General features: G+C 40.5%; 1 protein-coding gene across 1 annotated transcript; it reads left to right on the plus strand.

The window, feature by feature from the left end:
* The first annotated feature begins 1,738 nt into the window (after positions 1–1,738).
* Positions 1,739–35,568, plus strand: RAB7B (RAB7B, member RAS oncogene family). The gene is made up of 6 exons (XM_021003224.2): positions 1,739–2,199; positions 21,507–21,575; positions 23,696–23,822; positions 24,935–25,150; positions 30,341–30,466; positions 33,412–35,568. Exons 2-6 carry the CDS (start codon positions 21,523–21,525, stop codon positions 33,490–33,492), a joined length of 603 nt encoding a protein of 200 aa, XP_020858883.1. The 5' UTR covers positions 1,739–2,199; positions 21,507–21,522; the 3' UTR covers positions 33,493–35,568.
* The last annotated feature ends 36,521 nt before the right edge of the window (positions 35,569–72,089 follow it).

The raw sequence follows: 72,089 nt of genomic DNA on the forward strand, positions 1-72,089 counted from the left end.
GTTGAGTCTTTCTGACTTCAGGCACTGTGTTACCTAGCTGTCCGCAGTCTGACCTCATGTCACAGCCCAGTCTGGCTCCCTTGTTTCCCACACTTGAGACTCAAGCATCCCCACAACTCACTGAGGGCAGTGCTAACTGACTAATTGAGATTTACCGACTTGCCAGTCAACCACCTCGGAGGCAGACAAATGGCCTCTAGCTGGGCAGAGAGGCAACCTTGTCATTGGGTATCAGCGTGAGACGGGCTTACTGGGGGGCCCTAAGAAATCAGATTGTCAGTTCATTCCTAGTGGGGTTAATGTTTGTATTGTCTGAGAGATAATATAAACTAATGTTTGTATACATTTGATCAATAAAGTTGGATGACCACCATTGAGAAGTATAGCTCTAATTAGTGTTTCCATTGCACTAGTTAGCACAAGTAATGGTACGTTGGGTTTTGCTCACATGCTGTACCTCATACTAGGCCAGGTTGAGTTGTTGTTGTTGTTGTTTATCTTTCATTCTCGAAGAGGACCCTTGAGATCACTTGGGTGATGTCTTGACTTACAAATGAGTTGGATTTAAATGAGGCAGAGCTGTGCAAAGTCATCAGCCTCACTCTTTCCTCCAGAGTCATCAGAGTCCAGTGGCAAGGCAAAGGCCAAGATGACTGATGCTAGCCCAGGATGTAGTGGGAGGCCAGGACTGGGGAATCAGAGAACCAGAGAAATGTTGAATTGGAAAGCACCACAAAGATAATTTTATCTAACCTGAACTAAAATAGGAATCCTTTCCTACAATCCAATAACAATGATGATAATAATAATAAATACCTTACATTTATACACTGTCTTAAAGATTGCAAAGTACTTTACTTACATTATCCTCATTTGAGCCACATAACAATTCTGTGAGGTCATCACCACTTATACCCATTTCACAGATTAGAAAATTTAGGTTCAGAGAGGCACATAAGTGGTCAACTAAGTTTGTAAGGAGTCAAATAAAGTCCATTTGAAGAACTCCAGTGACAGCGAGCCCACTGCCTTTTAAGGTAGTCATAGAATGATCAAATAATTTAGAGCTTCAAGTGACCTCAGGATTATCTGATGCAACCTCCCCCAACCCATTCTAGATGTGAGAGGGGACTAAAGACCCTCTAGAGGTCCCTTCCAGCCTGAAGAATCTGTGTGAGTGGTCACCGCATTCTTTCCTGCTCTGCTCCACAGACAGTAATTACAGAGGGCTTCGTTCCAAGAAGCCCAGAGTTACCAGCTCTTAATCTAATCCGAGCAGCACTTTAAACGGGCTTCATTCTCCCAAGAACCCAAACCAACTCACCCATCTGGTCTCTTTAAACCTCCCACCCTCGTGGTAACAATTTGTAAGAACTTGCCCACGTCTCACGAGTCTGGCTACCATGTGTCTGTTAGGGCTGGAAGTTGAGGGGTGAAAGGGAGAAGGGAGAACCTAACCAAGAAACTGAGATTAGATAGGTCTCCTAAATCCCCACCCATTATTCCCACCCACTTCACCTCTCGTTTGGGATGCCTGATCTTCTTTCATTGGGTCCACCTGGCTAGTCATCTAACAGCATCTCATAGGCACATGCACACAGGATTTCCACCCTCCTCCCCACAAAAAAGGACACGTGTCCAAATTCTTGGGTAGGTTCCAGCTTCAGAATAAGCAGCTCCTAAAATAAGTAGTTCCTAAAATAAGGAAGTCTTTGGATCTTTTCTGTGGAAGCTCAAGAAGTTATTCTCCCCACTCCCAGCGCCCACGGGATAACCTTTTCCGCAACGCTTGCTCCCACCAGACACATAACACGCACAGGGTTCCCACTTGCCCCACGTTGCAGGTTCACTTCCTCAAACCCCCAGACTCCTTTTGAATGAAATTATTCTCCTGGGACGGAATAGCAGCAACCAAGAACATTGGCTCTCCCCCTCCGCCCACGATGTTGATGTCATCGGACTCAGCCTCTTTTGCAATTTTCTCCATGTCTGTGCACGAGAGGAAAAGGGGAAAAACTCCGTTGGGGGAGGTGTCCTGCCTTATTTTGTCTTCCTACTTCTTTCCTTCCAAATCTCTTTCCCTCCTCTGGTATCCCTGAGGGACTAGGCAGGGCCCCTTGACTTCCCGAAGCTTCACAGCCCCCTGCCAGGGCAGCGTGGCTGCCCTGATCCGAGCTCCTGGACAGCCACCGCCTGCTTGTGAGTAACGTGTTGGTTTTATGTCCGCGTGTCAGTCTGTCGGTCAGTCTGTCCGTCTGTCTGTCTGTCTTGGTCTATCCCAGCTTCCCGAAGGGGAACTAGAGTGAACCTGGGTGCTCAGGGGCTTGGATCCAACCACAAAGGCGTTGGCAAAAATACCCGCCCTAAAAAAAACAATGCCTGGTCCCTGCGAGAGTTGCGAGGGCAGATGTTTCAGAAACAGCTTTGGCACTGCTGGGCTCTCCCCTCCCCACCCCCAACTCCCTCCTTTTCAGGGAGAGCACGGGGCTGAGCTGGGCAGGGCTGTGGTTCCTAAGCAGGAAGCAACTGCCTGATCCCTCCTGAAGTTGTCAGGGTTGGGCTTTGGACGAACTGCTGAGTCAGGAATCTGACCGACTGACAGAGCAAGGCTTGCAGGGAGACTGACCAGAAGCACTGAGCCCTCCTGATCTTTTTTTTACACTTTTTATTCACTCACCCCTAGGTCACACACAATAGAAAGGGTCCTACAGTTGTGGGGAGCTGCACACCTATTGTCCCACGCACTCTGCTGTCATCCGCCCTGCTGGCTCCCAAAAAGCCCCCTTTTCTAGGTGCTGTCACAGGGCCTAAAATTCCACAGTTAGAGATTAATTCCTTTGGCTTAGTTATTGTTGGACTCAGTGGCCTCCCCGTTCTCCCCTAGCTCTAATATTCTATGGCTCTTTGTGCAATGTGAAAGGTGGCTAAATTGGAAGTCAAAAGACCTGGCCTCGAATTCAGCACCATCACTTTTTAGCTGTGAGACCCCTGGGAAGTCACCTTCCCTCTCTGGGTCTCTCTTCTAATTTTAGAAGAAATAATAATTAGCTAGAAATCATGTACTATTTTCATGGAATCGTAGATTTAAAACTTGGAAGGGACCCCAGGGACCATCTGATCCAAATCCCTCATTTCACAGATGTGGAAATTGAGGCCAAGGACTTGCCCAGGTCACACATTAGGATTTTCACGGAGGTCATCTAACTCCTGAGCTAATGCTTTATTCTTTACACTGTTTCTTCCCTTTTAAGGTCTTCCATGTGATTTTTTCAGTTGATCTTGGCAACAGGACTGGGAGTTGATTACTATAGGGTGTTAGGGTTGGGCTTTGTGATTTTTTTGGCCTAGATATGTGTTTTCATGGGTGTAAGGCATTCTTCACTGGTTTGTTGGCTGTGAATTATAATCTTAGAGAGTTACCTAGGGCAATGAAAGATTCAGAAACTTTCCCAGGTTAACTAGGCATTATTGTCAGAGGCAGCCCCTCAATCCACTGTGGCATGGGGACCCCTGGACCAGCTGACTTGTAAAGTCCCCTCCAGTTCTAACTAATACTTATACTCTTGAACAGGGGTGGGGAACCTGTGGCTCTCTAGGTCCTCAAGTGTGGCCCTCTGACTGAATCCAGACTTCACAGAGTCATTATCATTATTCACAGTATCATTATCCTCACTTTACAGATGAAGAAATAGACTGAGAGATTGTGATAAATCTGATAATCTAAGTGAAATCGATGAATATTTACAAAAATATAAATTGCCCATATTAATGGAAGAGGAAATAGAATACTTAAATAACCCCATTTTAGAAAAAAGAGATTGAATGACACTAGGAATGGTCATACAACTGGTAAGGGTGAGAGGCAGGATTCAAACTCAGGTCTCTCCTACCTCCCAGTCCAATTCTCTTTGCACTCCCACCATACTGCCTTTGAAGGAGGATAAACCAGGTGGTCTGTGAAGTCCTTTCCAGCTCTAACATTCTGGAGCTCTAGGACTAAAATTATAACCCATGGTCCCTGCCCACAAGGAACTTACACTCTAAGTGAGGAGACAAAATTAAAATGTAGGAAGCAGAGAGCATTAAGTGCTAACCCACTCAGTATTGTCTGATCATAACTGCAAATGGAGGAAGGAAAAGGGAGAGACTGAGTGTTTTGACTAATTTTTAATCTTCAAAATAATCATTGTTACCCATGAATTTCACTGATTTCTTAAAAATAATGGCAGGCACCACCTATTTTAATTTCATTTCAGACCTGAGAGCTCCAAAATGTCATTGTGTCCAATTTCAGGCAATTCCTGGTGAAAACAGTTCAGGGCTGAGGGTGAAAGAATGTGTTCCTATCCTAAGTAAGGGTTAATCCAGGGAAATGATTCTCATTGGAGGAGAAGGCAGGGCAAAAGAGGACAGACCCAATGACTGCCCTGTGTTCTGACTTCCCCAAGGCACAGTGGGCTTCCTTTGACCACTGCTGCTCTCCACAGGGAGGGAACCCTCTGGCTTGTGATAGAGTCATCAGTTTACCTCTGATGGCTTGGGCTAGAAGGGAAGGTACAAGAGAAGAGGTTATTGGAAGAGGGCCCTCAGTGGGTTCCAGCTCTGGAAGGGCCTTCTGCAGGGTGAGTCACCCAGGGTCCTTCATTAGGGTAAGGTTCTTTGTGTCTGAGTCAGCCCTGCTAATACTCAGGCATGTGGAATGGATACGGTTTTACAAGGTCACCACTGACTCCCAGCAAGGAGCTAAGCAAAGAAATGAACAACAGCTGCCTCCTTCATAAGAAAGGGCTGCATTTGGAGTCAGGAGATCTTGGTTAAAATCCTGGCTTCAATACTTAAGTGGCCTAGCCTCTCCCAGTCTGCTTCCTCATAGAATCTAGTGTTGAAAGGGATCTTACATATCACCCAATCCAAGTCCTATCCTCCACTTTATAAACAGGGAAACCACGATCCTGAGGAATTAAGTGATGTGTTCAATGTCACATATGTTGTACTAGAATTAATTCTACTACAATGTAGTCTAATTCTTTGGTAGCAAAATTTAAAGGGGCGACTAGGTAGTACAGTGGATAAAGTGCTGGGCCGAGAGTCAGAAAGACTCATCTTCCTGATTTCAAATCTGGCCTCAGACATTTACAAGCTGTGTGACTCTGGATAAGTCACTTAACTCTGTTTACCTCAGTTTCCTCATCTGTAAAATGAGCTGGAGAAGGAAATGACAAACCACTCCAGTCTCTTTGCCAAGAAAACCCCAAATGGGGTCACAAAGTTTCAGACTAGACGAAACAACAACAAAGCAGAATTTAAACCCAAATCCTTTAATGAAAAATCCAATGCTTATTCATTCAACAAACATTTATTAATTTGCCTGTGATATGTAGACTGCTGTACTTGTCTCTTTAGATAAGAAATGAACACATAACTATAAAAATAATATTGTCCTACATGAAGCTTTTCCTGATCAACCTTCCCCACCAACTCCCAGATGTTGGTGCCTGTCAGTCGATAAGCGTTTATGAAGCGCCTACTAGGTACCTGTAACTATGCTAAGTGGGGATACAAAGAAAGGCAAAAAGACAGTTGCTGCCCTTGAGGAACTCAAAGTCTAATGAAGGAGATGACATGTAAACAACTATATACAAATAGGTGACATACAGGCTATATTGGAAATAATCAAGGCTCTAGAATTAAGGGGAATGGGAAAGGCTTTCCTTAGCAGGTGAGGTTTTAGCTGGGGCTGGAAGGAAGCCAGGAAAGTCAGGAGGCAGAGATGAGGAAGGACAGCATTTCAGGCATGGGGGCTAAAGATGCCCAGTCAAGAGATCGATAGAGTGTCTTGTTTAAGGAACAAGAGAACAGTGTCACTAAATTGAAGAGTGTGTGAGGGGTAAAAAGATCTTTTTTTAACTTAATAGCATTTTATTTTTTCCAATTACATGTAAAGATAGTTTTCAACATTCACTTTTATAAGATTTTGAGTTCCAAAATTTTTTCCTTCCCTCCCCTCTTCCCAAGGCAATAAGCAATCTCATACAGGTTATACATGTACAATCACGTTAAACATATTTCTACATTAGTCATGTCATAAAAAAAGAGTCAGGACAAAACAGAAAAAACCATTAGAAAGAAAAAACAGAAAACAAAAATGTGAAAACAGTATACTTTGATCTGTATTCAGACTCCATAGTTCTTTCTCTGGATGTGGTTAGTATTTTCCATCATAAGTCCTTTCGAATTGTCTCGGATCATTGTATTGCTGAGAAGAGCTAAGTCTATCAAAACTGATCATCACTCAATATTGCTGTTACTGTGTACAATGTTCTCATGGTTCTGCTCACTTCATTCAGCATCAGTTCACACAAGTCTTTCCAGGTTTTTCTGAAGTCAGCCTGCTCATCATTTCTTATAGCACAATAGTATTTCATCACATTCACATACCACAACTTGTTTAGCCGTTCCTCGATTGATGGACATCCCCTCAATTTCCAATTCTTTGCCACCACAAAAAGAGCTGCTATAAATATTTTTGTACATATGGGTCTTTTTCCCTTTTTTATGATCTCTATGGGATACAGACCTAGTAGTGTTATCACTGAATCAAAGGGCGTAGTTCCAAATTACTCTCCAGAATGATTGGATCAGTTCACAACTCCACCAACAATTGCATTAGCGTTCCAGTTTTCCCATATCCCCTCCAACATGCAACATTGATTTTTCTTTTCTGTCATATTACCCACTCTGATAGGTGTGAGGTGGTACCTCAGAGTTGTTTTATTTTGCATTTCTCTAATCAATAATGATTTAGACATTTTCTTCATATGACTATAGATAACTTTAATTTCTTCATCAAAAACTACCTGTTTGTATCCTTTGACCACTTATCAATTGGGGAATGACTTGTATTCTTATAAATTTGATTCAGTTCTCTATATATTTTAGAAATGAGACCTTTATCAGAAACACTGGCTGTAAAAATTGTTTCCCAGCTTTCTGCTTGAGGGGTAAAAAAGATTGAAAGGAGAGGGGGCAGGTTACGATGGGCTTTGAATGTCAAACAAAGGGTTTTGTATTTGATCCTGGAGATGACAAGAAACCAAGGAGGTTATTGACTAGGTGGGTGACATGGTCAGACTTGTGATAAAGGAAGATCTCTTTAACACTGAGTTGGATTGTAGTGAGAAGAGACCTGTGGCAGGGCTACCTCATCTCCCCCTACTGCAATAATCCAAATGTGAGGTAATGGCCACAAAGGTGCAGGCAGAGGAGAGAAGGGGAGGTAGATGAGAGATATTATGAAAGTAAGTTCAATAAGCCTTGGCAACATATCAGAAATGGGGAGAATGAGGAGTTGAGGATGCCTCCCTGACCAATATTATTTGTATTTATATAGAATATAAACTCCTTGAGGGCAGGGACTATTTGACTTTTTTGTCTTTGTTTAGTGCCTCATACATAATAAGCGCATGAAAAATGCTTGCTACTCTTTTCCCTACTGAGTATAACAATACAGGGCATCCCAAACCTCTTAGTTAATTTTTATGCTTTATTAACCTTAAAAGTAAAGATGCTACAAGCTTCCAAAAAGCAACATTTAAAAAGTTAATTAATTAAAAATTTAAAATATTGATATGCTTCTTATTGAAATTTAGTATAATCATTTTCTTATACTATATATCATTTTATTCAATGTTTTAACTTTGCAAAATTTTCAGCAGTGACTGAAAGGGTTTGCATTTATGATCTTAGCCTTAGAATCATCCAAAGAATGAAGTTTATATGCATACATGACTGCACAAGAAAAAGTCCAGTGCAGATAGATCAGGTGACTGTAGTGGCCAAGCCTACTGATCCATGAGTCTGAGAAAGTATTACCTTGAAACTGTCACAAACTCAATGCCCCATCTTGTCAAAATTAAACATTTAAATTTAGGATTCAGAAGTCACAAAACTAAATAAATACATGAAATTTAAATCAAACTTTCAAATGTCTTTTCCTTCAGGTTTGTAGTATTTATGTTTCTGAAGTATTAGAGCTTGAAACTGTACTAGGACTTTTGGGATACTCTGTACTTAAGCTTTGAACTACTTGCCTCACAGGGTTGCTTCATAGAAAGCATTTTATAAAACTTCCAAATGATATAGCAGCCAACCAAACTAGATAGTAGGAAGCTAGACAAAAATGAAACCCTCTCTGCCCTCATGCAGCTTACATTTTAATAGGGGAGACAACATCCATCTCCCCCTTTTCTCTCTCTCTCCCCCCCATGTATGTATATATGTATGTGTATATATGTGTAAATATATACATATACACAAAATACTTGCTAAATAACTTTGGGTGGGAATGGGGAAAATATTATTATTGTCATTCTTCATAATAATGTTGGGGTATGGGTTGCCTAATTAGAGGCAGCAGTTTAGAATCACCTATCAGTCAATCAACAAACATTAAGCACCTACCATGTGCCAGGCACTGTGCTAAGCACTAGGGATACAAAAAGAGGCAAAAGGTAGTCCCTGCCCTCAAGAAGCTTACAATCTAGTGGGGAAAACAGCATGCAGACAAATATAAACAAAGTGAGCTATATACAGGATAAAATAAGAAATATGTAATTAAAAGAGAGAAGGCATTGGAATTAAGAGGGGTTAGGGAAGGCTCTTGTAGAAGATGAGCTTTTAGTTGGTCCTTAAAGGAAGCCAGAAAGGTCAATAGGAGGGAGATAATTCCAGAGAGAATGGAAGACTGCTAGAGAGAATTCCTGGAGCTGTCTTGATTGTGGGATCATCAGGAGACTAGTGTCATACTACTAGAATTTTAAAGACCTTCTAACACAAGCTGGCCTTGGGCAGCTAGATGGTGCAGTGAATAGAGCCCTGGGGCTTAGAAGCAGGAAAACTTATCTTCCTGAGTTCAAATCCAGCCTCAGACACTTACTATGTGACCCTGGGCGAGTCACTTAATTCCTCATCTGTAAAATAAGCTAGAGAAAGAAATGGCAAATCACTCCAGTATTTGCCAAGAAAATTTCAAAGTAGGTCACAAAGAGTTGACATGATTAAAACAATTGAACCACAAAAAGTTAGCACAGTGGATAGAACACCAAATGGACTTGGAGTCAGAGAGACCTGAATTCAAATCTGGCTTGAATCTGCAAAATGAGAATAACAATTGTGCTTCCTAGCTCACAGGTACAAGTACTTTGTAAATCCTAAAGACCTATGTAAAGGTAGCTTATTATTTTCGTTATTTTTAAAGATTATACTTTCACTATGCAAACTCTTGGGGTGGGGAAAGGGTGAGCTTCCTGAGCTGTGATTTTATCAGTATTGAAAGCTCTGCCCTTCAGGAATGCAGATCAGCAACTTATCTGTAACTTATCATTTTAAGAGAGTTGCCTGGGGCATTGAGAGGTTCCTTGATTTTCTCATGATCATACAGCTAAGGGGTTCAGTGGAAAGAATGGTGGCTTTGAAATCAGAAGACCTGGGTTCAAATCCCGCCTCTGATCCATCTCCTCATTCTACATATTTGTGACTTTCATCTATCCATCTATCTATCTATCTATCTATCTATCTATCTGTCTGTCTGTCTGTCTGTCTGCCTGTCTGTCTATCTATCTATCTATCTATCTATCTATCTATCTATCTATCTATCTATCTATCTATCTATCTGTCTATCTACCTATCTACCTATCTACCTATCTATCCATCTATTTTAGGCAATTGGGGTTAAGTGACTTGCCCAGGGTCATACAGCTAGTGTTAAGTATTTGGTCTGAGGTCAGATTTGAACTCAGGTCCTCCTGACTTCAGGGCCGGTGCTCTATCCAGTAGCTGCCCTCCCACTCTATATATTTGTACTGGCTGTCCCTCACTCCTGGAATGTTCTAGCTCTTCACCCCAACCACCTAGCTCCCCTGGCTTCACCATCTATTTACACTGTATACATAGTTATTTATGTAACATACATAGATAATTACATGTTGATTCCCCTATTAAAATGTGAGCTCCTTGAGGGCAAAGTCAGTTTTTGCCTTTCTTGTCAGTTTTTGCCTTTCTTTGTGTCCCTGGTGCTTAGCATAATGCCTAGAAGACAAAGATCTTAGCTTAAAAAGGCCAAGGTCTCCCACTGCATTGGGGTCATCTCCAGTTGTCCTGATCTATATCTCGCCGCTGGACCCAGATGGCTTGGAGGAAAAAGCGAGGCTGGTGACTTTGCACAGCTCTCCCTCACTTAAATCCAATTCACTTGCATGTCATGGCGTCACCTCCCTGATGTCATGGGTCTCTTCAAGAAGGAAGGACACAGCCAGTGCCCATTGACTGACTGCTTGATGTGTGAGACATCATGATGAGAAAGGTCATGTCTTCCCTTCCCTCAAAGGAAGGAGAAGCTTCCATATAGCAAGGACCCTCAACCCCCCCCCAGCCTAATCTCAGCCCCTATCCCCTGGATCATTTTAAATGCCCCTCTTTGGCTATCCACCAACTCTGCAGGTGTTTTGGGAGCTGAAGTAGCCAAAACTTCATGGCGTGTTCCAGGTCCAGATTCCCCCATAGTTTTATGCACAAGGCAAGGGAACATTTTGTTTTGTTTATAATACCTTCTCAGTTTTTCTCGATGCTTTGCTGGCCAGGGCAGTGTGTTGGGCAAGTGTCCTCAGGAAACAGTCTACAGAGACTCCTGAGCCTCTTTCCCAAGTCATAATTGATATTCAAGGCCCATCACTCCGCAAGCACTGGGTTATTTTCCCCTACTTCGCCAGTCCTTCCCATGGCCCAGGACCCAGACTTGGGAGAAACTTGACCTAGGTTGAAGGTGCAACCCGTGGCTGTGGGACAGAGATTTTTCTGGGCAGTTTGGCTTGCATGAAGACCAAACCAATATCTTTGACCTCACTGGCTCTAACGAAACTATCCCGTGATAAATAAACAAATGTGTAAACCAACAAAAATTATTGCTTCCTCCATAAATTTAGGGAGCTGGATTAGATGATCTCCGAAGTACCATTCAGCTCTAAATTTTATGAGTATTTATTTTTTTGGTCCAAACTATGATTTCATTGGATTAAGGAAACTCCTGTGTGGAAGTTCATCTCTACTTTATGGTCTTAGTACTTAGAAATCTGGAGTTCTTAAATTGTTTGGTCTCAGGGCCCCTTACATGTTTTTAAAAAATATGTAGTGGTACTTTCTTTTTGTAATACATATTTTATTTCATTAAATACTTCCCAATTATGTGTAAAAAATTTAACATTCATTTTTTTAAAATTTTGAGTTCCAAATTCTCTCCCTCCCTCCTGTCCCTCCTTCATCAATTCAGAAGGCAAAAAATATGATGTCAGTTATACATGTGAAGTCATGCAAAACATATTTCCATATTAGCCATTTTGCAAAAGAAAACACACACCCACCAAAAGAAAAAGGAAGAAAGTGAAAAAACTGTGTTTCAATCTGTATTTAGAGTTCATCAGTTCTTTCCCATCATGGGGACTCCTTATACTCCCATCTTGGAGGACTCCTTATACTCTTAAAAATTATTGAGGACCCCAAAGATCTTTTGTTTATGTATTGATATTACCTATGAAAAATTAAAACTGATAAAATTTTAAATCTTGTATTTATTAGTTCATTAAAAATAACAATAATAAGCCTGTTACATGTTAACATGTCATTGTTCAGTTGTTTTCAGTCATGTCCGACTCTTCATGGCCCCATTTTGTGGTTTTCTTTGCAGAGATACTGGAGTAGTTTACTATTTCCTTTTCCTGTTCATATTACAGATGAGGAAACTAATGCAAACAGGGTTAATTGATCTTGCCCAGGGTCACACAGTTAGTAACAGTCTGAGGCTAGATTTGAACCCAGAAAATGAGTCTTCCTGATTCCAGACCCAGCACTCTACTACATCACCTCATTGCCCTACACGATAACATAAATAAATAAATTTTCATGAAAGATAGCTCTATTTTCCAAAACAAAAAAACTAGTGAGAAAAGTGGCACTGCTTTACATATTTCTGTAAATCTCTTAAATGTCTTGCTTAATAGGAGACAACTGGATTATCTTATCTGCTTCTGCATTCGGTCTCTCTCGATACACTGTTCTGGTTGAAGTATACAAAGAAAATCTGGCTTCACACAGATAAGTAGTTGGAAAAAAGGAGGAGTATTTTAATAGGCAAATATTATTATCGAGATAATAGTTTCAACCTCACAGAACCTTTAAAAGAATCTTGGAGCCTCCCAGAGGTCCATGGTCCACACTCTGAGAAATGCTGTTATAAAAGGTTGCTTGAGTCACTGAAAGATTACGTGACTTGCTGACATAGCTAGTATGTGTCTCAGAAAGGGCTTAGATTCAAACCTTTCTGACTCTAATCTTGGACTCTGTCCATTATACCATGTTTCCTTTTAAATCCTATGATATATAGTAATAATAAAAATAATAATAGCTTACATTTATATAGTTAGAAAAGATTTCACTTCTGCAATCTAATTTGATCCCCACAACAAATCTGTGTGATAACCAGGATTGGTATTATTAGCCTTGTTTTGCAGATGAGGAAACTGAGTCTCTGTGAGGCTGCTTGTTATCACACGGTAAGTGGTTGTGCTGGGACTCAAATCCAAGCCTATACGTTGTAGAGCAGAATAGAAATGAGGATATTATCTATTGTTCTGGATGATCCTTCCTCTAATATAGGTAAGCAAGACTCAGTTTCCTCATCTGGCAAAACAGGGTTAATAATGCCAGCTCTGGTTGTCTCATAGATTTATTGTAGGGATCAAATTAGATCTTTGAAGAGAAAGTCTTTCTTAACCATATAAATATAAGTTGTTATTTTCTTTATCATCATAATCATCATTGTTGTTAGCATGTATCATAGTATTTAAAAAGCAACATGATATAGTGAAGAGAGGTCTAATTATAGACAAGCAAGAATGGACTGTTGGATTTTCCTTTTTTCTTCCAATTTTTAAAAACATTTTTATTTAAAGTTTTGAGTTCCAAATTATATCCCTCCATCCCTACCCTCCTCCCTCCCTGAGGTGGTAAGCAATCAGATAAAGGTTATACATGTACAAATATGTAAAACATTTCCATATTAGTCATTTTGTATAAAAAGACTCAAATAAAAGAAAAAAAAAGTGAAGGAAAGAAAATGAAAAATAGCATGCTTGGGTCTATACTCAATCAATATCAGTTCTTTCTCTGGAGGTAGATAGTGTGCTTTATCATGAGTCCTTTGGGATTGTCTTGGATCATTGTGTTGCTGAGAATAATTGAAGTATTCACATTTCTTCTTTGAACAATGTTGCTGTTACTGTATACAGTGTTCTCCTGGTTTTATTTACTTCACTATGCATCAGTTCAGGTTTTTCTGAAATCATTCTGCTTGTCATTTCTTATAGCATAATAATATTCCATTATAATAATATACCACAGCTTGTCAGCCATTCCCCAATTGCTGGGCATCCCTTTGGTTTCCAATTCTTAGACACCACAAAAAAAACTTCTGTAAATATTTTTGTACAAATGGGTCCTTTTCCCTTTTATTTTTTGATGTCTTCTGATATAGACCTAGCAGTGGTATTGATGGACCAAAGAGCATACACTGTTTTTTATCTTCTTGGGCATAGTTCCAAATTGCTCTCCAGAGTGGTTGGATCAGTTCACAACTCCGCCAACTGTACCTTAGTGTCCCAGTTTTCCAACATTCAACACTTTTCTTTTTTTGTCATATTAACCACTCTGACAGGAGTGAGGTGGTACCTCAGAGTTATTTTATTTTGCATTTCTCTGATCAATAGTGATTTAGAGCATTTTTTCATATGGTTATAGATAGCTTTGATTTCTTTGTCTGAAAACTACCTGTTCATATCCTTTGACCATTTATCAATTGGGGAATGACTTGTTTTTTTAAAATTTGACTCAGTTATCTATATATTTGAGAAATGAGGCCTTTATCAGAGATACTTGTTGAAAAAATTTTCCCACAGTTTTCTGCTTTCCTTATAATTTTGGTTGCATTAGTTTTGTTTCTATAAAAACTTTTTAATTTTATATAATTAAAATAATCTATTTGATATTTTGTAATGCTCTCTATGTCTTCTTTGGTCCTAAATTCTTCCCTTATTCATAAATCTGGCAAATAAACTATTCTATGCTCTCTTAATTTGCTTATGGTATTATCCTTTATGTGTAAATCATGTACCCATTTTGACTTTATCTTGGTATACAGTGAGAGATGTTGATCTAACTCTATACCTAGTTTCCACCATACTGTTTTCCAGTTTTCCCAGCAGTTTTTGTCAAATAATAAGTTTTTGTTTCAAAAGCTTGGATCTTTGGGTGTATCATATACTAGATTACTATGGTCATTTACTATAATGTAATTTATACCTACTCTATTTCACTGATCTACCACTCTATTTCTTAACCAGTACCAGATTGTTTTGATAATTACCACTTTATAATGCAGTTTGAGATCCTGTACAGCTAGATCACCTTCTTTCACATTTTTAAAATTGATTCCCTTGATATCCTTGAGCTTTTGTCCTTCCAGATGAATTTTGTTATTAGTTTTTCTAGTTCTATAAAATAATTTTTGATAGTTGGATTGGTATGGCACTAAATAAATATATTAATTTAGATACAATTGTCATTTTTATTATATTGGCTCACCCCACCCATGAGCAATTAATATTTTTCTAATTGTTTCGATCTGACTTTATTTGTGTGAAAAGTGTTCTATGATTGTGTTCATGTAGCTCCTGAGTTTGTCTTGGCAGATAGATTCCCATGTATTTTATATTCCCTACAGTTATTTTAAGTGAAATTTCTCTTTCTCTTGCTGCTAGACTTTGTTAGTAATATATAGAAATGCTGATGATTTATGTGGGTTTATTTTGTATCCTGCAACTTTGCTAAAGTTGTTGATAATTTCAAGAAGTTTTTGGTTGATTCTCTAGGATTTTCTAAGTATAACATCATATCATCTGTAGAGTGATAGTTTTGTTTCCTTATTTCCTATTCTAATTCCTTTCATTTCTTTTTCTTCTCTTATTGCTAGAGTTGACATTTCTAGGGCATTATTACATAATAGAGGTGATAATGGGCATCCTTGCTTCACTTTTGATTGTATTGGGAATTCTTCTAGCTTAACACCATTACAGATAATGCTTGCAGGTGGTTTTAGATAAATATTACTTATCATTTTAAGGTAAGCTCCATTTATTCCTATGTTCTCTAATGTTTTTAATAGGAATGGGTGCTGTATTTTGCCAAAGGCTTTTTATGCATCTATTGAAATAATCATATGATTTTTGTTGGTTTTATTATTGATATGGTCAATTATGCTGATAGTTTCTCTAATATTGAATCAGCCCTGCATTCCTGGTATAAATCCCACCTGGTCATAGTATATAATCCTTGTGATATATTGCCATAATCTCTTTGCTAGTATTTTATTTAAAATTTTTGTATCAATATCCATTAGGGAAATTGATCTATAATTTTATTTCTTTGTTTTGGCTCTTCGTGGTTTGGATATCAGCACCATATTTGTGGCATAAAAGGAATTTGATAGGACTCCATCTATTTTTCCAAATAGTTCATATAGTATTAGGATTAATTTGTCTTTAAATGTTTGGTAGAATTTACTTTTGAACCCATCTGGTCCTGGGGATTTTGTCTTAGAAAGTTCATTGATGATTTGTTCAATTTCTTTTTCTAAGATTGGGTTATTTAAGTATTTTATTTCTTCTTCTGTTAATCTGGGTAATTCATATTTTGTAGGTATTCATTTATTTATTTAGATTGTCAAATTTATTGGCATATAATTGAGCAAAATAGCTCCTAATAATTGTCTTAATGTCCTCTTCATTAGTGGTGAATTCATGCCTTTCATTTTTGCTACTAGTAATTTGATTTTCTTCTTTCCCCTTTTTAATCCAAGTAATCAATGGATTGTCTATTTTATTTTTTTTAATAAAACTAGCTTCTAGTTTTATTTATTTGTTCAATGGTTTTCTTTCAGTTTTATTAGTCTCTCCTTTAATTTTCAGGATTTCTAATTTGGTGTTTACTTGGGGGTTTTTAATTTCTTCTTTTTCTAGGTTTTTTTTTTAGTTGCATGCCCAATTTATTTATCTGCTTATGCTCTATTTTATTGTCTCATCGTTGCCATTTTCTTTAGTGAAATTATCAATTGTTCCTATGATTTGTTCTTTGAACCACTTGTTTTTTAGGAATAAATTATTTAAATTCCAATTAATTTTTGATCTCTCTTTCCATTGTCCATTATTGAATGTAATTTTTATTACATTATGATCTGAAAAGGATGCTTTTACTATTTCTGCTTTTCTGCATTTGGTTGGGAGGTTTTTGTGTCCTAACACACAGTCAATTTTTGTGCAAGTGTCATGTACTTCTGAGAAAAAGGTATATTCATGTCAATTCCCATTCAGTTTTCTCCAGAGATCTATCATATCTAAGTTTTCCAGAATTTTATTCACCTCCTTAACTTCTTATTTTTTTTTGTTAGATTTATCTAATTCTGAGAGGGGAAAGTTGAGGTTTCCCACTAATATAGTTTTATTATCTATTTCCTCCTGTAACTTATTCAGCTCCTCCTTCAAAAATTTAAATGCTATACCATTTGGTGTCTATCTGTTTAGTACTGATATGACTTCATTGTCTATGGTAGCTTTCAGCAAGATATAGTCTCCTTTTTCTCTTTTAATTAGGTATATTTTTGCTTTTGCTCTGTCTGAGACCATGATTGCTACCCTGCTTTCCTTGCTTCAGCTGAAGTATAATAGCTTCTGCTCCAGCCTTTTACCTTTACACTGTGTATATCTCTGCTTCAAATGTGTTTCCTGTAAATAACATACTATAGGATTCTGGTTTTTAATCCATTCTTCTATTCACTTCTGTTTTATGAGTGAGTTTATCCTATTCACATTTGTAGTTATGTTAACTGTGTATTTCCCTCCATGCTATTTTTCACTTGTTTAGCCCCCTCTCTCTTTTACCTTTTCCCTTCTCACAAGTGTTTTACTTCTGATCACTACCTTCCCCAATATACCTTCCACTTTATCAGTCCCTCCTGCCCCCTCTATTATCCCTGTCCCTTTTTACTTTTTTATAGGGTAAGATAGATTTCTGTATTCAACTGAGTGTGTATATTATTCCCTCTTTGAACCAATTTTGATGACAGTAAGGTTTAAGTTTTGCCTGCCAATCCCCCACCCCATCTTCCTCTCCATTATAATAGCTCTTTCATGACTCCTTTATGTGGGATAATTTACCCCATTCAATTTTCTTCTTCCTTTTTCTTCCAGTGCAATTTTCTTTCTCACCTCTTTATTTTGTTTTTGGGGATATCATCCCATCAATGGCACCTTATATCTACACATTCTGTCTACATATACTCCTTCTAATTGCTCTTATAGTAATAAAGTTCTTAAGAGTTACAAATATCATCTTGGCATATAGAAATATAAACAGTTTAACCTTATTGAATTTCTTATGTTTTCTCTTTCTTGCTTATTTTTTAATCTTTTAATGTTTGAAAGTCTTGTATTTGAAGGTCAAATTTTTTATGCAGCTCTAGTCTTTTAATTAGAAATGCTTGAAAGTTCTCTATTTCATTAAATATTCATTTTTTTCTCTGAAAGATTATATTTCATTTTGCTGGGTAGGTGATTTTTGATTGTAATCATAACTCATTTGCCTATCATATTCCGAGCCCTCCAGTTCTTTAATATGGAAGCTGCCAAATCCTATGTAATCTTGATTGTAGCTAGATAATATTTGAATTGTTTCTTTTTGGCTGCTTGCCATACCTTCTCCTTGATCTGTGAGCTCTGGAATTTGGTTATGAGGCTCCTGGGAGTTTTTATTTTGGGATCTCTTTCAGGCAGTAATTGATGGATTCTTTCAATTTCTATTTTACCCTCTGGTTCTGACATATCTTGGGCAGTTTTCTTTGATAATTTCTTGAAAGATGTTGTCCAGGCTTTTTGTTTTCATCATGGCTTTCAGGTAGTCCAATAATTCTTGTATTGTCTTTCCTGCATCTATTTTCTAGGTCACTTATTTTTCCATGGAGAAATTTCACATTTTCTTCATTTTTTTAACTTTTAAAAATTTTGTTTTATCATATCTTACAGTCTCATAGAATCATTAGTTTCCACTTGTTCAATTCTAATTTGTTTTGTGTGTGCGGTGATTGGGATTAAGCAACTTTCCCAGATTCACATAGCTAGTAAGTTTTATGTGTCTGAGGCCAGATTTTGAACTCAAGTCCTCCTGACCCCAGGGCCCATGCTCTATCCAACTGTGCCACCTAGCTGCCCCTTCAATTCTAATTTTTAAGGAATTTTTTTCTTCAGTTAGCTTTTGTACTCTGTTTTCCATTTGGACAATTCTATTTTTTAGGGAGTTATTTTCCTTGGTAAATATTTGTATATCTTTTTCTGTGCTATTGACTTTTTTTTCATGATTCTTTTGCATTACTCTCATTTCTTTTCCCAATTTTGCTTCTACTTCTCTAATTTACTTTTTAAAATCCTTTTAAAGCTCTTCCAGGAATTCTTTTTAGGTCTGAGAACAAATTACATTTTTCTTTGAGGTTTCACATGTCGCCATTTTGACAATATTGTCCTCTTCTAATTTTATGCCTTGATTCTCCTTATCACCATAGTAACTTTCTATAGTGAAAATTTTTTGTTGTTGATGTTGTTCATTTTTTGCCTTCTTTGTGACTTGGTGTTTTATATGAGAATTAGGCTCTGGTCCTGCACTGTCCCAAGCTTTTTGTGCTGGGGCTTTGGGTCTTACTGCTAGTTTTCACTGGGCTTCAGGGCTTAGCTTCTGGCTTTCTCTGGAGGGTAGGCTTCCCCTCTGGCTTGTGCTTCTGGGTGAGGCCTCCTTCTTGGCCTCCTCAGGGTGTGGGGTTTAGCTGCTGGCCTACCCCAGGGGTGGGGCCTTTCTGCTGGGTTGCTATGGAAACAAGGTCTTTCTGCTTGTAGGCCCCAGGGGCAGGGTCTTGTTGGCCAGCCCCCTGGGCGGGTCTTCAGTACTGGTGAGCTATGGGGTCAAGGCCTTGCTGGTGGCTTGTGCTAAGGGTGGGGTCGCTGGGGTGGGGCCTTGCTGTACTACACAGACTGTACACTTCCCTAGGGGGCTGCTGAGGGGGGTGGGACCTCACTGATGAGTTGTCCCACTCCCCTCCCACTCAAGTAGGACAGACCTTTCCTGCCAGACTGGTAAGCTGCTTCCCTGCTCCTAGACCAGTTCTGAGGCAGTTTTCTGTTGTTTGGAGGGGAATTTAGGAGGGCTCCAGAGGGTTCCTTCCTCATCCCTTCGACCATTGGATTTTCAGTTCCAGTGGGGGATGCAATCATAGCTCTGGATTCTACTCATACCTTCTGATTCATGATAAATGAATGAATGAAAAACAAAGCATTTGTTAACCATTTACTATGTTCAAATCACTGCGTTAGGTACTGGGGGATAAAAATACCCTGTTTTCAAGGAGCTCACATCCTAATAAGGAGAGACAACACGTAAAAGAAGTAACAGCTCTAAGTAAGATGGAAAGCCCTCATGGTCCTTGGGTTACAATGGCAAAGAAGATGGTAATGCATGTTTAATGTTATTTTCATCAATAAAACTCTATTTCTGATGTTGAACCTTTGACAATGCTGATGACTTTGGTAGCAAGAACTTTCTTTTCCAAGTCCTTAGATTATGGGCTTCTTGAGGGCAGAGACTACCCTTTGCCTATTTTAGTGTCTCCAGAGCTTAGAACAGTGCCAGGCACATAGTAGGTGCTTAATAAAAGTTTATTGATTGATTGATTGATTTTCAGGATCTATGGATACTAAGGAGTAAGGGACTATAGTATCTACAGAAGCAATTTCCAGGCTGTATCTCTATAGGACCTGAGTCCTGGCCAGTGGTTGTGGGAGTAGGCTGGAAGGAAGGTCTGTGGTCTAGGGAACGTGCAGTTTGCTTTTCCAGGGCTCTTCAATTCAGGGTCCATCCATGTGTAAGGGGAGGAGGGTGGTCCGTTTGACTTGCTTGGCACATGCCATCTTCTGTCCCCTCCTTTAGGGGACCTTAGACTGACTTTCCTATCCTGATGGGTGAGTGACAGTTGCTACCCTGAATGATCACTTTAGTGACTGGGCTGGAAGCAAGACCAGTGGTTAGGGATTGTGGTATGGGGTGCTCCTGGGTTCACCTGCCCATCATGACACTTGCTTGGATATTGGTGTTGGTGGGAGCTTGGTTATTAGACCAATTGTCACGGGGGTTGCTTCCTTCAAAGATAGTGACAGGAGAGGGCTCTGCTATTTTTCTTCAAAAAATTAGATATTTCAGCTGCCTAGAAGGTTTCAATATAGCTCCTGGGGCAGAGGGATAGATATAATGACCTCTGGAGTTCTCTTTTAGCTGTTATTAGTCTACAATAATTATAATAACTGACATCTACATGGTACTGCTTCAAAGTTTTCCACTTGATAATTTGTACAATGTGCTTTGCACATCTTTAAATGCTATATAAATTTCAATTACTAGTCTTATTATCTCATTCAATCCTTACAATAACTTGTCAGGAAGGTCCTAGAGGTATATTATCCCCATTTTGTAGATGAGGTCAACTAAGTGAAGTGATTTCCTCCAAGAGCACACAGTATGTTCCAGGAGCTAGATTTTAACCCACTCCTGCATGCTGATTCTCTGTATAGATATGTATAACTTTGTGCCTCAGTGTCTCCATATATAAAATGACCAGAAGACAAAATGCTTAAAAATCTCAAGGGCTTCTGGCCACGTGCTCCACCCTGAGCAATAGCAGTGGTCACAAGTTAATAGGCCATTGAGGCCCTCAAGTTCAGGTTCCATTGAGCTACCTGAGAATGAAAGAAGGGGGCACCCTGGGTACGGAGCGAGTTCAGAGTTGGAAACAAACAATAGGCCTTGAAATAACCTTTGCATTTTGCAAAGAGCAGCAATAAGGCATGCAAAGGAGGAAGAGGGGTTTCCACATTGAATGTACAAACACTGGATAGCGTATATTACCACCCCCAAAACCTTCAAGGCAGAATTAATCATTGGTCCTTCGTATCAGACCCTTATTCTACTCCCAGTTTGCCCCAATCCCGGCTGTCAGGGGCTCTTCAATGTTTGGTGCCAACCTTACCCTCCTGGATGTCACCTTAGTGAGCCCAGAGTTTGTTGGACTAAGGGATCAAGAGTAATACTCCAGAGTCCCCCTCCAGTTTAAAAAGTGTAAAAAGTGGCCATTTGGGGCAGGGCCTTTCTTTTCTCTGAGAGGAAAACAAGCCAACCTGAGTTCTAGGCCAAGAGCAAGGTGTTCCAGGCCACCTCAATCCAAGGAAACACTAATCAGAAGGCAGTGGGTCTGGGTGAGGATAACTACTATGGATGCTGGAACCAAAATGTAGCTTATTTTTCTTTTCCCACAGGTTCCCTCATTCCTCCATGGACCCAAGGAGAAAGGTAGACCTGAAGCTCATCATTATTGGAGCCTTAGGGTAAGATGAAGCCTGCCCTGTGTCCAGTCCCAGAATGATTAGAATTATATCTGAATGGGAGCAGTCCCCTTGCCTCAAGGATAATGAGATGTCAGCTACACAGCTCTACCTTCCAGCAGTCCCTGAGCTTGGAGGTTACACTAAGGGAGAGAATCTTGCCAAACAAAATGTCTTTCCCACGGCCATAGCAGTCTTGTCCAGGGGGTCAAGGCTAGGAGTCAAGAGACCTGGCCTCTGGTCTTGATTCTTCTTCAGTTAACAAGATGACCTTAGTCATTTGACTGCTCTGGGCCTTAGTTTTTTCATCTGTCAAATGGAGATAATAATACCTGACTCATTTACCTTAGAGGGTGGTTTATAGGATCAGATGTGACAATAGATGCAAAATGTTTCTAAAACCTTAAAAAGTGCTATGATAATATAAAGTTATTACTGTTGATAACTTGTGAGCAATCCACATACACACAAAGACACTAAAGTGTAATCTCCCTGAGAACAAGGACTCTATTGTTTTTCACATTTGAATCCTCAGTTCTTAGCATAGTATATCAATATTATTACGTTTATACATGAAGAATCTATAATTTCTTCAGTGTAAATATGTACACCTGGTGTAGAAACTCCATTCCTTCATTTAATATGCATTTATTAAATGCCTACTATATGCGAGGCACTGGCAATATAAAGACAAAATTAAACCATCTCTGACCCCAAGAAACTTATATTCTACTGGGAGGAGCAACATATACACAAATAAATAAGCTGAAATACACACCAAGATACAAAGTAACTTTCAGGAGAGGGCCCTTGTAACTGGGAGTATCAGGAAAGATTCCCTTGAGCTGAGCTTTGAAGGGATTCTATGAGGCAGAGGAAAGTGCTTTTTGGCATTGGGGACAGCCTGGACAAAAGCATATCAATGTTGATATAATGTTGTGTATGGGGAAAAGAAGATAGATCAATTAATCTAGAACACAGAGTACGTGGAGAGTACCTTGCAAAGGGTTTTTTAAGCCATATAGAGACGTCTGAATTTTTTCCCAGAGGCAACAAGAAACCAATGGAGTTTTCTCAGCAGGGGAGTGACACAGTCATACCTGGGCTTTAGGACTATCATTCTTCAACTGAATGAAGGCTGAGTTAGAGAAGAGTGAGGCTGGAGGCAGAGAGACCAGTTAGGAGGTTATCAATAGTCCAAGTGATGAGGGTTTGAAGTAGGGTGCTGGCCTTTTAGTATAGAGAAGGGGATGGATATGAGGGATGTTGTGGATATCTCCCCAAGGAGAATAGTCTGAGGCTAACAGTCACATAACTACTAAGTGTCAGAGTCAAGATTTGAGCTCAGGTCTTCCTGGTTGAAAGTACAAAATGATATCCACTGTTCTATGCTGCCTCTCATTGATTATTGTTAATAATAATTATTTTGATCATACTATCACCTTATATTTGCATAATATTTTAACTTTTTCAAGGCATGAACTTTTGAAATCAGAAAACCTGAGTTCAAGTCCCAGTTCAGCCACCAGCTCATTAACTTGCTTGGACAAGTCATTCCCTTCTCTACGTCGGTTTCCTTGTCTGGCTTAGGTGATTTCTTAAGTCCCTTGCAGCCCTAAATCCTGTGGCCTATGACACATCAACTAAATTGTTTGATTCTTATACTAACTGCTAGTAGGTGGAGCAGGTATTATTATTCCCACTTGACAGATGAGAAAATTCATGCACAAAGTTGCAGTGATTTGCATTAGACCATACTACTTTAATGAGTGATGAAGAAGATGATGGTGGTAATGAGCTAAGGTAGTTGCCTCCCTCCCAAACTTTGACTGGGTCTGAAACATTCTCCTTACCAAATAACTTGAGAAACTCTCCTCCACCCACCATCTTGACTAGTCCATCTTCCAGGAGCTATTCCCAAAAGATTTCCAGCTCTGAGAAAGTATATCCAGGCCATGATGAGTTGTCCCTCACAGATGATGTGCAGGACCAAGAACCCTGGGGAGTGACTTCCACAGAATAAAACAGACCCCTGATAACCATGAAAAGATTTTGAGAACTCTGTGTGTGTGTGTGTGTGTGTGTGTGTGTGTGTGTGTGTGTGTATCTCTATGTCCATTCAGAGTGGGAAAGACCTCCCTCTTGAATCAGTACGTACACAAGACTTTCTACGAGGATTATCAAACCACCCTGGGGGCCAGCATCCTCTCCAAAATCATCATGGTAGACAACACAACCTTGAAGTTACAGGTGAGCAGGGTCGCCCCTCCCCACTGTGTTCAGATGGACACAAATCCTCCCCGGTCCCTTGGGCTGACTCATATCCAGCTATATCTATCAGCCATATACAAGAGTAGAAGGGGGTCTAAAGGAAAAACACACTGATTATAAATCAGTAAGTTTGGGTTCTAGTACCGGCTTAATTATTCATTCTGCCATTAGTCATGGAAGTCCTTGAGGGTTGAGACTGTTCCGTCTTTGTATTCCCAGCACCTAGCCTTAAACACAGTAGAAGGCTTACCTTAGCTCCTCATGAGAAGATTGGACTAAATGTCCCTTGTTGTTGTTGTTTACTTGTTTACAGTCATGTCCTATTCTTCATGACCCCATTTGGGGTTTTCTTGGCAAAGGTACTGTAGTGGTTTGCCATTTCCTTTTCTAGCTCATTTTACAGATGAGGAAACTGAGGCAAACATAGTTAAGTGATTTGCCAGGGTCATACAGCTAGTAAGGGTCTGAAGCCAGATTTGAACTCATGAAAATGAGTCTTCCTGACTCCAGGCCTGACACTCTTTCCACTGAGCCACCTAGGTGCCCTAGGTCCTTTACAGCTCTAGATTTATGATCCTATGATCCAGTGATCCTAGATATTTTATAAATGTCTCTAGAATTTGAATCTGAAATTAACTGCTAATTCTAGGCAGAGTATTTGACTTCAATGCACCTCAATTTCCTCATCTGTCAAGTGGGGTTATAATCCCTGCCCTACCTACCTCACAAGCATTCTGTGAAGAGAAAATGACATAATGCATATGAAAGTGCTTTCAAAAGTTAAATGTGCAATGCAAAGATATTATAATGTTCAAAGTCAGAAGGGTACAAAGGACGGCTTGAGATCAAACCAAAGTGTTGGCCCCTTGACCAACCAGTCAATCAGTCAATCAATATTTATTTAGCGTTTCCTTTGTGCCAGGCACTGTGTTAAGCACTAGTGACACTAAAAGAGGCAAAAGACAATCCCTGCCCTTAAGGAGCTTACAATCTAATGGCCAGAGAGAGAAAGGAAAGCTTTGATGAAAGCTGACATGTGAACCTTCTTCAAGCTGCTTCTTTCAAGTGCATGGTGGGGTTTTCCCCTCCAGATATGGGACACAGGAGGTCAGGAACGGTTCCGCTCCATGGTATCCACGTTCTACAAGGGCTCAGATGGCTGCATCCTGGCCTTCGATGTCACTGACCGAGACTCGTTCCATGCCCTGGACACCTGGAGGGGAGACATTCTCCAGAAAACAGTGCCCACGGAGCAAGTTTTCCCCATGGTGGTGCTGGGGAACAAGATTGACCTGGATGACCGAGAGGTAAGGGACAGTAGTGGGCAGATGCTAGCGCCTCACCCCCAAGCCTTTTCTTTATATACTTGCCCAGGTGCTGTGGTGAGGGCCCAGGGGAGCCACCCCACTCCATTATCATAGAGCAAGCAATGGTCCCCCAGAAAAAACCTTCGGTCATTTAATTCAACAGTTTAATTTATTTATTGCATGAAGATACTGTAATTGAGCACAAAATTATATAGAATTGAGGACTAAATAACATAGAATTGTATTAAGCTATGGTACAAAATAATACATAAATTTAAGAAACAAAATAGTTTTGTGAGATCTGAGGGAAGAATAATTATTATGAACTTGGTGGGGGGAGGTTTCATGCAGGAAGTGGTACCAAAATTGGGTTTAAAGAATGGTCAGGGACTCAATAGGGAGCAGGGCGTACCAAGGTAGAAAAGCACAGGATGTGTAAGAGGGACAGTGAGTACTCCAAGAAGGCCACAAGACCAGGAACTGTAGGGTATGACTCCCCCACCCCAGAGCTGGTGGCCTAACCCTCAGGGACAGGAGGAGTGCCAGGAGATGGAAATGAGGAGCTGCCTGAGTCATACAGTGCAAGTGGAATTCACCAGCTCTCAGACAGAGACAGAGAGATAGAGACAGAGAGGCTGACAGACAAAGAGAGAGATACAGAGAGAAAGAGACACAGAGAGACAGGGAAACAGAGAGACAGAGAGACAGGGACAGAGAACTGATATGGAGATGACCCTGAGATAGGAGGTGTGGGAAGTAGGGGTTGGGGAAGGGAAAATAGAAGCTATGTATTTCAGCTCCCTGTGGGTCCTGAAGTATGGGGCAGAGACCTGACTATCTGTCCACAAGTCCCCACCCACTGGGCTTGTGTCAGCAAGTTGTCCATCTTGGGCTCAGATGAACAATGGAGACATTGTGAGGGAGGGCAGAGAGGCCAAGAGGGGGGGATTTGGACCATGCTGCCCCTTCAGAGCTTTGGAGTCAGGAAGAATTGTGATGGCACCTTTGATCACTGACAAGACCGGCTCTCCAGAGACCTGTGGAAAATAAAGCAGTCGGTATCCTTAGGGAGAGGAGGCAACTCAGTCCTCCCAATTGTCATGGGGCATAACTAAAAATGTGGCCAGAGTCCAGCTCAGTGCCCATCAGGTTATCTTCAGCAAGCATGAATCCCAAGGAGAGAACCACTGTAAGCAATAGAAAGGCTGCCCCACGACAGACTGGGCAACTCCCTGGGGACTCAGGCCCCTGCTGCTTCCTCTTCCCATAAAAAAGGGATCTGACTCCCAGACACAGGCTCAGTTGGGGAGGGGAGGGTTGGGCTGCTGGGATTCTGGCCAGAAGGAATGAGAGCTCAGATTGCCTCCCGGCTTTCAGGCTTACAAACATAACAGCCCTGTGAGGGAGCCACTGCAAATATCCCCATCCTCATGGAGCTAAGGCCCAGAAAGGCCAAATGATTTGCCTTTGGTCACACAGCAATTGCCAGAACTAGGGTTTGACCCCAGTTCCCCTGACTCCAAATCTAGATCTCTTTCCTCTATCCCAGGTCAGGCTGCAAAGATATCCTCCCTCACCTCTCTCCCTGATATGGCTCCCAAACTTCTACCATCACTGTCTATGGGAAACTATAGCCTATCCTGGGAATTGAGCAGGGGAGAGGAGGACGGGAAAAAGGCAGAGCTAGATACCAACTTAGGTGCGCAGGTGTCCACACACACACACCCATCCATGGAGTGTGGAGTAAGTGCAAAAGGTTAGGACAACAGATTATCCAACAAACACACACACACACCCATCCAAGGAGTGTGGAGTGAGTAGAGAGGATTAACAGAACAGAGGTTCTCCAACACACACACACACACACACACACACACACACACACACACACACACACACACACCACCACCACCACCACCACCACCACCACCACCACCACCACCACCACGATGGAATTTCACCCAAGACAGTCAGAATGTGCCTTCAGGGGACCCACGTAGTTTGTTCAACTTCTGGGCCATGGTAGAAGAATATGAACCAGTAGATTCAAGACTTCTACCCTAAGGAGGTTATTGACAAAAAGAAAAGTTCTTTATACAGGATAGTATTAATAGTAGCACTTTGCATGGTATCAAAGAATTGGAAACAAAGTAGAGGCCCATTGGGGAATGGCTGAACAAATCATGGTATGGGAATGAATGGAATATTTATTGTGTTGCAAGATATGACAGACATGATGAATACAGAGAAGCATGGGAAGACTTATATGAACTGATGCAAAGCAAAGTGAGCTGAGGCAAAAACACAATATGCACAATAACTTCAACAGTGTAAATGGAAAGAACCACAACCACAAAGTAATCAAAAATGAGACTGGAAAATTATAAAGACCAAACTTAGCTCCAGTGAAGATCTACTTCTACAAAGATGGGGGTAGAAGGCTATAGAACACTGTATACAATTTTAGATTTGTTTATTGTGTGGACTGGTTTGGCTGAATTTTTTTTCCCTCTTTTTTAAAATATTTGTTATAAGAGATGGCTTTCTGGGTGAGAGGGACAAGAGGGAGACAGGAAGAAATCTAGGTAATGTAAAACCAAAAGACACCAATAAAAATCTATTTAAAAAATTCAATTAAAAAAAGATAAAGCTGTTGTTTGAGCAATGACTACATGCCCAGTAGCATGACTTCCTGGAGGTTTTTACTTGCAGGGCTCTTTAGAGGTTATTCAACTCTGTTCTTTACCTCCCTTATCCTTCCTGGCTTCAATTAAGTTAGCAAAGCTGGAGTTAGTGAAAAGAGCATGGGATTTGGAAGCGGGGGATTTTTGTTCATATTTTTTGATGTGTTTTGATTTTACATTACAAAAATATCCAGACTACTCCCACTGTCCTGTAACAAATGAGAGCTCTGTTGTAACACAGAAAAACAATTAAGCAAAACTACCTCTCATCTGAAAATGTATGTAACATTCCATACCTGGATCCTCCACTTCTATTTTTAAAGTTTTTTAATTAATGAAAATCTATTTTCTTTCCCTCTCCAACCCCAATGGAAAAAAAAGAGAAAAAAACCAAATTCTTTGTAACAAAAAGCATAGTCAAGCAAAACAGTTCCCTCATTGGCTGTATTATATGTATGTGTGTTTATATACATATATGTATGCATATACCACATATGAACATGTATACACCCACACATACATATATACATACACACATATACGTAGATAGATAGATAGATAGATAGATAGATAGATAGATAGATAGATAGATAGATAGATATACATATTTTTTTCCTGTAAATTCTGTAAATCCTCTACCCCTCCATCAGGAGGTAGATAGCATGTTTCATCATCAGTCCTTTTGAATCACTGATGGTCATTTTATTGATCAAAGTTCTTTTATAGCTTTCAAAGTTGTTTGTTTTAACAGTATTGGTTTTTTTTCCCTCCTGGTTCTACTCATTTCATTCTTCATCAGTTTATAAAAATCTTCAAAGTTTTTTAAAAATAATTTTGATGCTATATTATCAGTTGTTCTTCTGGTTGAAATCAGTTCAGTTTTTATCAGTTCACAAAAGTCTTTCTATGTCCTTTTTCAATTTATTTCCTCATTTCTTATAACAAACATCATAGCGTTCTCTAACATTCATATCCCACAATTTATTCAGCCAGTCTTCATTTGATGGGCATCCCTTTAGTTACCAGGGTTACTTAAAAAAAGGCTGCTATAAATATTTGTGCACAGATAGAACATTTTCCTATTTCTTTGATCTCTTTTGGGTATAGGTTTAGCCACACACTGTATGATAACCTTTTGTGTATGCTTCCAAATTGCTTTCCAGAATGGTTGGACCCATTCACAGCTTCACCAACAATGCAACAATGTGTGTTTTCCCCACAGCCCCTTCACCATGTATCATCTTCCTTTTTTGTCATCTTTGCCGATCTGATGAGTGTGAGGTAGAATTTCAAAACTGCTTTAATTTGAATTTCTCTAATTAAGAGTGATTTGGAGCAGTTTTTTTCATGTGGCTATAGATAGCCTGGGTTTTTTTCCTTGAGAATTATGTCCTGTCTTTAGACCACATATGAACTGGGGAAATGCCCTTACTCTCATACATTTGAATCAGTTCCTTAAATATCTTGGAAATGAGACCTTCATCAGAGAAACTTGCTGCAAAGTTTTTTTCCCCCAGTTAATTGTTTCCCTTTTAATCTTAAATCTGTGGATTTATTTATGCAAAAATGTTTAAATTTTATGGAATTAAAATGTTCTATTTTATCTTCTTTGATCCTCCCCATCCCTTATTTGGTCATGAACTTTTCTTCTTTCCATAAATAGGATAGGTAATTGTTTTCTATGTTTCTCTAATTTGTTTATGGTAAGAACTTCTATATCCCTGTCACATATCCATTTGGAACTTATCTTGGTATGAAGTGTGAAGTGTTGGTCTACATGTAATTTCTTGCATACCGTTGTATAATTTTCCCGGAAGTTTTTATCCAATAGTGAGTCCTTACCCCAGCAGCTGGGGGTTTCCTGTTTATTGAATGCTAGGGTACCATACACATTTGCTTATGTGTGTTGTGTACTTAACCCATTGATTAACCTCTCTTTTTCTTAACTAATATCAAATTGTTTTGGGAATTACTCCTTTGAGACCTGGCACTGCTAGGCCTCCTTCATTCCCTCTTCTTTTTTCATTATTTTCCTTGAGATTCTTGGTCTTTTTATTTTTATTTTTGTCTCCATATGAATTTTTTCTAGTTCTATAAAGTAATCATTCAATAGTTTGATTACTATGACATCGAATAAATAAAATATTTTAAGTAATATTGTCATTTTTATTATATTGATTTATCCTACCCTCTGAACAATTAATTTTTTTTCCAATTTATTTGGGTCTGTCCTTATTCCTATAAACAGTTTAAACCTCAACTTGGACAGTTACTGGGCAAATCATTTAACCTCTCAAAGTCTCACTTTCCTTTCCAATCAAATGAGGATAATAATTCCTATACTTCCTGCTTGCTAAGCTCTTGGTAAGCCTCAAGGTCCTATGGAAATGTGAGCTGTGATTATCATTGTTCCAGGGGAGAGAGAACAGAGGCTATGAAAGGAGTCTGTGCCAGGAGAAGCCTCAGTGTCTCAGAGAATTGTGTCCATCCTTGTCCCCTTATGCAGGTGTCCCAGGAGAAAGCCCTAGACTGGTGCAAAGAGAAGGACATACCCTACTTTGAAGTCAGCGCTAAGAATGACATCAACGTGGAGCAAGCATTTGAACTGCTGGCCAGACAAGCACTGTCCCGGGTGAGTAGCTGGAGTGGTCAGTATCCAGCTTGGGTCAGCTCCCGCAGGGCCACTTGGGAGCAACAGGCTGGTACAATGGAAGGGGCACTGGTGCTAAAGTCAGATGTCCCCTTGGATGCTTCTTATTGCCTGGGTCACTTTGGTCAAGACACAATCTCCTGGGTCTCAGTTTACTGAAGTGGTATGGTGGATAGAAGAGCATTTGACCTGGAGTCAGAAAATCTCAGTTTACTCTGGCTCTACACATTAACTATGAGACCCTGGGCACACCACTTAAAATTCTGTCTACCTCAATTTCCTCGTCTATAAAATGAAGATAATAATAACACCAATCTCCTAGGGATGTTATAAGGATAAAATGAGACAATATTTGTAAAGTGCTTTGCAAACTCTCCCTACCTTTCTAGTCTTCTTATGCCTTATAACCCTCCTCCTATGGAATCCAGTGACATAGGTCTCTTTTCTGTTCCTTAAACATATCCAAATTCTGGTCATTTTCACTGGCTGCCTCTCATACCTGGAATGTTCTCCTTCCTCATCTTTCTCCTATCTTCCTTTAAGTCCCAACTAAAATCCCATTAGGGCACCTATGTGCCTAGTGCTGGGCCTAGAGTCAGGAAGACCCCTCTTCCTGAGTTCAAGTCCAGCTTTGGACACTCACTAGCTGGGTAAGTCACTTAACCCTCTTTGCTCAGTTTCCTCATCTGTCAAATGAGCTGGAGAAGGAAATGGTAAACCATTCTAGTATCTTTGCCGAGAAAACCCCAGATGAAGTCACAAATAAACAACAACTCCTAGGGACATACTGGTATAAAAAGGATTTAGTCACCCACTTAACAAGGATATATTAAGAGCTTACTATATACTAGGTGCTGTGCTAAGAAAGCCCTGAACATCCCCCATACTCAATTTATTTCTCCTCCAAAGTAACTTTAGAGAGATTCAACACCACCTGGTTTTTTCACCCCCCCCAAAAAAAAAGAATTATCTGGAAAGATCACACTGTGACTTTTTATGAATTCATGAAACGGGCGTACTTTGGCTAGAGTTCATACTACAGTACCAGGCTTATGACAGCCTCTCAGGAAGCCCCGTGATTATTGGTGAGTTTTCAGTATCTTATCCACATCCCTGGTCAAACTGTTAGCAAACTATCTATCTCTCCTTCCTCTGCTCAAAATGGGGAGCTCTCCCATCCAGCTGTAGGTAGTTAGGTGGTATAGTGGCTAGAGAGCTAGACCAGTAATAACAAATGTTTGCATAGCACTTACTATGGTCCATGTGTTAAAGGCTTTACAATTATTATCTCATTTAATCCTCATAACAACCCTACAGTGTAGGTGCAATTTTCATCTCCATTCTATAGATGAGGAAACTGAGGCAAACAGAAGTTAGGTGACTTGCCCAGGATCACCTAATTGGTGTCAGAGGTCAAGCTTGACCACAGGTCTTCATGACTCCAGGCCCACAACTCTATCCACTTTGCCACCTAAAAACTGAGTTCAGATTCTGTCTCAGGTACGTACTAGGGGTGTGACCCCAGGCAAGTCACAATAAATTTTGTTATTATAACAGCACCTAACTCCCAGTGTGGTTGTAAGGATCAAGTGAGATAATATGTGTAAAGTGCTTTTCAAACCTTGAAATGCTATGTAAATGCTAAATATTAAATTACTGTTTAAACTCAAGTGTTCCCCATCAGCCAGAAACAAGGCTGGATAAGACGACTTCTCAAAAAACTTCCAACAGCTAGTATTTTTATACTGCTTTAAAGTTTGCAAAACACTTTACAAATAATATCTCAGCTGATCCTCACAACAGTCCTGCAAGGTAGGTACTGTTATTATCCGCATTCTATAAATGAGGAAACCGAAGCAGAGAGAGGTGAAGTGACCTGTCCAGGGTCACACAACTACTAAATGTCTGAGGCTAGATTTGAACTCGGGTCTTCCTGACTCCAGGTCCAGCATTCTATCCACTGTGTCACCTAGCTACCTCTTTCATATTATTGATCCTGTGAAGAATACTTCAACAAAACATATTGGGAGGGGTGGGGGGAGGAATTCAGAAGGGAACACAGACAAGCAGGGCAGTTTTGTTACTAACTTGTTAAATTTTAATTTTTAAAAACCCAGACTGTGATTTCATTGATGGTTTCATTGATTCATTTAAACCAGACCTGTGTTTTCATGGTAGTTTCCTGTGAAGAACTTCCTTTCTTCAGGGAGATCAGGGCCTTCTCTGTAATTTGAAGTGTTAAAGAACAAATATACACTCTTAAAAAAAACCTGTAGGTACAGAATTTGTTACACGTACCTCTTTCTTGCTCTTCTTTGTATATGTGATGAGAAAGGTACCAGTGGGTGCAGTGGTTTCTAAACTGTAAGTACAGGTGGGAATATTGAGTTGGGGCAGCTGATCAGATGGGTTGCTGCATATATTGAAATGTTTGTATCAATTATTAGGTTCAAAAACTTTTTAAAAGAGAACATTCCATCCAACATCCAGTCCCATTCAAAGAATCCATTTTGTTACAGATTATGAAAAGTGACGATTTGGAAAATAGGATTTGAAGGAAGAGGGGAAGGGAAGGTAGAGTTTATGAGAGCTTTCTCTATCTCACCCCAATCCAGGAAGCCTGGAACTCTTTGGACCCTCCAATTAGTGGTGTTTAGCAAAAAATGTAAGACCATCCTTTTGCCTGCACTGATGCAATTTCCCAGGCCACCATACATAGGATGGTAAATCTAGATTAGCTGTGTCCACTCAAGTAACCTAGGTTTCTAGCTCAGCTTCTGAGTGAGCCAGGCAGGATAAGTCGCTCTGGGTTTCAGTTTCTTCATCAGTACAATGGAAGGAAAAATCCCAACCTCCATTGGACATTAGAAAGAAGAGGACCCAGGCTGCTCTGGACGTGACTTCTGTTTTCTCCTTTCCTCCTGCAGCATCGAGGGATTTTAGAGAACTACTTGACTGATTCTATCAAGCTTTCACCAGCGGATGAGCCAAGGAATAAATGCTGCTGATGATGGAGACAGAGGCCACCCTAGGAAAGGGGCTGCTCATTGTTCAGGACTGGGATTGGGTAAAAGATTGGGTGTCCTCTCCCCTATACTCCATAACCTCTGTCTCAGGCTGCTGGGACCTGGTGACAAAAGGAGAATCCTGATGAGCCGGAAGGACAAGCAATGCATTGTCACTGGCTGAGAGCAGAAGACCAGAGGATCCTGGTGGACCCATGATAAACATTTCTTCCTGCTGTAAGACAGCAGAGGGATAAAACATTTTTGGAATCATGAAGTTCTCGAGCTGGAAGAGGCCTTCTGTGTCATAGATCTAGAGCTCGAACAGGATTCAGCTGCCTCATAATCCAGCCCCCTCATTTCACAAATGAGGAAACTGAGGATTTCTATAGAGGTTAAATGACTTAGCTAATGTCACGCAGGTAGCAAGCATCAAAGGTACGATCTGAATCCAGGTCTTCTGACTCTTCACTGTTCCACACTGTTTCAAATCCTCCATTTTACAGAGAAGGAAACCAAGATAAATAAGGAAGGGAAGTGCTTGCCTGTGATCACATATGGCCAAAACTAGAAACTGAGTCTATAAGATTTCCAGTCTTTCCTACATACCAAATCTTTCCTTCTGTCCAATTCCTGTTGAGAACTCTGCGGTAGTATGGAATTGTGGTTAGAGCACTGGAATTTGAGTCGAGAAGATATGGGTTCAAATCCTGAGTGACTGTGGGCAAGTCATTTACCCTCTCTTGGCCTCAGTTTCCTTAAAATGGGATAGATGGACTCAATGACCTCTAAAAGTCCTTTCCAGCTCTGAATCTATGATCCTATGACCTCCTCCCCACCCCCGACAAAAAATGATGCCCTACAATTATCCTCTTTAGGAACCTACCCTCCCCATCCTCCACCCCATACTGACTCACCTGGCCCTGGGTATGGACAGTCCAATTTAACAAACATTTCTTTGTTGGATTTAATATCCTTGGACAATCACAACACACACACACAGAGAGAGAGAGAGAGAGAGAGAGAGAGAGAGAGAGAGAGAAGAGAGAGAGAGAGAGAGACAGAGACAGAGACAGAGAGGGAGCGAGGGAGGGAAACAGACAGAGAGACAGAGACAGAGAGAGAGACGGCCAACCTTAGTCTGGCTGTATGAGCCACACCTCAATGCCAAGCAAAGGCCTTTGGGATTGAGCCAGCTACCTTCTGAGAAACAGTCTTGTTATGGAAAGTACCAAAGAGCTCTGGATTAGAATGTTGAGAAACCTCAGTTATAGTCTGAGCTGTGCCAATTACCAAGTCAACCGCTATGAACCTCAGTTTCCTCATCTACAAAATAAGGACAATGCTATTTGGCCTCAAAAGGTTATGGTTAATCTCAAATGAAACAGCCTGCTTTGAAAACCATAATACTCTCTACAAATGAGGATTATTATTTGTTTACCTTGATAAGGTTCTAAAGGTACCAGCCCAGGGACAGAGCAAAGGGGTGAAAAATAGCTATGCATTCTATGGGACAGGTGGTTTGAAGCAGTGATCTCTGGTTGAGAGGAAAAATCTTGGTTTCCCCTTGTGTTCCCCATGCCAGCCCAAGATGTGTCTCCCGTTCCTCTCTCCCAATGTGGTGCATCAGAAACAGTGCCAGGTTTGGAGTCAAAGGACCTGAGTTCAATCCTGGCTCTGTCACTTATTGCCTATGTGACCTCAGGCAATCATCTAACCTGGTTAGGCCTTAATTTCCTCATCTGTAAAGAGCTGACTTAGACGACCCTCAAGGTCCCTTTCAACTTTCAATCTATGATCCTAAGTTTCTGCCCAGAGCTGAGAGAGGTAGAAAGGACAAGAAAGGGTCCTTGCTTTCCCTTTCTGCTCATTCTTTTGTTGTCCCTTTGTGGCAGGTGAAAGATGAAATGACTGAAGAAAACAAATGTTCAGTCTTCCGAGTGTATCACTTTATTAAGTAATGCATGCCAGTTGCCTAACAAAGTGGGACCAGATTTTCTCACTATAGACCTGGACCCCAAATACAGGGGAAGACAGACTTTTATACATTAAAAACAATGAATCAAATAAGACAGAAAATTGTTGTCCAGTTGTTCAATCATGCCTACCTCTTCATGACCCCACAACGTACCAGGCCCATCCTCCACTATCTCTTAAAGTCTGTTCAAGCTCACATTCATTGTTTCTGTGACACTCTCCATCCATCTCATCCTCTGCCATGCCCTTTTCCTTTTGCCTTCTTTCCCAACATCAGAGTCTTTTCCAATGAATCCCGTCTTCTCATTATGTGGCCAAAGTGCTTAAGCTTCAGCTTCAGTATTTGACCTTCCAGTGAACAGCTTGAATTAATTTCTCTGAGTGTTGACTACTTTGATCTGCTTGCTGTTCAAGGGACTCTCAAAAGTCTTCTCCAACATCACAATTCGAGAGTGTCAATTCTGCAGCACTCAGCCTTCTAGATAGCCCAACTCTCATAGCCATACATTGCTACTGGAAAAACCATAGCTTTGACACTATGGACCTTTGTTGGCAAGGTAAAGTCTCTGATTTCTAATGGGATGAAAGACTGGGGACTTTCCAAGTTGGGAGGGGGAGAATGAAAGGTGCAAGTCCCTGAAATCAATAAAGGGGGTATCCCACTCTCCACAATCAAAGGAACATGGAAGTAATAAGTGATCAATAAATATGGGACCAATTTTCAGATAAGACATATGGGTTGCTTGAGATGTACAGTTGTGAGAAAACTCCTTGCATCAATCTTTGGATCTGACTGGGTTTCTGCTCAGCATAACCTAGATCCTTGTTTAAGGGTCTCTAAAGCAGATAGAGGTAGGGCAGTTTCCCAGCCATGCAAGACTATGTTCAAACGATACAATAAGGTTTTCTCCCAATTCCCACAACTGAATGAAGTTTTCTCACGAGACAGAAATTGGGCTAGACCCATAATTGAATAGAAAGGTAACTAAGCTAGCTCCAGAACTGAGTCATAAGATCCATCTTATTTCCCACAATTAATCACTTGCTGTTCTAATCTCCTCAGTTCCCTCAATTTCCTCATCTTGGAGAGTGCATGAATAGAAGCTGTATTTAGAGATGACATTAAAAGTCCTCCAGGAGATGTCCTGCCTTAGGGAGAGAACAGTGCTATGTCACATGGAGCCAAGTTGGGCTGAGAGAGAAAGAGAGGGGGTAGAATGCCCCTGTAGGGAGGAAGAAGACAATACATGGACAATTGGCCACAAGAGGTCAGTAGCACTACTTTCTTCCAGGTTTCCCAGTATCAGAAGTTTGCGTAGGGAGTTAAGTCCAGATGTTGCCAAGAATGGTAGAGGCAGAATCCTCATCACCTACCACCTATGGAACCAGCTGACCGAGGGAATAGTCGATTGCTAGGTGTCTCCTTCAGGAGCACTTAAGGATGCCAAGTAGTAGGAGGGATGCTGGAACAAGCAATTTGTGCATGCAGACAGCAGTTAGCCATCATTTAATGGCATGGAGAGGGTACAGTGGGATGCAGAGGAGGGAGGACCTGGTATGCCTGGAGAGTTTGATGTGAGCTAGTGGAATGTATTTGAGAAGATTCTAGTAAGGGGTTTGGTTGGGGGAAGGGGCCTCCCTAAGGCCCAGGATGGCCTCCCTACGTCAAATGGGACGAGGAGGGAGGAGCGAGGAAGAGGCAGTTGGGTGTCAGTCCAGATTTATGGCTCATACTGTTCCTGTGCCCACACGCACATCATACATCAGACATGCTGAAGTTGATTTTGAGGCCTGTGGTCAGATCCAGTCTAATACTGCTTCTCTGAAATGTACCAGCTCAGTATTTCCCAATTCCTGCCCCTAGAGACAGTGTGGTATTGTCAGAGCACCCAGCCCCCACGGTGGTAGCCCACCCTAGGAACCCCAATATTTTAAAACTCAAGACAGATTTTTATCTGTCTACAGACTAGTTTTAAGTGGGATTCGGCCTGAAAAGAAAGGGACAAATTCAGCTTTTGAGGCTTCAGTCAGCCCAACCAATTCATTGTCTCACCCCCAAATCAGAATTTTGATGTGAAGTTCCTTCAACAACCCTGTCTCTAATCCTGGGGAAGAAAAGTTTGGGATGGAAACAAGGATAAGAAGCAATAAGAAAAATAAATTAAAAAGAAACCCTTTTAAAAAAATAAACTACATAAATGAGAGTTTACTGCTATTAAAAAGAGAAACCCTTTTCCCCAGTTCCAACTCCAGAATATGGTCCAACTCATGTCACCAATGTTCCCTCATGCCTCGGTTTCCCCATCTATAAAATGGAAAGGTTGGACTAGATGAGCTTTGAGGTCCCTTTCAGCTCAAATCTTCTGTGGTCTTATGGTTCTTCAGTCAAAAATCATCCAGATTTCTGGAAGTTATTTGGTAACTCAAACATTCCATGGAATCACTTGGGTAACTTGATCTTTCCTCCTTTCTCCTACCCAAAGTAAATTTAAAATGATCACATACAATTAACATCTTCTCTATCATTTTAGGAATAGAATCTAGAACTCCAAAAAGGAGGAGGGGAGACACAAAGGAAGATGTGTTTCACCTCATGAACCCAATTGCCATTTCATTTAAGGATGAAGAGTTTCCTTCTATGTTTGCTGGGCATGTCTTCCCCTGGAAATATAGAATAGTGCCACATTCTCCCTGGTTCTGGGACTCTTTCCACCTCTAATGGGCTCTGAGTGAACTCATACAACATTCCCAACTTCCATATGAGTTAGTAATGTTCCTCCCTCCACACTAGTGATGCCAGCATACAGTAGCGTGGGAGGGTTGGGGGGGTAGCCTCCAGGGGGAGCCATTTAATTACAGCTCCCCTTGGAATCAGAAAGCCTGTGCTCTGGATAGAGTCAAGACCAGACTGGCTTCCAGAACAAAGAGCATCTCCTGACTATAATTATGTAAAGAGGAAGAGAGAACAATAAAGAGTGACCAAGCCCCAGAAACTGCTGTGGAGTGACCTCCACCACTCATCACAAAGAACAAAACTGGAGCTAAGCAGGTTGACAAACCACTTGGACGTTAACCATGAAGTCAGAAAGGAAGAGAGAGAGCATGATTATCTCTTTTGTAGGGGCAGGGAGCAGGGGACTGAGGGGTTACTTCACTGAGAAGATGCTGCTTATAGACTGCCCATGTCGGGCTTCTTCCTCTGAGGTTCAGTTTGGCCATTCCTTAGTGATACCCAAGAGGATGGAGTGACCATAGGTCTTCCCCTCTTAACATTTTCCCTCAGGGTTCTTAATCCAGACTTAAAACAGCCCCTGGACTGTAAGATCAATATCTTCAGGAAAACAACATTAAATTATTTAAGCTTAAAGCTTCACTAAGACTTCTGGGCCATCCTATATATAGTGCCCACTAAATATTCAGTATGGAATAGGAAGGTTATATATGTATCTATGCAGTGGGCTCTGGCTTGGGCGCTAACCTGAATTCAAGTCTTCAGCCTGATGCTTCCTAGCTAGGAGACTTTGAGCAAGTGACTTAAGCTCTCTAGAACTCATTCACCTTGTAAAACGGGAACAATAATTGTATCACCTACCTTGTAAAGAAAGTACTTTGTATATAGTAAATATTGTAAAAAGTAATTGTAAAGTAAAGTCACGTAGGTGTGATGTTACTATTATGAGGGTTTTTATAATAGCTTCCCTTAAGGAGCTTTCAATCTAGATAGGGAGGTTCATTCAACAAATATTTATTAAGCATCTCCTGCATTCAGAGCATTGTGCTAGGTGCTAGAGGGAGCTCCCAAGATGAAAAAAAAAATCGGAGCCTACCCTATAGGAGTGTTCCACAGAGCAGGTGGGGGGTTGGGGTGGGAGTGGGGAGGGAAGTATATGTGAACAATCTATTTCTATGAACAATGGAAAAAAATACATTGGTTCTGAAAAGTTATAAGAGCTATAGATATACATTCATTGATTGTGGGGGGGGGAAATGGAGAAACACTAGGGCAAGGCATACAGTGAGGATTCTGAGTCCTTATATAAAGTGATCAGAGTGGGGATAGAGTTAATCAAACATGTATCCCTGGAGGAATCAGGTTTTGAATTGGATTTTATAGGAGGAAAGGGACATGTATCGAAGAAAAGTAGTGGGGAAGGAATCCCAAGAAAATGGAAATGATCAGTAAAGAGAGCCAAGGGGAAAGAGATAGTGAACAAAACTTACATGGCTTTGGTGAAGTATCTTTTTTAAGAAGTAATTTTGAAATTAGTTTAATTTTTTAATTTAAGGGGGCAGCTAGGTGATGCAGTGGATAGAGCACTGGCCTTGGAGTCAGAAGGACCTGAGTTCAAATCCAACCTCAGACACTTGACACTTACTAGCTGTGTGACCCTGGGCAAGTCACTTAACTCCATTGCCTAGCAAAAACAAAACAAAACAAAACAAAAAATTTTTTTAATTTAAGATTGTGGGGAGAAGAGATGATGGAAGAGCCTTGAATTCTGGGCTAAAGAGTTTGAAGTTGGTGGAAAAGGAAATATGGAGATGTATCATACTTGAGAGGGCAAGGACATACACCTTATTTAGGGCCTGAGGGCACCCCCACTTATAAGTGCTTTCCCTTTTGCTTTGGTTTGGGGTCGGTATGTTTTCTTTTTCCTCTATGTCCTTAAATTTTCAGGAGATCGTTATAGACACAGAATACTTTGGCTCTGAGCTTTGAGTTAAGAGACAGATGGCAGAATCTACTCTTTCTCTTCTGGAGAAGAGATATCATCTCAGCTGAGGGCTCCCACTGAGATGCAGTAAGTGATAGCAGTAAGAGGAGTAGAAACAAATGGCATGCGTGACATCCAGTATGGAGCAACCTCAACAGAGTGCAAGCCCAGCAAGAGCTATGGGAAGACATTACCAGAAAATATGGTGGCCTTGTTATCTTTTTTTTTCAAATATTCTTTTGGAAAGCAGACCAGCCAGCAACTAATTAGAGCCTACAAGCATTTAGACTGTCTTTGAACTTTTTCATCCTGCTGACAGAACTAACATCTCTGTCCCCAGCTACTAACTGACTTAGAGTTAGAAAATCCCCTTAATCAGTTCTTCATTGACAATCTTCATTCCCCTCGAAACATTTTAGGGATATCTTTCCAATAACCCACAAAGGGGTGTCTGAATGTCAGGCATTGTGGTTTTCCTCATCTTCAAGATACTTTGGGTCCCCCACATAAATTAATCTGAATGAATACAAAAAAAACAAGCTAAGAAATGGACTTCATTGTCTTTCTCTTGGTCTACATTTCTGCTTTAATCATGCATATATAGCTGACAATAAGCCTCCTAGATTTAAGTAGACCTACTTTGAGAAGCTTCCAAAATTTTGCCTGAAGAGGATAAGAAATAAAGTGTCTACCATGTCCAGGCACTGTGCTAAGTGCTTTAAAAATATTACCTCCCAGGAATCAACTTTGGGAGATGATCTAAGATCTTTCTAACTCCTAGAAACAATTGTTTTGTTTTTGTTTTGCCCCAGGAATGCTGACTTAACAGTAACCAGGCTATAGAGAGTCTATCAGGGGTGTGCTGGTACCAGTTAAATTTTCAGAGTGACCATTTACACTATAGACAAACACCATAAATGCCACAAATCAGGGCTTGGTTTATTGCTTTGTTGTTTAAGGCTTAAGAAATGATGGAGAAAGTGTTACTGATGCAAATTAAACTTAAAAGTGTCTGAAGCCTTTTCAGAGAGCTACTTGTTAAACATTTACCAGCAAACCCCTAGTTCAATTCTACATCCTCGTAGAATAATATTGAAGGAATTTCCTCCTTCCTCACTAAACTTCCCTGGCTCCCCATTTACCCTACCATTAAATATAAAACCTCTGTTTAGCATTTAAAGCCATTCCTGACCCAGCCCTAAACCAACTTTAAATCTTTATTGGGCCTTAGTCCTCTTCATTCACGGAACAGTCCAGCCAGACTGGTTTCTTCATGCACAACGTTCCACCTCCCACCACTGTGGCTTCATATTGCCTGTATGCAATGCTTGGAATACACTTCCTCCTCAACCTCCATGTTTCAGAATCCCTAGTCTCCTTCAAGGCTCAGGTCATCTCCCCTTTCACACATGGCTTTTCCTGATGCCCCCAGCTGCTAGTGCTTCCCTCTCAAAATCACCTTATATCTATTTTGTGTTTCTTTGGTATCCTCCCCAAATAGACTAGAAGCTCCTTGAGGGCAGGGACAATTTTTTTGTTTTTGTTCTTGTATCCACAGGACTTAGCACAGTCTCTAACACGTAGTAAGTACTGAAGTAGAGAGAGCACTAGATTTAGAATCAAGAAGACCTGAGTTCAAATCCTGCCTCAGATACTTACTAGCTATGTGATTCTGGGCAAGCCAATTAATCTTTCATTCTCAGTTTCCTCAACTATAAAATGGGGATAATAATAGCACAGGGCTGCTGTGAAGATCAAATGAGATAATTGTAAGTAATGTACTTTACAAACCAGAAAGTGCTATACACTACATATTGTCATGAAAGTTTAGTAGTCGATTGAATTACTTTACCAGATTTTGTTGTTCATCCTTCATTCTAGAAGAGGACCAATGATATCACAAGGGTAGTGCCTTGACTTGTGTGTGAATAGGATTTAAGTGAGGCAGAGCTGTGCAAAGTCATCAGCCCTACTTTCTCCTCCAGAGTCATCAGAGTCCAGTGGCAAGACAAAAGCCAAAGCGACTGGTGACGGCCCCTTACCAGATTTTAAGTTAATGACAAAGTAGTCTTCAGGACAATCCATTGGATTTACAAATTGGTCAACAATGTGGAAGTCTAGACCTATTTCCTGGAGCCCAGAGATACTCCCCAGAAAGGACCTCCCTCCTTTCTTTCCTCTACCTCTAGCTTGCTTTAAATTCAGGGGCGTACAGATGCTTACAGAACTTTATAGAAGAGAAAACGTAGTGTAAAGGAGTATGCTGGACCCAGAGTCAGAAAACTGAAGTTTCAGCCCCTAGTGGTTGGTTCTTCCACCTGCTGGCTGTGTAGCCTTGAGCAATCCCTCTGGATATCAGTTTCCTCCTCTATAAAACTGAGACCGGATTAGAGGTTTCAACCTATACAACACTCCTGAGTGCAGCCCTAACCAGAGTAAAGTGTAATTGGGAAACGCTTAACAAAATATATAAAAATACAATAGACTATAGGTAATGTGAATATGTGGTTTTCTAAGTGCATATGTGCCTACAGAGATCCTTATAAGGCTTAGTGGCTCCCACTGGAAGAGATGATCATGTAGGTCCCTTCCAGTTTTCTGTTCTGTGATTAATAAAGGGAATTCCGTGAACTTTAGGTCTTCTGAGGTTCTTCCCTCAGCTGAAAACAGGTGCCCATGAAAAAGGAAGGCAGAGACTTGCTCCCACCTATCTCAACCTTCCCTCCCCCATCCCCTCACATCCTGTTCTCTCTCACACCCCCAATCTCCTCCCCCTTAGCATTAGCTGATCGGAAATAAATATATCATTAAGAGAAATTAAAGTAACAAACACCACTGCCCCTACCCCAAAGTCTTCTGAGCTGGAATTGTTCAGAGTTGGCCGATCTAGCCCAGCAGGGTCCACTCAGCCTGGTGAAGGGGTAAAGGGGTTGGATTAAGACTCAGGAGGATGGGTTCTAGTCCTGACTTTGCCCCCTTCTTTCACAAATCATCTCATCTCCCTGGTCCTCAGTTTCCTGACATGGAAAGGTGAAGGGTTTGTGTTTGATGATCTTTAAGGGTCCTTTCCAACAGCAACAGTCTTAAGATTGTTCCATCACACCAAACTGCAGAGGACTCTATTTTGTCCTCAATCTTCTTTTTTTTCTTTCTTTTCTTTTTAAAAATTAATTTATTTATGTTTAGTTTTCGACAATCAATTCCATAAGCTTTTGAGTTTTAAATTTTCTCCCCCTCTGTCCCCACCTCCCTCCCCAAGATGCCTTGCAGTCTGATATAGGCTGTACATATATGTTCCTATTAAACATATTTTCACATTAGTCATGTTGTAAAGAAGAATTAGAACCAATAGGAGGAACCACAAGAAAGAAGAAACAAAACAAAACAGAAAAAAAGAGCAAATAGTATGCTTTGATCTACATTTAAATTGCATAGTTCTTTCTCCAGATGTGGATAGCATTTTCCACCATGAGACTTTTGAAGATGTCTTAGAGCCTTGCATTGCTGAGAAGAGGTAAGTCTATCAAAGTTAGTCATTGTACAACGTGGCTGTTACTGTGTACAATGTTCTTCTGGTTCTGCTCATTTCACTCAGCATCAGTCCATACAAGTCTTTCCAGGTTTTTCTGAAGTCTGCTTGCTTATCATTCTTATAGCACAATAGTATTCCATTACATTCATATACCACAACTTGTTTAGACATTCCCCAATTGATGGGCATCCCCTCAATTTCCAATTCTTTGCCACAACAAAAAGAGCTGCTATAAATATTTTTTGTACATGTGGGTACTTTTGCCATTTGCATGATCTCTTTGGGATACAGCCCTAGAAGTACTATTGCTAGGTCAAAAGGTATGCACATTTTTATAGTCCTTTGGGCATAGTTCCAAATTGCTCTCCAAAATGGTAGGGTCATTTCACAACTCCACCAACAATGCATTAGAGTTCCAATTTTCCCACTTCTTCTCCAACATTTTTCTGTTTTGTCATGTTGGCTAATCTGATAGATGTGATGTGGTACCTTGGAGTTGTTTTGATTTGCATTTCTCTAATCCATAGTGATTTAGAGCTATAGATAGCTTTGATTTCTTCATCTGAAAACTGCCTGTTCATTTCCTTTGACCATTTATCAATTGGGGAGTGTTCTCAGCCTTCTAAACCAAGAGACCTTAACCAACTGTGTGCCATCTCTTCCTTCTGTACCCTCAACTGCAGTAGGTATTCAGTAAATATCTAGCTGTTGATGGGCAGGTTGGGATGAGGAGTGACTCAAAGAGTGTTTAATTTTAGTCTTTTTATGCCCTGGGCCCATCATAGTGCTGGGTACATAGCAGGTATTGATAAATACTTGCTAATTGATTGATTGAAAAAGTATCACCATGGGGAAACTGAGGCTCAGAAAGGTGAGATAACTTCCCTACTGAGCAGCTAGGTGACCCAATTTGTTAACACAATTACCCTACTTGTTTGTATCCCTTTCTGAATTCTTTTTTCTTTTTTCCCATATGTTTTGCTGAATAATTCTTCCCAGGATCAACAATATGGAAGAAGCAGCTAGGTAATGCAGTGGATAGAGCACTGGACCTGGAAGCAGGAAATCCCAGAGTTCAAATTTGTCCTCAAAGACACTTACTAGCTGTGTGACACTGGGCAAGTCACTTTAATAGCTGTTTGCCTCAGTTTCCTCTTCTGTCATTGGTCTTCTTTGAAAATGAAGGACAAACAACAACAGAATGGGGGTAAAAATAACACTTACCTCCAGGGGTTATTATGAGGATCAAATGAGATAATACCGTATTTCACCACATAATTGTCACCCTGTGTGATGTTTGGTTTTTTTTTTTCCCAATCCAAAATTTGGTTTATAGCCTTTCATTAAGTAATAGTCACATGGTATAATTCTGTTCACTGCTTAAAAAGTAAATAGAGCAGCAATATATTCACCAGTAGCATATGGATAGATATTTATTTCTTGCACATTGCGCCACAAGCCTAGAATTCTCAGCCCACCCACTGTCAGTATATTTCTAAAAGTCAACTTGAGTGGTTTATTTAGAGCGCTGCAGTACTAACAGTACTGTCACTCAACCCAATGAAGAGCTGTAGGCTCAAGGGGTGCAGATGGGCAGGCAAAACTGCCATGAGTATTGCGTGTGATATGGTAAGAGTTTTATCTTCCCACATTAGAGAACTGTACAGTTTGCCAGTGATATATTAATGTGCAAAGCATTTCTTTCTGATTATGGGTAAATATAAAAACTATTCTGCGGGCTTCAAGCTGAAAGTAATTGTGTTCACTGAAGAGCATGGAAACAGACTACAGAAAGACAGTTTTCTGAGTGAAAAGTTGGTGTGAGACTGGCAGAAAATAAAAGACAAGTAATATTGGCACCATTTTTTAAAGCTTCACATAATGGTGGTACCCCATTTTTTTTTGCAATAATTTGTCATAAATCTGAAATGATTGTGCAGTGAAATACAGTAATTATAAAGTGCTAAGCACAGTAAGTACTATATAAATATTAGATATTATTATTACTAGCATAGATGGAATTTCTTATTCTAAAGTATTCTAAGTATTATTTCCTCCCTGTCATAATGCTTTTTTGTTGTCAAAACACACACAAACACACACACACACACACACACACACACACACACACACACCCATCAGTAGTTACTGTACTTTAGATCTATCACTCCAACTTCAAGTTGAATTTTTTCAGGGGTTTTCCTCAGTGGAATGTAGAATATGAGTCAGACAAGTATGGCAGTGGATAGAGTGTTAAACTCAGGGTCAAAAAGACCTGCGTTAAAATCCTACATCAACTACTTACTAGCTTTGTGACCCTGGGCAAGTCCTTTAACCTCTGTTTGCCTCAGTTTCCTCACTTGTAAAATGGAGATAATAATGCCTATCTCCAGGGTTGTGAGAACCAAATGAGATCTTTATAAAGTACTTTGAAGCACTATATAAATGCTTATTATTATTATTATCATTACTGTAATATGGTGGATACCTATGTGATCCTGAAAAAAATCACTTCACCTTCTCAGTCCTTTAAGGTAAAGTAAGTTTAAGTTCCAGAGAGGGTGTCCACTTGCATTAGCAAAAGGAATTTCCTCATTGCAGAATTCCTTATATCAGCAAAATCCCAGGTCGATCTTTATCTCTTATCTTATATACAATACTTGACCCTGAATAAAGGTAACAGAATGGATTTCCACACATGCACGTGTTCTTTTCCAATAGTTCCCATGAGTAATGAATTCATTAATTCTTCTCATTGTTTGAATACCTAAAGTTGGTGGAACCATATATCTAAGTATATATAGGAGTGGCATTGGCGGGGAAGGGGGGCAGTATCTGCAGTTCTGCATCTTCACACTCTTCTCGGTAGGAGCAGGGAGCTTAATCAAGGACACAGTCATGGACTGGCAGTCAGTCAGTTAGTCAATAAACATTTATTAAGCACCTACTACATTCAAAGCACCATGCTAAGTATTGGGGATACAAAGAAAGGCAAAAGACAATCTCTGCCCTCAAAGAGCTCACAATCTAATGGGAGAAACAACATGCAAGCACCTATGTCCAAATAAGCTATAGAACGAATAAATAAAAAGTAATTGCAGGGGGAAGGAACTAGAATGAGAAGAAATTGGGAAAGTCTTCTTGTAGAAAGTAGGAGAGACAGAGGTGAGGAAGGAGAACATTCCAAGCATGGGGGACAGCCAGTGGAAATATTTATAATGTCCTTTTTATTCAATCTTTCCTGGCCCATTAACCAAACCAGCTAACATGGAGCCCCCTTCTGTGATCTATGCATGGTCTCCAGACCACTCAGGACTCCTAGGATCCGTTTCTTCCAGGCAGACTGTGTGATCTTGGCCATGTAGCTTAGCTTTTCTAAATCTCAGTCTCTCTTCTATGAAATGGAAAGAATTATCCCTAAATTTCCCAAGTCGTTTGTGAGTAGAAATGTTGCTTGATTCAAGGCTATGAGAAGTGCTTCTGGAGCTCTTGAAAACCATAGACACTTGGAAAGGGTACTAAGAAAGGGACCTTAAAAGCATCTCATCCAATTTTGTGGATGAGGAAACTGAGACCCCAGGAAGTCAAGTGGTATACTTGAGGTTCCATAAGTAAGTGGCCCAGGCAACACTTGAACTCAGTTCTTCTTGCTCCAAATCTGAGCTCTTAATAGCCTCCTGGTTGGTCTCCTTGCCTCATGTCTCTCTCTACTCCAATGGCCACTGAGGTGGCTGGAGCAGGTGCCATGAAGTGCTTCACTCCCTTTCACATACTCTGCAATATGGTGACACTGGCCTCTTTGCTGTTCTTCAAACAAGACACTCCATGCCCTATCTCCAAGTATGTTCACTGGCTTGTCCCCCATTCCTGGCCTGCTATTCCTCCTCATCTCTGCCTTCTGGCTTCCCTGACTTCCTTCAGATCTCAGCTAAAATCCTACCTTCTGCCTGAAACTACTTCCTGATCCTCCTTACTCTTAGCACCTTCCGTCTGAGGCTACCCTCAGTTTAGTGATGTATGGCTGGACGCTGTGGAACATCACAGTCTCTGGAGAATTGAAGATAAGAATCACCACAAGGTCAGTGAAGAAAGGTGTGGCAGATATAAATAGGCTACAACATATTACCGAGGAAGAATTGCAAAAGAGAAGTATTTTGTTGGCTCGTAGTTGTTTGCATATTGTCTCCCCAGTTAGACTGTGAGCTCTTTGAGGGCAGGGACTGTGCTTTTGTTTTATTTGCTTTTGCTTTTCTTTGTATCCCCAGTGCTTACCTGGCATCCAGTAGGTGCTTAATAAATGCTTAGTGACTCACTGACCACACCACACTGCCTTCCTGATGCTAAGAGATCTGCTGGAGAAGAATAGAAGGGGGAAAAAGCTCAGAGATGTCAAAATGAATCCCTGAAATGATCACTGTGATATAATGAGGTTCACCAGTCCCTGTTTAACTTTCCACTCTTTTCACCTCAGCTCAGTCTCCTCTTGTGAAGAAAACAGACCCCAGGCAGAAGGAAACCAGCCAGTTCCAGTAGCACATAGGGTTTTCTCTTTCTTTTCTATATAACTCCAGTCTCTTTTTTTATTCAACCTTCACTAGCTCATAAACTAAGGCTGTTGACAAGGAATCCCCTTCTTTCATCTATAGTTAGTTATATCTTCCCGACTCCAAGTCGGGGCACCCCCTCTACTATGTCAGGGTGCTTTTCTTGTCCTAGCGGCATATCCTGGTGGGGTGGGAAGAACACTGGCTTTGGAATCCGGAGGTCATGGTTTATAACCGGGCACCGACACTTACTAGTTCGTGTCCCTACTTCTCTACTCTGAGCCACCTCAGTTTCCTCACTCATACAATGGGGATAACATTACTTGCACTACTTACCTCATGGGGCGATTTGAGGAAGAAGTCATGGAAATGTGTCATTCTCAACAGCAGATATCCTGACCCTTGTTCCTCTTTCTGTTAGAAGCTGGACCTTCTGGGATACCATTTGAGGGTTAGCCTTTCAGATACCTAATGATAGGTATTTGCAAGACTTCCTCCACTTTGATGAGCCACGCTGCTGAAAAGGAGCTTTAATCCAGCCCTCCTTATTTCCAAAAGCCTTATATAGATGTCAAGGGGAAAGAGAATAAGCTTTTATGCAGTGCCTACTATGTGCCATGCACTACGCTAAGTGCTTTTTACAAACATTTTCTCATTTGATCTTTACAACAACCTTGCGCAATAGATACTATTATTGTCCCCATTTTATAGTTGAGGAAACTGAAGTTAACAGAGGTTGAATGATCTGCCCAGGGTCACACAGAAAATAATAATAACAATAATTTGTTGTTTAGTTGTGTCCAAGTCTTTATGACCCTGTGGACCATAGCACACCAATGCTGTCCATGGGCTTTTCTTGGCAAAGAAACTGGAATGGTTTGCCATTTCCTTCTCCAAGGGATTCAGGCAAACAGAGGTTAAGTGATTTGCTCAGGGTTACATAGCTAGTGAGTATCTGAGGCCAGATTTGAACTCAGACTCCAGGCCCAGCACTCTATCCACTAAGCCGCCTAGCTCACATTTATATAGCACTTTTGGTACTAAGCACCTTACAATTATTATCTCATTTGATCCGAACAGCAACTCTGAGAGGTAGGTGCTGTTATCATCCCCACTTTACAAATGAGGAAACAGAGGTAAAAGGAGGTTAAGTGACTTGCACAGGGTCACCCAGATAGGAAATATCTGAGGTCAGATATGAACTCAGGTCTTCCTGTCATCTGGGCCCAGCATTCTACACTGGGCCACCTGCTGCCTCAGTGTTAACTATTATTATTATTATTATTATTATCATCATCATTATTACAATTATATGGATGAAAAAACTGAAGCCCAGAAAGGTTAAGAGATTTGTCCTAAATAGTAAGCAGCAGAGGAGGTATTTGAAGTCCTCTGTCTCCAAGTCCAGTCTTCTTTTCACTCTACCAGAGGGAGTCAGGGCTCCTGGTTTCTCCCCTGCAAATATTCATTCAGTCCTTCATGAGTTTCTACTACTGTACACATAGCCATATGAAACTGTTAGCACAGGCACTTCTCAAAAGAAGACCCATTTCTTTGCACTCACTTGCTGAGGCAGGGACATGCACCATAGTTATGCAACTTGAACTTTCTCTGAAAAAATAAGGCTCAATCTATGCAAGATATATACAAGTATGCAAATTATAATGCAAAGAGAACATAAGCCTATACAAAGCAAAAAGACAATTAAATAGCTTAGCAGAGTAAGTGAAAAAGAAAATCTATCCCATACACATGGAGTATAGTCTCCCACAGATACCTCCAGGTGAGAGGGAACAGGAGTGAAGACAGCATTCAGTTGTGAGCATACATTGAGAAGGCACACACAGGTGGGTCACATGCCTAGGGAACATCCGTAGTTTGGACAATTGATGATCTTAGATCAATGTCTCTGCTGGGGACATTCTTCTAAATACCATTGCTTTCTCCTCTGCAAAGCCCCCAGTGATATCTACTGGCTTTGTGATGTCATCAGGCAGAGGAAAGGTTTCTCCACTCCTACATGCTGCTGAGTTCCTTTGCTGATCTATTGTCCCTAGTTACACTCTAATACCTTGATTTCTTTTCTAAACTTTTACTTTCTGGTTCTCCACTAAATTATAGCTCCTTTGTCACCTTTTCCCTATAAAGAAATTTCTTAACTCCTTTAGCTTCTAGCACCTTGGGCCATTTCAGTTCTTTTGTGATTCAGTCCCACAGTCTCAGCTATACAAAGTTAGCCAGTCAGCAGAGACGTCATTCAGACATTGTCTTTTAAACCTCTTTTCTTCTGCCTCAGCTATCACTCTTTGAATTCAATATGCTCTGAGTTAGAATATAAGAATTTCTTTCTAATCCCATGAACCTGGACACCACCTACGTCTATGCAAATCGCTTCAGGAACTTCATTCAACAGAACTTGGGTAAGGACAAGATGGAGCTAGCAAATTTTTGTTCTGCATTCCTGCCAGCAACAAAATCACTGCTCTCTTTCTGTGTGTTAACATATTAATTAGGAAAGTTTTCCCTGGCTAGCCCTCTAAAAGTAAACTGATTTAGGCAGCAGGAATGAGGGGAATAAGGGGGTGGGGGGAGTGGAGGAGGGAAGGACCTGGATGATCTACGCATTGGGCTAGCCAACCCCTGGATAATATAGAGATGTCTCCATTGTTCTAACCACCTTAAAGGAACTGTGAATTTGGGGGTGGAGCGGGGAGGGAATGACGCCTGTTTATTTGACCTCTCAGGACAGGTGCACTATGCCTCCTCCCTCCACCTGTGTCCTAACTCCAGAGCTATTATCCCCCCCAACAATTGCTCATAATAGGCAGTAAGTTCCCTCCCCCTCCTAGCCCAGCCCAGCCCAGCACTTGAGCCCCCCTGACTGGCTGCTTGCTCGAGGATTAGCTCCTCTTTGGGGACCCCACAATGGCCCTCCATATCTTTTGTCCCTCTGTTTGTGGCAAATATTGAAACTCTCTCATGAAACCCATTACAGGCTGTCCACCTACTGGCACAAAGGCTTTCAGCTCATCTCTAGGGCAGACCTGATGCCAGGACGTTCCTTGCTACTGTACCAAAGAGCTTCACCTGCTGCTGCTTCTCCGGTTACCTGTGAGATAGCATTCAGCTCCAAATATCTCACTGCCAAGGGACCGACAAGGCAGCCAGCAAACAGGGCTAGATTCAACCTCCAAGACTCAGTCTAAAGTCCTTTTAAATGTAGACAAGAAATGGTGGGAAGACAGCAAATGAGGGTCTCCATGGTTTATTAGCTCCAAGCAAATGGAAAGAACAATAGCTTTGGGTTCCAGGTTTAGAACAGTCCCTTACAAAGGGAGTGGTGAATGTTGAATGTGCCAAAGATTTGGTTCCCTCAAGGGCTCAATTAAATTGTATGAAGTGGTGGTGAGGTATAGAGAGTGAAAATAGCAATAATAGCAATTCACATTTTCAAAGCATCTTCATTCACTTATTTGGCCTTCATAATAACCCTCTGAAATTACTGGTGCAAGTATTGATATTACCATTTTATAGATGAGGAAATTGAGTCTTAGAGAAATAAAGAGACTTACCTAAATTCATACAGTTAATAAGTAGGGGGCCTAAGAATTTGAAACCAGGTCTTCTGTTACCAAATTTGATATCCTTTTCCACTATACCACACTGCCTCTTGAAAATACAGGTGATGGAGCATAATTCCTGGGAGTGAGGATACCCCAAAGAGATAAAGGGAAAGGGGACTCAAAAACCCTCAGTGGACCCTACCATACCTTTAAGCCATCATGCCACATCTTTCTTCCCTTTCACAGAAAAAGTTTACATTCCATTTCACCTCTTGCTCAATTCTCATCATCTTATAATTATGGCTTCGAACCACATCCCTCGACAAAAACTGCTGTCTCTAAAGTTACCAATGATGTTTTAATTGCTGAATGGTGATATTTGGCCGCTGATTGGAATGTAGGGTGAGAGAGAGTAAGATGTGGAAGATGACTCCAGGTTGAGACTGAAAGGATACCCTCAATAGAAATAGGGAAGTTTGGAAGAGGAGTGGATTGGGAGAGGAAGGGAAGATAACGAATTCTGTTGCGGCCATATGGAATTTTTAAATTGTTTTTATTTATTTTATTTTCAATTTATGGAATAAAACAAGCTTTTCCATAACATACTGCAATAAAAAAAAAGATGATTGTACATGAAACTGTAAATCTATTATGTACAACATATTATTCCTTTTAAATATATAATAAAGTTATCACATAAATTTCTTTTTTTCTTTTATTTCTTCCTCCCCCCACCCTACCTTAGAGATGGTTACCATTATACATATACATATATATATATAATATACAAACACACATATATACATATATGTGTCTAATGGTAGCCATATTCCAATCAGCTGCCAAATATCACCATTTCTAGCTGCACAATATCTTACCTATTCACCCCCCTTTTTTTGTTTTTAACTAATATTTTTAATCAACAAAAATCTACCTTCTCTCTGTCTCACCTCTCCTACCCCCCAGTTGACAAAAAAGAAGAAAACCCTTGTTATAAGTATGTATAGCCAAATAAAACAAATTCCTACTTTAACCAAATCCAAAATTGTATCTGCCCTCTGCATCCATCACCTCTCTATCAGAAGGTGAGTAGCCAGAATCAAAGTTGGTCATTGTGTTGATCAGAATTCCCAAATGTTTCAAAAGTTGTTTACCTTTACAATATTGTTGTCAGTGTAGAAATTGTTCTGATTCTATTCACTTCTCTCTGCATCAGTTCATACAAGTCTTCCTAAGTTTCTCTGAAACCATGCCTTTCATAATTTCTTACACCACAATAGTATTCCATTATATTCACATATCATTACTTGTTCAGCCATTCTCCAGGTGTTGGGCACCCACTCAGTTTCCAATTATTTACCACCACAAAAAAAGCTGCTATAATTATTTTTGTATATCCTTAGATTCTATTTTGCTTAGTACTACCCCCTCCCTTAATCTATTCTCCCTCTTATTAGCCCTCTCCCTTCTCCTCTTTCCTTCCTGTTTCCTTGTTGAGTGAAATATATTTCTGCGCCCAACCGTGTGTGTATGTTTTGACTAGTTCAGAGAGTGAGGTTCAAATACCAACCATTCCTTCCACCTCTTCTTTAGTTTGTATAGATTTCTACTTGTGCATGTGATATAATTTCCCCCATCATTCCTCTCCCATTTTCCGTCTAGTCTAGTGTATTCCTCCTCTCCTCCTTCACACCTGTTTCACCCAGAGAGGTGGCCTTACTCCTTACTAAAGCAAATCCCTCTTCCTGCACAAGTGATCTCATTCCAACCCATTTCCTTCAACAGATTACTCCCTCTGCCATCCCCAATCTATCTCTTATCTTCAATCTATTCCCATCTCCTGGCTCCTTCCCTACCCATGTCTCCCCCATCTTCAAAAAACCCTTACTTGATCCTTTCAACCCCAGGACCTCTTTGTCTATTGTAGTTAAAATCCTTAAGAAGGACATCTATGATAGTTGCCTCCACTTTTTCTCATCCCACTTTCTTCTTATTCCGTTATAACCCAGCTTCTGACTTCATCTTTCCACTAAAACTGCTCTCTCCACATTATCAATGATCTAATTGCCTAATTTAATGGCCCTTTTCTTAATTCACATTCTTCTTGACCTCTCTTCTTTGACACTGTTGATTGCCTTCTCCTTGATACTTTCTTCTCTACAGTTTTTGGGACATGACTTTCTCCTGGTTCACCTCCTACCTATCAGACCACTCCTCAGTCTTCTTTGCTGGATCCCCATAGGTGTGTGTCACAGGGCTCTGTCTTGAGCTCTCATCTCTTCTCCCTCTATCCCAGTGGTACAGAACTCAAATTGAATAAGATCCTTGCCCACCTGCACAGTTAACCTAGAAAACCATAAATTAACATTATTTATGTTGTTTTGTATTTTTATTTATTTTGCTAAACATTTTCCAATTACATTTTAATCTGGTTTAGGCAGCACTGGGGAGTTTTGAGAGCTTATGGCCTTGGGCTTCAGGTTTAACACCTCTGCCTTATACTACTTTACTTGGTGATCTCATGGATTTAATAATCATTTCTATGCTGATGACTCTCAAATCTACCTGCTCTAATCTCTCTGATGACCCCAGATCTTGCATCTCCATTTGCCCTTCAGAAAACTCAAATTGGATGTCCGGCAGACATCTTAAATTCAACATGTCCAAAACTGAATTTAATATCTTTCCCAGTAAACTACATCCCACCCCCAAACTTTCCTATTACTGTCAAGAACATCTTCCCATAGGCTCACAATCTAGGTGTCATAATCAACTCCTCACTATTTCTCACTCTCCATGTCCAATCATCCCACTCTTGGACTATTGCAATAGCCTGCTGGTGATTCCCCCATGATTTTCACTTTGTTTTCACTATTTCTTGTTGACTTGCAGAATCATTAACTCCTATCTGGTCCATTCCAATTTTCAGGAAGTTTGTTGCCTAAGTAAGGTTTTATACCTCTTTTCCAGGCTGCTGATTCCCTTTCCAATACCTTCTTCCATAGCTCTAGTTTCTTTCACATTTTTTCTTCTAGCATTCTCTTTTCATTTATAAAAGCATTTTTAATTCTTCCTTCATCTTTTGCAGGACTTTTAGTTGAACTGGTACCCAAACTATGTTTTTCATTTAGGCTTTACTTTTAAGTGCTTTACTGACTTTCTTTTCTTCTGAGTTTGAATTTGAGTGCCCTTGTCACGGGAAGAGCTTTTTATAGTGAGTTTCTTATTCATTCTTCCAGTTTAGTGCCTGACTTCAGACTTTATGTCAGGAATGGGTTTTATGCATTTCTGCAGGTAATGTTTGGGTTGGTCCTGCCGCTATTTTCTTAGGGCATTGAGTTTTTCCAGTATCCCAGAAATAGGTCAGGCTGGGGATCTGCAATCTTTCAATGCTCCCAAAGTGATGTGACCCAGGGCAAAGTCTAATTTCTGACCTCCTACTCTGAGCTATGCAAGTTTCTGCTCTGGGTTTGGGTCTAAACACCACATGTATGGACTTGAGGCGCTTGGAGTTCCAATAGACTACAGCTGGACTCAGCCATCATCAGCCAGATGGAAGGTTCTAGTTTAGAATGACAGAACTGCAAGTTCCTCTTGAGTCTGGGATTCCCACCCTTGTTATTTCACTGCAAGGTTCAGACTTGGCTAAAGGCTGGAACTGAGACCCTGCTCTGCCTCTGGGGTCAAAACCACACAGCTACTCTTTGCTTCTGAATTTGCTTCCTAGGGTCTATGTCTTACTCAGAAACACTACCCTTAGGTCCTCTCTTCAGTCAGTACTGGATCTGTGACCCACAACAGGGTAATGTGCAACAGTGATGCCAATCGCCATATGTTCCTGCACAAGGTTGAGACTTTCTTTGCTAAGTCCGGGACCTCTTCTTGTCCTGTGGAACAGCAGCCTCTTCCTACACTGGAGGATTTCATCGGGGCTAGACCTCGGTCTCCATTGTACATAGACCTCTTTGTCTCTCTCTCCCAGTGTGACCTGGGTTGTGATGTTTTTCTTTGACTTCCCTATCAGGATTCAGTCTGATGCATTTCCTGGATCTGTTTAGAAACATTGCGGGAGAAGGGGTAGTGCTTGGCTATACTTTTTCCTGCAACTCGATCTTCTTCACTCCTCTTTTCCATCCCCATCTCTACACTCTCCTGGCCACCAGCCCAATGCAGACTTTCACCACCCTTGCCTGGTCTATGGCAATTGTCTCCTAATTGGTTTCCTTGCCACATGTCTCTCGTTTCCTCTAGCCATTCTCTGCACAGCTGACAAAGTGATTCTCCAAAAGGGCAAGTTTAATCGTTTTACTCCCCTACTCAAGAAACTCCATTGGCTCCCCATTGCCTCTACCATGTAAATATCCATTTGATAGTTAGAGCCCTTGCTTGAACCTTCCTTTCCAGTCTTAGACATTACTCCCCTTCTCACACTCTTTAGTCCAGCCTGACATTCTTTCTATTCCTCAAACATGACTTCTCATTTCCCATCTCTGTGCATTTGCACACAGGCTGCTCCACCATGCCTGGAATGTACTCCCTCCTCATCCCTATCTCCTAAAATCCCTCATCTTCCTCAAAGCTCATCTCAAGCATTCCCTTCTACATGAGGCCTTTCCTGATTCCCATAGCTACTAGGACCTTCCCCTCAAATTACTTTGTATTTCTTTTGTATAGTTCTATTTTGTACATACTTCTAGGAGGACATATTGTATACTCCTAGACAAGGTTTACATTGGAGTTAGGGACTGTTTCCTTTTGACCACTCCCTGGGTTCAGATCCTGACTCTGACACTTTGTGTCTGTAGGACCTTAATTACTTAAGCCCTCTCTGAGTCTCAGTATCCTAGAAGACAGTACATGGGGTGAATACTCCAAAGAAGATTTGTCAAAAGCCAAAAGTGGGAATAACACAGTATGAGATAGTCTGGAGGAATTTTAATCTTTTTCAATGAAGAGATTTTCCACTTTGTTGGGATAATCTAGGCAGAGTCACACGTATATCTTGTCTACCCAAACAAACTATAAGCTGGATGAGTCTGCCTTTTCTCTTGAGATTCACACAATGCTCAGCTGAAGGCTGGCCATAGAACAAATGCTTTATAAACTCTTGCCAATGAAGTAACTGAGAAGCAATGTAGTAACCTAGGACAGAGAATGGAGCTAGAGTCAGACTAGACCTCCATCCAATCCACATTTTTGTAATCTTGCACAAGTAAACCAATCATTCAATCAAGATATATCTATTAGAGGCAGCTAGGTGGCACAGTGAATAGAGCAACGAGCCCTGGAATCAGGAAGACCTGAGTTCAAATTTGTCCTCAGACTCTACTAAGCTGTGTGACCCTCAGCAAGTCACTTAACCCTGCTTGCCTCGTGTGTGTGTGTGTGTGTGTGTGTGTGTGTGTGACACCCTATTAGGTTCAAAAACAGAATCAAGAAGAGCTGAATTCAAATCCTGCCTCAGATACTTACTAGATGTGTGACTCTAGGCAAATCATTTAACCTGTTTGCTTCAGCTTCCCCATCTGTACGATGAGGATGTTAGTAGCATCTACCTTATAGGGTCATTGTGAGGATAAAATGAAATGATATTTTTAAAGCACTACTAAATGCCAATTATCATTGGCATAATTATACAAAATGATGGAGGAAGGGAGGATCAGCAAAGGTCTTATATAGCAGGTAATGCTTGAGTTAAGCCCTGAAGGAAACTAGGGATTTTAATAACCTTTCAAAGTCTCAGTTTCCTCATCTCCAAAATAGGAGTAATAATAATTATTACCTCACAGAACTGCTGTGAGTTTCAAATGAGATAATGTTTACAGAGGGCTATATAAATATGAGCAATTACCACTATGTTATTGATTGAATAGTCACACGCCCAATAATCTTCAGAAATCTGAAGAGTGTTGAAGTGCTCCCCAATCTTCTTGGGACCAACATATTCTTTCCTCATTTCCCCTCTGTTGACTGAGCAGAAGGAAAAGCTGACACACAATCTTCTGCACGAAGGCACCACAGAGGACCAAAGAGAAAGCAGTAGTTTTAAGTTCTAATCCCTTGTCATGCAATTAAAAATTAGAACAAGCAGAGGATTTCTGATGGGGGAGGAAAGTTGCAAGGAAGCTCCAGAATCCATCTAAATGAGCTGGACCATTGCCAGGGCCTGCCCAGAAGTACCATGGAGTTTCATAAGTCGAAACTAGAGCTTTGCCAAAGCATTCATCCTTCTAGAGATGCTGTTCAGCCCAGCCATTCTGGGCACTGTAAGAAACCCAGGAAGCAGTTGCCTTGATGGAGGAGACTTATTGGGAAATGGGAATGTCTAGGAGATAACATGATATTCAGGAGCCTAACAAGCTGAGTTCACAACCCCTCTGCTACTTACTTCCTGTGTGACCTTGAATAACCCAAGTCATGGCAGACAGCTAGGTGATGCAATGGACAGAGCTCTGGGCCTGGACCCAAGTTCAAATTTGACCTCAGGTACTATACTAGTTATGGGACCCTGGGCAAGTCACTTCACCTCTGCCTCAGTTTCCCTAACTGTAAAATGGGGATAATAATAGCACTTCCCTCACAAGGTTGTCTCAAGAATCAGATGAGATAATATTTGTAAAGCACTTAGCACAGTGCTTGGCACAACGTAGTGCTTAATAAATGCTTGTTTCCTCCTCTCTGCCTCCACAGTCCTTCTATTCTTCTCCTATTAAATTGGCAGAGGGGAACTAGAAGATCTTTGAGTTTCTCTCCCCTTAAAGATTTATGATGCTGCAAGAAGGGACAGCTCAATCTCCCTTATCCCCCTTTTGTGTGAAGGAAGGGAGAAGGAACCTTCCCAAATCTCCAGGGTATCAAGAAACTCCTTGAAATCCAGATCATCTCCACAATTGTGCAGGTTTGGATTCTATGTCCTACCCCTCCAGGCCAAACTGTGGCCACATCACTCCAACCTGCAATCTACAAAGGCTACAATATTAGGGGAAAACCTGAGCCCTACAAGGACTCTCTGGAGGAACTCACCTCCTCCACTAATTGTAAGTGTTAGCCATACCTCTGCATCATACCTAGCTCTCTTCTGCCAAACTCCACTCCCAAAGTAGAAGTGTGTACCACATATCCAGGCATCTCGGTTGTTCTTAAAAGTACCAGGGAGAAAAGGATTCTCTGTCTTCTTCATTCAATGATCAGGACTGCTCAAGTCTGACCTCCCTGTGGTTTAAACTCATCTCTTGCACAGTTAAGGGTCTAATCATTGCCTTCTTTGGAAGTCTGAAGCCAAGTTATTCCCACCTCATCCTTGGCCCTTCTCCAAGCCCTTCCTCAAATTTCCTCCCTGGAAATTCTCTAACTCTGACAGAGCTAGAGAAGGAACCACAGAGCAGACTGAGAGATTATTTCCCAGCCTCAAGGCTGAATGTCAGCAGAATGCCCTTGTCTCCTGCTGTGGTACTTTTGTTCATTCAATTGCCATTCTTATCACCAGGTGGGATTCACTCGTGGGCTCTGCAAACTGTCTCCCTGAATGCCTAAAGTGGTGACCTCATGATCAGTCTTTCTAGCCTCCCTCGCCCTTGATCATAAGAGGTTGGAGATGAAAGTAATGAGCCTCCTAGTGAAAAACCCAGGGACATGTTGCTGTTACAGGTGCTCCCAGCTGGTGTTGCCAAAGGACCCTGAGGGCAGGATTTTCCCTTGGCTCTGACAGCTCCTAGATGACTCCATCAGCCACTTCCTCCAATCTCAGGAATTCAGAGAAGTATAAGGAACTCAGCTGAGGAAGGACTAAGAATAGATGGGAGAGAGCCAAGATGGTGGAGTAGAGAAGCACTCAGCCGAGCTCTCCCTACATTCCCTTCCAAACAAGGATATGAACAGGAAGTTTTCAGAAAAAGAAATCAAAGCTGTCAATAGTCACATGAAAAAATGCGCTCAGTGACAATTGGTTCGAGAAATGCAAATTTAAAAACTCTGAAGTACCACATCACACTGATCAGATTGGCTAACATGACAGAAAAAGAAAATGACAAATGCTGGAGAGGATGTGGAAAATTGGGACACTAATGCATGGTTGGTGGAGTTGTGAACCAGTCTAACCATTCTGGAGAGTAATTTGGGACTATGCCCAAAGGAATATAAATCTGGGCATATCTCTGGATCCAGCAATACCACTATTAGGTCTCTATCCTGAAGAGATCAAAGAAAAGGGGAAAAGACCCATTTGTACAAAAATATTTATAGCAGCTCATTCTGTAGTGGCAAAGAATTAAAGATCAAAGGGGTGCCTATCAATTGGGGAATGGCTGAACAAGTTATGGTGTATGATTATGTTGGAATATTATTGTTCTATAAGAAGTGCTAAGCAGGATGGTTTCAGAAAAACCTGAGAAGACTTATGGGAACTGATGCAAAGTAAAATGAGCAGAATCAGGAGAACACTGTACACAGCAATATTTTAAGGATGCTCAGCTGTGAAAGACTTAGCAACTCTGATCAAGACAATGATCCAAGATAACTCCAAAGGACCCATGATGAAAGATGTTATCTATCTCCAGAGACAGAACTGATGAAGTCTGAATGCAAATCGAAGCATACTTTTCCAACTTGCTTTATTTTTCTTATTTTGTTTGTGTCTTCTTTTGCAGCATGACTAACATGGAAATATGTTTTGCATGACTTCACATGCATAACTAATATCAAATCACTTGTCTCTCAAGGAGGAGGGAGGGAGAGAATTTGGAGCTCAAAATTTTAAAAAATAATTGTTAAAAATTTTTAAGGTAATTGGGAAATATTTAATGAAGTAAATAATTTTTAAAAAAAGGAATAGACTGGTAGCATCTAGGTGGTGCAGTGGATAAAGCAGTGACCCTGGAGTCAGAAGGACTTGAGTTCAAATCTTGCCTCAGACATTTGACACTTACTAGGTGTGTGACCCTGGGCAAATTACTTAACCCTAACTGCCTGGCAAAAAACAAAAAAACAGACTGGAGAAGAAATAGATAGACAATACCTGACACACCACTTTCAAGAATGAGCTAAACACCAGCAGGGTGGACCATTTAAATGAAATACCTTCCTTCCTCCTACTCCAACAAAGCTTAAATGACTGTCAATGATAAGGTTATCGTCAGTGATGTCATCTCTCAGGGTATTAAGTATGATTAGGCAAGGGAATATACTGGTTCCTTGTTTTCCTGCTTAATGGAAAGAATATTTAATGGTTCCCCACTGCTTATCCTAAGAAGTCTAAACACTGTACCCTTTTCTGGATTTCAAGGTTTTACTATAACTTGTCCCCCTCCAATCTTATCTTTTAATGCACCCTGAATCACCTAGGTTGATTTATTCACTTGTGCCTTGAACTCATTGTGAGACAGAGAGAGACAGAGACAGAGAAAGAGAGAATGTTTGAACTTGCTGGCTAAGTCCCTTTAGGCTCTAAAGCTATGAGTCCTAAGACTACCTTACATCTAAATCTTCTCTCCCCAACTAGACTCCTGTTCCTTGAGAACAAGATCCATTTCTTATACTGTTCTCTGTACCCTTACCCCCCAGAACCTAGCATACTACCTTGTATTAAGGAAATATTGGGTAAATATTGGATTGATACCTTACTAGCATAATAAGGGGTGGAGATTGCTTCTGCCCATGATGAATTCTTTCTAGCACACTTTCAGTTTTTCCCCCAATTCCAAAATAGGACCTAAGATTCCAATGCTCTACCCTACCTCCTTTGTGGAAATTGAGTATAGTTGTCAGCATAAATTAGAAAAAGAGAGATAGCAGCCACATGGAACAGCTGCAGTAAGAGGGTCTCTGATGTGGACTATAAGTCTGTTTCTGCCTCAGTGATAAGTCTAGCCCAAATCTGGCTGCCATTTTTTGAAACTGACAACACTAGATAGCTGCTGGCTAAGATGTAAAAGGAAGTGAATAAGCAGATAGATTATCTTTAAACAGTCACGCTATGAATTTAAATTGATATATTCCTTTCCTACATTGCTGGGAAGACAAGGGAATTAGTCAGGGGGAAATTAACATTTTGCACCTGATTCATTTCCTTACTTTAGTTTCTCTAAATACTAGTTGCATTAAATTCATGTGTCTTCTGCTTTGATCTGGCAGAGATTCATAGGTTGGGGGCTCAGAATTATGGATTTGAATTGATGAGGGACCCAAGTAAGCACCAAGAACCTAGTTTCTATGAAAGGAGTTACTGGATTACCCATTTTTAAAAATTTTATTATTATTATTTTTTTACTTAATAGTATTTTATTTTTTTTTCCAATTACATGTAAAGGTAGTTTTCAACATTCATCTTTGTAAGATTTTGAGTTCCCTTCCTTTCTTCCCTCCCTCCTCCCCAAAACAGCAAGCAATCTAATATTGGTTATATATGTACAAGGATTACCAATTTCAAGCCTCCTCTCTGGACTCTGCTTGAGTAGGAGGCACTAAGAGCATTGCCCTATCTCCAACCTCCTTATGCCCCACTGTCGGAAAACAGCAGTAGCTCACAGACAAGCCAACCCTGTGCAAAGGAACTGCAAGAGGGGGTTGTAGCTGTGTATGGGAGGAAGTGGTGTTTTATGTCCTATGACCTCCCTCCCATTAATGGACAAATCACTCTTCCCCTAGGCCAAGGGAATAGGTTGGCTTTTGACCTGAGCCCTCTAAAATCTCTATCCTCTAAATTGAGAAACTTCTATCTTAAGTGGCACCTGGAGGAAAACCCTGCTTACTCCACCTCAGTTCCTGCTCTATTGGGGAACAATCAGTTTTGGGGAATAATGGATGGGTCACCATGACTCACGCATTCCAGTGTAAGCTCCCAATGACACAGGACAGCATGCAGATTTTGGCTAAGAAATAACACCCATTCCCTATAGCAGTACTACTCTATATAGAATGGGGGTGTCTCTTGTGAATATCAAGAGTTACTCGTCTGTTGGGTTGAATTATTTTGATTGTGAGGTAATGGGACCTGTCATATTTACATCTTGTATTCCTTTGTTTCTGCTTTAGTGGAAGGCAGTGAAATTAGACATAGATAAGAAACCAAAAAAGACTATAGGGAGTCAACACTGCAGTCTTCCCATGTCAATGAGAGGCTTCTTGACTGGCTGCTAGTAACCCTGGAATTAGAAAAGTAGACCAATGAGCTTGGTCCAAAGGCCCAAGGTGGATAAATCCCAAATTCTATTTGCCTAAAGCAATTTAGCCTAAGGCCATGAGAGAAGAAGACTGACCAGAAGACCTGCCCCACACTTAAATGAGAAAATAAAGGTCATTCACTCAGAGCTTCTCTCTCCTACATTTTATCTCAAACTGACTCATGTGCTATTTCTCATATTGTTGTTGTTGTTCAGTCACATCTGACTGTCTGTGACCCCATTTGGAGTTTTCTTGGCAGAGGTACTGGAGTGGTTGGCCACTTCCTTCTCGAGTTCATTTTACAGATGAGGAAATTGAGACAAATAGGGTTAAGAGACTTGCCCAGAGTCACACAGCTAGTAAGTGTCAACTCCAGGTCCTCCTGATTACAGGGCCAGGACTCTATCCACTGTACTACCTAGCAGGTCAGAAAGACCTGAGTTCAAATCTGGCCTCAGATACTCACTAGCTGTGTGACTCTGGGCAAGTCACTCTACCCTATTTGCCTCAGTTTCCACATCTATAAAATGAGCTGGAGAAGGAAATGGTAAACCACTCCAGTATTTTACCCCACATGGGGTCACAAAGAGTTGGACAGACTGAACAATAACAAATTGGAGCTGAAGGCAAAATCCTCTGGGTCTGCTCCAAAGAGGGAACTTAGGCTTTAAACTCAGGACTACATTCCCATTATTCTTTTTACTTAATAGTAAAAGTATCCCAACTAGGGCCATGTCTCAAACTAGGATGAAGCAGTACTCAACCTTACTCCCTCCTAATGGAGCAAGTTCTTGCCTCAAACTCGATTTTCCACAGAACCAAACTGGGTAGATGAAAAAAGGTGGGCATGGAGGAGCAAGCCTTGGAACTTTCAACTCTTTATCTCTTCTCACATTGTTTGGAGGACGTACCCAGAGGCTGCCATTACCCACCATGGTAGCTCTCCTGAGGCCAAGGTCCCAGGCCTTCAACATGATGATGATTATCATTTTGATTATTTCTGTTGTTGATAATCATGATAATAAATAACCTACAAGAGGAGGTCAAAATTGTATGGGAATAATGGAAGGTCTAGATCACCCCTGTTGTCCTCTCCGCTATTAGAATTGTTGCTCCAATGCCTTCAGCAGATGAGCTTAACAGACTAATACTTTCATTCAACTACAAAATGCAGTTGCTTCTTCCTCCTGTTCAGCAGTCCATGTAACATTAAATATGGGAACAGATATCCAATGCCAGGAAGAATCGAAGGGAACATCTCGGCAAACCCCATCATTTTGCAGATGAGGAAACTAAGGTCCAAGGAAGGTCAAATGATTTGCCCAAAATCATATATGTAGTCAGTGTCAAAGGCAGGAGGTACAAACCAAGGTTTTGTGACTGCAAAATCTTTGACTGTAAGAGTCCAGTTCATCTTGCTGTTGTACTACACTGCAGGATAGTGACTTGTCTTGGGACAGTTCCTATCTGAATCCCATCGAAAAAGATGAGAGGAATAAGATAATAACAATAATAATAATAGCCTCTTCAGAGCCCAAACCCACTATCCTCAGCATGGAAGAAGAGGAGGAGAGATAGAAAAGTATGGGAATGCCAGACAGGGCGATAATATAGTCAGGAGTATGCTGATAAATGCTTAACAACTGGTTCTCAAATATACATATATGTATACACACATACATAGAGTATACTTTTAAGTTCAATATGCATTATTAAAATTTTCTTCATCAAATTCTTAAGTCTAGACAATCAAAAAACAATAAATCAAACCCTAATTTATAGTGTTGGATTTCTGAAGTGTAAATGCTTTCATTAAAAATTTATCAATCAGTTCTCGAGAGCTTGTCTGAGCTGGCCCCAGTACAACACTCTAGGCTAAAGCAATATACTCTAAGATTATGATGATGCCTGTGAAGGACTGGCAGTACTTTTGAAAGAGTGAGGAAATAGCCTCTGATGGCGCCATTGATTAGGCAGCTCAGCGGCTCAGTGCATAGAGCATTGGGCCTGGAGTCATGAAGACCTAAGTTCAAATCTGACATCAGATACTTGCTATCTGCATAATACTGGACAAGTCTCTTAACTTCTCTCTGTCTCAGTTCCTTCAACTGTAAAAATGGGGATAATAACAGCACCTACCTCATAAGTAAGGATTAAATGAGATATCTGTGAAGTGCTTAGCACAGTGCCTGGCATATAGTAGGTGCTTAATAAATGTTTGTTTCTTTCCTTCCTGAGTTAGCAGATTAAGTTAAGGATGGTATAACTGTACCTTATAACCAAAGAAATAGCCAAGGTGGCACAGGGAAGTAGGGCAGCTTTTCTTGGAAGCTATGTGATGATCACCTTAACAGAGAGGACAGTGGAGCTCTAATGTACCTCCACACTCTGGAACCCCAAGAAAACTGGACACAGAAGACAAAAATCAGAAACATCAATACTAACCCATATCAGGTTGCTTACCATCTCAAGGAGGGAAGGAGGGGTAGAATTTGGAATTGAAAACTTTTTTTAAAATGTTAAAAATTATTTTTGTGTGTAATTGGGGAAAGATAAAATACTATTTTTAAAAGAATTAATATAATAAAACAACAAAAAAGAAATGTTAATACTCTATACTATGCTTCAGCACAGATGACACTGACCTCTAAAGTAGGTAAAGTAAACGCTACAGGTTCCAGAACATAATCACAAATAAATATTATCACTTAGAATCATTTGGACATAACATTGATCCACAGAAATTTTGAATACTATTTTAGTAGATTTTATGAACACTCACAACCCTCCCCTATTAGATAAAATGAAAAGCTCTTAAAATATAGAGATCTAGCAGAAGAAATCAAAATCACATGGAAACAGAAAGAAGTATTTATCACCCCAATCACCTTGTCTGCTAATAAAGATGTCCTAAAGGTACTCTCACTGAATCTATAGAATATAAACCTGAATCCCAATAGCTTTATTCAATTACAAAAAAAACATTTTATTTACTTTATCACTAGTTCTCTGAACACTAAACATAAAAGAATTATAGCAGGAGAGTGACTTATCACAGAATCGTTTCTATCTGAGTTTCATCAAAAAAGATAAGAATGATAGAACAATAATAATAGCTACTGACATTCACATAGCGGTTTAACATTTGCAAAGCTCTTTACACTGGCATGTCATTTTATACTCTCAACCAATTGTTGCACTCAAGATGCCAAAGTATAGAGCTATGGAATTGGAGCTAATAGCTAATGCCTTGCTCTGCCAATCACCATCCTGGGACACCCTGTACCCCTACTCCCAAGGAATGTGCATCTCTAACATACTTCAGAATGGAATGTTCCCTGATTCATTCAAGATCAGCTAAGAAGTGGGAAATGGACAGTTCTATCCATGATGCCAAGTGTTACAGAGCCATCTGGGCCCAGAAGGAAAGATGAGAAGACTAAAGGATACAAGGAAAATTGTGTTTATATGTTTGCGCATGTTTTCTATGAAGTTATTATTAGGCAAAAAAGAAAAAACCTCCTCATCTGGTTTTAGGAATCAAAGTGAAAAGCAAGGTACAAATAATGTGGGACACATTCCTGTTATCTGGCACATGCTAGGAGAATGACTTTGGGTTTTTCTCTCAAGTGAGGAATTAAAGGCCTACAGAGGAATCTTCCTGGCTCCTCCATGTGCAATGCTAACTCGGCTTCCATAAGGGATGGGGAATAAAATTCCTATATAAAAATGTTCCTAAAAAGGAGATAAAGCCCTTAATTAATTTAGTGCTACATAAATGTGTATATACATACATACATACATTATATATATACATGCATATATACACATACAGACACATATATAAACATATATAAATATATATACAATATAGCAAGCAGTATTAATCTACTTACATGCCTTGGAATAAGAGAGGATAGCCCTTGAAGTTACAAAATTCTAAAATGTAAAACCATATGTGTATACACATAATAAAAAAAAAAGATACAGAACTATAGAGACTGGACAATATGGAAAGCATTACAGAAGTCAAAGTTTTGTTGGCCCTGCCAAATTCAGGCATATCTTTAAATTGCCCTTGTGGTTTATAATACACACATACACACACACACACACACACACACACACACACACACACCCATACACACACTCTTTCCTCACATCTCTTAGTTTTCCTATCTGTATGCTAGAGGCCAGAATTGGCCCTGAATGCAAGTGGAATTGTTGATTGCAATTTTAGGAGCACCAGAAATGTCTCCCAACTCCTAAAAATTGCTCCCTCATGGATGCCTGAAATTCTACCATTAGATATTCATTCCTACAGGATCATCTCTGCTATCAACTTATAAAATACAGATTCCTATAGGAAAGGTAACAGGCTAAGTCCCTAATACCTTAGAACTAATTTATTTATCAGATGGGACTTGGGAAAGGAGGGTTTTTGAAGAGAAAGGGGAAGGGTTCAGAAAGGGGAGATGGAGGTGAGGAGAGGGCATTGGGTAGCAGGGTATTTCACCCACCAGATCATAAAATCATTTAGGTTATCCCTGATTGTGGGATACTGCCAACTCATCACCTGTCTCTTCTTCCTTTCCCCATTCCTTGCCATCCTCCTGTGTCCGTAGGGAGAATTTCCAAAGGACAATGTCCAGAAACAGTTTATAAATGTGCATTGATTCCTCAGAAAAGGAGATGAGATGTCAGTTGGGCTATCTTAAAGGGTTATTGTGAAGAAAGCACATTATAAACTTTGAATTGCCATAGAAATACAAACTGTTACTCTCATTATTAATATTATTTACTTCCATCAGAAAAAGGTAACACTATATGCAATGTATTTATTACAAGGGCTTTGTTTTTCTTTCCTCTTTCCAATGGGCAAGGCGAGGGAATTGAAAGGATTAGGATAGCAAGAGGTTAATTGTGGGAATTGATTGACTCCATCTTGTGACTCAATTCTGGAGTTAGCTCAGTTCCTTTTCTATTCAATTACGGGTCTAGTCCATTTTCTGTCTTGTGAGAAAACCTTGTTGTATTGTTTGAACTCAGTCCTGCATGGCTGGAAAACTGGACCACCTCTACTTGCTGCTAAGGGACTCTTGACTAAGAACCTAGACTATGCTGACCAGAAACCCAGTGAGATCTAAAGACTGATGCAAAGAGTTTTCTCACAATTGTACATCTCAAGCAACCCACATGCCTTGCTTAAAAACTGGCCCTGTACTAATCGATTAGTTATTATTTCCATGTTTTTTGCTTGTTTACAGATGTTTGGGGTGGGGGAGTGGGATACCTCTTTTTCTAAAATTAGGGAATTGCACCTGCTCACTCTTCCCCTCCTAATTTGGAAAATCCCTTATCTTTCATCCAATTAGAAATCACATTACCTGATGTTGTGTTGTTTCCTTTTAGTTAATTGGCCTTGTTTAGTTATTTTTAATGTACAAAATTCCATTTTCCCCTGTATTTGGGGTCCAGGTCTAAGATGATGAAGGGGACTGGTCCTGATTTTATTAGGCAATTGGCATGCATTGCTTAATAAATTGATATGCTCGGAAGATCAAACCTTTGTTTCTTCAGTCATATCATCTTTCATGCACCATAAGAGGGTGAGGGGATTAAAGAAAGAGTAGGGGGAAAAAAGGGTAGAAAAGATAGAAAGGTGAGTCATTGAGAAATCTTTTTATATTTTTAAATGTAGGGAAGAGAATAGAAGGATGGACAAAAAGAATCACAGATAAGTTGGGCAGATTTGAAAGCTACAGGTTGAATTTATTATACATTTTTAAAAAAAAAAAAGCTAAAGTCAGGAGGACCTGAGTTCAAATCCAGCCTCAGACCAGTCACTTGATATTTACTAGCTGTGTGACCCTGGCCAAGTCACTTAACCCCAATTGCCAAAAAAAAAAAAGAAGAAGAAGTTGTATATAACAAAGATCCAGTCACATACAGGCCTCTTTTTTTCTGTTCTAAGTATATGGAAATTCCCGTCTTATTTGCTTGTTAAATTGAGAATAATTTTTAAGAGAAACTGATAGATGTAATACTCAAAAGACTGCTGAATTTAGGGTCAAAGAACCTAGACTCAAATTCCAGCTCTGCATTAATGTCTTTGTGATGTTCAGGAAGTCAATCAGCATCTCTGAACTTCTGTTTCTTTTCATTCAGCTCAGTTCAGTCTGTAAAATGAGGGGACAGGACTTTGATGGTCTCAGAGGTCCCTTCTAACTTTAAAGCCATGATCCTATGACCTCTCTTGAAGTTTACCATGGAAGGCCCACCCCACTTGTTGAGAACCTCTTCCTTGAGTCCTCTTGACATCAAAGAGGCTAGCTTTGGAATATGTGGGTCTTTGTTCATCAGTCATCATCCCTCTAGGGAAGCTGGGTGGCTCAGTGGATAGAGCACAAGGTCATTTCTTCACCTGATCAGCTATCTGGCACCATAGTACATAGACCACTAGACTTGGAGTCAGGAAGACTCATCTTCCTGAGTTCAAATCTGGCCTCAGATACTGCCCAGCTGTGTTACCCTAGGCAAGTCACTTAACAAAAAGTTTGTTTGTCTACAGATGAGTTTCCTCATCTGTAAAAATGAGCTGGAGAAGGAAATGGGAAACCACTTCAGCATTTTTGCCAAGAAAACCCCAAATGGGGTCATGAAGGATTGGACACCACTGAACAACGACATCCCTCACTCTCGCCATGTTACCAATCATGTGCTTTTTTCCCCTCTTATGCATTTCTTTTATTGCATCCTTTACCCCACTTCTCCTTGGTAATTCCTCATTCGTAATGTGTTACAGCTTGCTCCCATCTACCATGTGCTTCTCTGTTGCCTTTTGGGTGATATTCAGACATGCTAGATAAGAAAAGCAGTAAGAATCATAAAAGATTAAATTGACTTTCTGGGTCAGCTGGGTTGACCTAGTTCTTCAGTTCTTCCTCTCCTTTCACCTGCATCTCCTCCCCCACCCCAAATGGTTCTGCCCTGATCTGATGATACCAGAAATTCTTTTAGCAAGGAGGAAAAAAAATCTTTCATTCCAGAATTAGACATACAAAAAAAATTAGGTGCAAATATCAGGTTGAAACAATGTTATTGTAAATGAACTTCAGTTAAAATATAACTATCTAAACAGTCAACTAGGGGAGTAACTCCAACCATCTCCAGCCCTGCTGTCTACACAAGGGCCACCACCTCCACTCCCTTCCTACCTGAAAATTGGACTCTGCCCTTGCAATGTCCTTAGACCTCATCTTTCTTAGTTCCTGGTCTCCACAACACTTCTAGGCCATCTCCAGCCCTCACCTCTTTCCCTTCATGTGCGTTCTTTCCCTTTTGTAGAATTGAGTCCAGAATTGGCCTTGAATTCAAATGGAATTGACGGTTGTGAATGTAAGCACCATGATATAAACTCCTTGATGGCGGGGGCTGCTTAATTTGCTTTTATTTACATCACTAGAGGTTAGCCTCGTGCCTGACACACAAGTCCTCAATTGAATAGTCCATCTACCCACCTCTCTAAAATGTCTGATTCCCAACTTCTCTGTTGGTATGAGCTCAGTTGTTTCAGTCGTGTCTGACTCTTCGTGAGTCATCTGGGGTTTTCTTGGCAGAGATACTGGAGCGGTTTGCCATTTCCTTCTCCAGCCCATTTTGCAGATGAGGAAACTGAGGCTGAAAGGTTAAATTTTCCCGAGTCACAGAAAGAGTAAGTGTTTGAGGATTCAAACTCAGGTCTTCCTGAATCTCAGGGCTCTAAACACTACCCCACCTAACTATTTTATTCTTGGCTGCTTATATCTAGAATCAGATGCCTCTCCTGCATTTGCTGAGGAGTAAGGATAGAAGAGAGGCCAATAAGGAGAAGCTGCTTGAGGCTCCGGGGCTGGAATAAGGAAAAGCCAGGACATCAGCCAATGAGTCCCCATGACTTGCCAGGTTTGGTGTCTAATCACTGGTGGGCCTAATCTCCTGGCCAGCCTTTACCCTCCCTGCTGGAGTCACCCACCCTGTACATGTGCTAGCTGGGGCTTAACCCCAGAAGTCCCACTTTCTCTTTGTATCAATAGCACAAAAGCCCAATACGGCTATTAAGTCCTAATCCCAGGAGTTGCTGGAAGCAAGTGATAAGTATATGTTCTATTATCACCACTTAATAAAGGTTGTTCATAAATATTTATTTAAAATAAATGAGTCACAGGCTTCTTCCAGGAGATGGAGCTTACCTTACCACGTAGGCCTTCCCTCCAGAGACAGCAGTATGGTGGGAAAAAAAATCAAAGGATTTGGAATCCTTGTCCTTTGTTTCAATCCTGCTTCTCTTCCTCACTAGCTACGTGACTTTGGTTAAGTCTCATCATTTTTCAGGGCCTCATTTTCTTTGCCCATAAAATAAGAGCATTGGACAAGAGGATCTTTAAGGACTCTCTCAGCTGGATGACTGATAAAAATCACTTATTCCAGGGGTTCTTAAGCTGGAATCCATGAAGTTGTTTGTTTAATATTTTGATAACTGTACTTCAACATAATGGATTTCCTTTGAAATCTCAGTTTCTTTTATTCATTAAAATATGTTTTGAGAAAGAATTCACAGGCTTCATCAGATGACTAAAAGGGTCCATGACACAAAAGGATTAAGAACCCCCATCTAATCTAATTCTGTCCTTTTACAAATAAAGAAAGTGACATTTTTAGGGAATTGACTGGTCATACAAGAAATTTATTCTCACTTGGAACTCTAGCCAGTGGGAATTTGACAGCTTTCTCATCAAATCATTGAGATTTGGAGTCGGAGGTATTATGTTCAATTCCTGTCTCTGACACTTTACTAGCCATGTGACCATAGGGAGGTCCCTTCACCTCTCTGCCTCAGTTTCTACTTCTGTAAAATAAAGAAATTGGATTAGATGACCCCTAAGCGTCCTTCCTGTTGTAGATCTATGATCCTCTGACCTGGATTAGATAATCTCTAAACTAAGGACACTTCCAGCTCTAAATCTATAGTCTATTTTATCCTCTTGCCTCCAAGTGGTCCATACTGATTGTATCACAGGTGGATATCTATTTTATACTTAAAGAACTCACCTAAGAAACAAATTCCACAATT

The sequence above is a fragment of the Phascolarctos cinereus genome, unplaced genomic scaffold (assembly GCF_003287225.1).
Source record: "Phascolarctos cinereus isolate Bilbo 61053 unplaced genomic scaffold, phaCin_HiC Scaffold_5;HRSCAF=322, whole genome shotgun sequence".
Taxonomy (NCBI): Eukaryota; Metazoa; Chordata; class Mammalia; order Diprotodontia; family Phascolarctidae; genus Phascolarctos; species Phascolarctos cinereus.

Coding starts and splice junctions, on each gene's coding strand:
- RAB7B (XM_021003224.2), top strand. CDS start 21,523: ATGGACCCAAGGAGAAAGGTAGACCTGAAGCTCATCATTATTGGAGCC. Junction 21,576..23,695: donor ATCATTATTGGAGCCTTAGG/GTAAGATGAAGC, acceptor ATGTCCATTCAG/AGTGGGAAAGACCTCCCTCT. Junction 30,467..33,411: donor CCAGACAAGCACTGTCCCGG/GTGAGTAGCTGG, acceptor TTCCTCCTGCAG/CATCGAGGGATTTTAGAGAA.